Genomic DNA, 59437 nt, shown 5'->3' on the forward strand with positions numbered 1-59437 from the left:
GAGGAGTTAGTGTGCCAGGGTAGGAACCAAAGTGTTGACAAGTGTTTCCTAGGGGACTCTATAATCTTTGGCTACATTGAATGTTCTCTCTTAGCTACTTCATGTAGCCAACATATTCTTGCTTTGTGTTTTCCTCTTTGATTTAGAAGATACTGTGCAGATGTAGTTCTCCACCATCCCTGCTATTATCAGCCTGTATAGCTGGTTAGATTTGCTCTGACTCAGTACATTTATTGGCTAGTTAGCGATTAGCATTAGCGGCTAACAAGATTTAGGCACAACTTACTAAGAAAAGACAAACTAGCTGTTTACAGATGTAAGAACCACAAACAAAAAGTCAAATTATAGAACGCTAGTGGATTTATATTAAGAAGCAAAGTGAAAACAACATTGTTGTCATCAACATTGTTTCATGTTGATGGTTGTTGATGTTGATGGTCCTCTGTAGCTCAATTGGTAGAGCATGGCGCTTGTAACGCCAGGGTAGTGGGTTCGATCCCCGGGACCACCCATACGTACAAATGTATGCACACATGACTGTAAGTCGCTTTGGATAAAAGCGTCTGCTAAATGGCATATTATTATTATTCTTGTGCTGCATTGACCATGTAGAGTCTTATGGTAGAGGAACCACCATGTGCTGCATTGACCATGTAGAGTCTCATGGTAGAGGAACCACCATGTGCTGCATTGACCATGTAGAGTCTCATGGTAGAGGAACCACTGCATTGACCATGTAGAGTCTCATGGTAGAGGAACCACTGCATTGACCATGTAGAGTCTCATGGTAGAGGAAACACCATGTGCTGCATTGACCATGTAGAGTCTCATGGTAGAGGAACCACCATGTGCTGCATTGACCATGTAGAGTCTCATGGTAGAGGAACCACTGCATTGACCATGTAGAGTCTCATGGTAGAGGAACCACCATGTGCTGCATTGACCATGTAGAGTCTCATGGTAGAGGAACCACTGCATTGACCATGTAGAGTCTCATGGTAGAGGAAACACCATGTGCTGCATTGACCATGTAGAGACTCATGGTAGAGGAACCACTGCATTGACCATGTAGAGTCTCATGGTAGAGGAACCACTGCATTGACCATGCAGAGTCTCATGGTAGAGGAAACACCATGTGCTGCATTGACCATGTAGAGACTCATGGTAGAGGAAACACCATGTGCTGCATTGACCATGTAGAGTCTCATGGTAGAGGAACCACTGCATTGACCATGTAGAGTCTCATGGTAGAGAAAACACCACATGTGCTGCATTGACCATGTAGAGTCTCATGGTAGAGGAAACAACACATGTGCTGCATTGACCATGCAGAGTCTCATGGTAGAGGAACCACCATGTGCTGCATTGACCATGTAGAGTCTCATGGTAGAGGAACCACTGCATTGACCATGTAGAGTCTCATGGTAGAGGAACCACCATGTGCTGCATTGACCATGTAGAGTCTCATGGTAGAGGAAACAACACATGTGCTGCATTGACCATGTAGAGTCTCATGGTAGAGGAACCACCATGTGCTGCATTGACCATGTAGAGTCTCATGGTAGAGGAAACACCATGTGCTGCATTGACCATGTAGAGACTCATGGTAGAGGAAACACCATGTGCTGCATTGACCATGTAGAGTCTCATGGTAGAGGAACCACTGCAATGACCATGTAGAGTCTCATGGTAGAGAAAACACCACATGTGCTGCATTGACCATGTAGAGTCTCATGGTAGAGGAAACAACACATGTGCTGCATTGACCATGCAGAGTCTCATGGTAGAGGAACCACCATGTGCTGCATTGACCATGTAGAGTCTCATGGTAGAGGAACCACTGCATTGACCATGTAGAGTCTCATGGTAGAGGAACCACCATGTGCTGCATTGACCATGTAGAGTCTCATGGTAGAGGACACAACACATGTGCTGCATTGACCATTCAACAAATTTACCAACTTTTTAGTTTTGTCCTCACTCATCTTTTTTCGTTAAACTTTTTCACCCCGGACGTTTATCCCGAGACAGAAGAGTCATTTTCCTGTGCGTTTTAGCTGCCAACTTTACGTTATTTTCCTTTTTTCCATCGCAACTTTTTTCCCTTATTCAACTTTTTCACTCCGGACGCTTTATCTGGACATGGTTCATCAACATCTTCAACAGCCGAAGCTAAGTAGTAACATTAACATGATGTCTTCTAATTGCAGTCGCTGTACTCATAATATACAGGAGAACGATCGCCTTACGGCGAAAAATAGCTGTGCTACAAGCCCAGCTTCAGACGCAATCGTTAGGCAAGGGTAATCTCAGTGTAGGAAAGGAAGAAACAGCGTCTGTGCCACCAGTAAGTACAGACAGTAACGTTAGTATAAATCCCCCGCACAGTCCCCGCAGCCGGACAACTTTCTCATGGCTTCTGGAGGGAAATACTGTTGGAATGCTCAACCGGTGTCGCTCATTCAGCCGACAGAAACCTTCAACCGGTTTTCCCCATTATGTAGCGAGTCGGAGTCTGAGTCTGAGTCTTCTCTAGTCTCTACTCCTCCCGCTACGGGGTCTGAGACGCCGAAGGCTCCCACCATTAGCTCTGACAAATTGAAAACCCTAGTCATTGGCGACTCCATTACCCGCAGTATTAGACTTAAAACGAATCACCCAGCGATCATACACTGTTTACCAGGGGGGCAGGGCTACCGACGTTAAGGCTAATCTAAAGATGGTGCTGGCTAAAGCTAAAACTGGCGAGTGTAGAGAGTATAGAGATATTGTTATCCACGTCGGCACCAACGATGTTAGGATGAAACAGTCAGAGGTCACCAAGTGCAACATAGCTTCAGCTTGTAAATCAGCTAGAAAGATGTGTCGGCATCGAGTAATTGTCTCTGGCCCCCTCCCAGTTAGGGGAAGTGACGAGCTCTACAGCAGAGTCTCAGCACTTAATCGCTGGTTGAAAACTGTTTTCTGCCCCTCCCAAAAGATAACATTTGTGGATAATTGGCCCTCTTTCTGGGACTCACCCACAAACAGGACCAAGCCTGACCTGCTGAGGAGTGACGGACTCCATCCTAGCTGGAGGGTGCTCTCCTCTTATCTACCAACATAGATAGGGCTCTAACTCCTCTAGCCCCACAGTGAAATAGGGTGCAGGCCAGGCAGCAGGCTGTTAGCCAACCTGCCAGCTTAGTGGAGTCTGCCAATAGCACAGTCAGTGTAGTCAGCTCAGCCATACCCATTGAGACTGTGTCTGTGCCTCGACCTAGGTTGGGCAAAACTAAACATGGCGGTGTTCACCCTAGCAATCTTATTAGGATAAAGACCTCCTCCATTCCTGCCATTATTGAAAGAGATCGTGATACCTCACATCTCAAAATAGGGTTACTTAATGTTAGATCCCTCACTTCAAAGGCAGTCATAGTCAATGAACTAATCACTGATCATAATCTCGATGTGATTGGCCTGACTGAAACATGGCTTAAGCCTGATGAATTTGCTGTGTTAAATGAGGCCTCACCTCCTGGTTACACTAGTGACCATATTCCCTGTGCATCCCGCAAAGGCGGAGGTGTTGCTAACATTTACGATAGCAAATTTCAATTTACAAAAAAAAATGGCGTTTTCATCTTTTGAGCTTCTAGTCATGAAATCTATGCAGCCTACTCAATCACTTTTTATAGCTACTGTTTACAGGCCTCCTGGGCCATATACAGCGTTCCTCTCTGAGTTTCCTGAATTCCTATCAGACCTTGTAGTCATAGCAGATCATATTCTAATTTTTGGTGATTTTAATATTCACATGGAGAAGTCCACAGACCCACTCCAAAAGTCTTTCGGAGCCATTATCGACTCAGTGGGTTTTGTCCAACATGTCTCTGGACCTACTCACTGCCACAGTCATACTCTGGACCTAGTTTTGTCCCATGGAATAAATGTTGTAGATCTTAATGTTTTTCCACAAAATCCTGGACTATCGGACCACCATTTTATTACATTTGCAATCGCAACAAATAATCTGCTCAGACCCCAACCAAGGAGCATCAAAAGTCGTGCTATAAATTCTCAAACAACACAAAAATTCATTGATGCCCTTCCAGACTCCTTCTGCCTACCCAAGGACGTCAGAGGACAAAAATCAGTTAACCACTTAACTGAGGAACTCAATTTAACCTTGCGCAATACCCTAGATGCAGTTGCACCCCTAAAAACGAAAAACATTTGTCATAAGAAACTAGCTCCCTGGTATACAGAAAATACCCGAGCTTTGAAGCAAGCTTCCAGGAAATTGGAACGGAAATGGCGCCACACCAAACTGGAAGTCTTCCGACTAGCTTGGAAAGACAGTACCGTGCAGTACCGAAGAGCCCTCACTGCTGCTCGATCATCCTACTTTTCCAACTTAATTGAGGAAAATAAGAACAATCCAAAATTTCTTTTTGATACTGTTGCAAAGCTAACTAAAAAGCAGCATTCCCCAAGAGAGGATGGCTTTCACTTCAGCAGTGATAAATTCATGAACTTCTTTGAGGAAAAGATCATGACCATTAGAAAGCAAATTACGGACTCCTCTTTGAATCTGCGTATTCCTCCAGGGCTTAGCTATCCTGGATCTGCACAGCTCTGCGAGGGCCTGGGATCGGGAGAGACACTTAAGTGTTTTAGTACTATATCTCTTGACACAATGATGAAAATAATCATGGCCTCTAAACCTTCAAGCTGCATACTGGATCCTATTCCTACTAAACTGCTGAAGGAGCTGCTTCCTGTGCTTGGCCCTCCTATGTTGAACATAATAAACAGCTCTCTATCCACCGGATGTGTACCAAACTCACTAAAAGTGGCAGTGATAAAGCCTCTCTTGAAAAAGCCAAACCTTGACCCGGAAAATATAAAAAACTATCGGCCTATATCGAATCTTCCATTCCTCTCAAAAATTTTAGAAAAAGCTGTTGCGCAGCAACTCACTGCCTTTCTGAAGACAAACAATGTATACGAAATGCTTCAGTCTGGTTTTAGACCCCATCATAGCACTGAGACTGCACTTGTGAAGGTGGTAAATGACCTTTTAATGGCGTCAGACCGAGGCTCTGCATCTGTCCTCGTGCTACTAGACCTTAGTGCTGCCTTTGACACCATCGATCACCACATTCTTTTGGAGAGACTGGAAACCCAAATTGGTCTACACGGACAAGTTCTGGCCTGGTTTAGATCCTACCTGTCGGAAAGATATCAGTTTGTCTCTGTGAATGGTCTGTCCTCCGACAAATCAACTGTACATTTCGGTGTTCCTCAAGGTTCCGCTTTTAGGACCACTATTGTTTTCACTATATATTTTACCTCTTGGGGATGTTATTCGAAAACATAATGTTAACTTTCACTGCTATGCGGATGACACACAGCTGTACATTTCAATGAAACATGGTGAAGCCCCAAAATTGCCCTCGCTAGAAGCCTGTGTTTCAGACATAAGGAAGTGGATGGCTGAAAACTTTTTACTTTTAAACTCGGACAAAACAGAGATGCTTGTTCTAGGTCCCAAGAAACAAAGAGATCTTCTGTTAAATCTGACAATTCATCTAGATGGTTGTAAAGTCGTCTCAAATAAAACTGTGAAGGACCTCGGTGTTACTCTTGACCCTGATCTCTCTTTTGACGAACATATCAAGACTGTTTCAAGGACAGCTTTTTTCCATCTACGTAACATTGCAAAAATCAGACATTTTCTGTCCAAAAATGATGCAGAAAAATTAATCCATGCATTTGTTACTTCTAGGTTAGACTACTGCAATGCTCTATTTTCCGGCTACCCGGATAAAGCACTAAATAAACTTCAGTTAGTGCTAAATACGGCTGCTAGAATCCTGACTAGAACCAAGAAATTTGATCATATTACTCCAGTGCTAGCTTCCCTACACTGGCTTCCTGTTAAGGCAAGGGCTGATTTCAAGGTTTTACTGTTAACCTATAAAGCGTTACATGGGCTTGCTCCTACCTATCTTTCCGAGTTGGTCCTGCCGTACATACCAATACGTACGCTACGGTCACAAGACGCAGGCCTCCTAATTGTCCCTAGAATTTCTAAGCAAACAGCGGGAGGCAGGGCTTTCTCCTATAGATCTCCATTTTTATGGAACAGTCTGCCTACCCATGTGAGAGACGCAGACTCGGTCTCAACCTTTAAGTCTTTACTGAAGACTTATCTCTTCAGTAGGTCATATGATTGAGTGTAGTCTGGCCCAGGAGTGTGAAGGTGAACGGGAAAGGCTGGAGCAAACGAACAGCCCTTGCTGTCTCTGCCGGGCCGGTTCCCCTCTCCACTGGGGTTCTCTGCCTCTAACCCTGTTGCAGGGGCTGAGTCACTGGCTTGCTGGTGCTCTTTCATGCCGTCCCTGGGAGGGGGTGCGTCACTTGAGTGGGTTGAGTTACTGACGTGATCTTCCTGTCTGGGTTGGCGCCCCCCCTTGGTTTGTGCTGTGGTGGAGACCTCTGTGGGCTATACTCGGCCTTGTCTCAGGATTGTAAGTTGGTGGTTGGGGATATCCCTCTAGTGGTGCGGGGGCTGTGCTTTGGCGGAGTGGGTGGGGTTATATCCTTCCTGTTTGGCCCTGTCCGGGGTTTCTTCGGATGGGGCCACAGTGTCTCCGGACCGCTCCTGTCTCAGCCTCCAGTATTTATGCTGCAGTAGTTTATGTGTCGGGGGCTGGGGTTAGTTGGTTATACCTGGAGTACTTCTCCTGTCTTATCCAGTGTCCTGTGTGAATTTAAGTATGCTCTCTCTAATTCTCTCGTTCTCTCTTTCTCTCTGAGAACCTGAGCCCTAGGACCATACGTCAGGACTACCGGGCATGATGACACCTTGCTGTCCCCAGTCCGCCTGGCCTTGCTGCTATTCCAGTTTCAACTGTTCTGCCTGCGGTTATGGAACCCCTACCTGTCCCAGACCTGCTGTTTTCAACTCTTAATGATCGGCTATGAAAAGCCAACTGAGATTTATTCCTGATTATTATTTGACCATGCTTGTCACTTATGAACATTTTTGAACATCTTGGCATGGTTCTGTTATAATCTCCACCCGGCACAGCCAGAAGAGGACTGGCCACCCCTCATAGCCTGGTTCCTCTCTAGGTTTCTTCCTAGGCTTTCGCCTTTCTAGGGAGTTTTTCCTAGCCACCGTGCTTCTACACCTGCATTACTAGCTGTTTGGGGTTTTAGGCTGGGTTTCTGTACAGCACTTCGAGATATTAGCTGATGTAAGAAGGGCTATATAAAATAAAATTGATTGATTGATTGATGTAGAGTCTCATGGTAGAGGAAACACTGCATTGACCATGTAGAGCAGGGTTCTTCAATCCTGGTCCTTGAGGGCCGAAACACTTCTGTTTTTTATTTCTACCTGGTAGTGAATTGCACTCACCTGGTTTTCCCAGGTCTGAATTAGCCCCTGATTAGAAGGAGAGGATGAAAAACAGAGGTGTTTCGGCCCTCCAGGACCAGGATTGAAGAACCCTGATGTAGAGTCTCATGGTAGAGGAACCACCATGTGCTGCATTGACCATGTAGAGTCTCATGGTAGAGGAACCACCATGTGCTGCATTGACCATGTAGAGTCTCATGGTAGAGGAAACACCATGTGCTGCATTGACCATGTAGAGTCTCATGGTAGAGGAAACACTGCATTGACCATGTAGAGTCTCATGGTAGAGGAACCACCATGTGCTGCATTGACCATGTAGAGTCTCATGGTAGAGGAACCACCATGTGCTGCATTGACCATGCAGAGTCTCATGGTAGAGGAAACACCATGTGCTGCATTGACCATGTAGAGACTCATGGTAGAGGAACCACCATGTGCTGCATTGACCATGTAGAGTCTCACGGTAGAGGAACCACCATGTGCTGCATTGACCAGAGTCTCATGGTAGAGGCACCACTGCATTGACCATGTAGAGTCTCACGGTAGAGGAACCACCATGTGCTGCATTGACCATGTAGAGTCTCATGGTAGAGGAACCACTGCATTGACCATGTAGAGTCTCATGGTAGAGGAACCACTGCATTGACCATGTAGAGTCTCATGGTAGAGAAACCACCATGTGCTGCATTGACCATGTAGAGACTCATGGTAGAGAAAACACCATGTGCTGCATTGACCATGTAGAGTCTCACGGTAGAGGAACCACCATGTGCTGCATTGACCAGAGTCTCATGGTAGAGGCACCACTGCATTGACCATGTAGAGTCTCACGGTAGAGGAACCACCATGTGCTGCATTGACCATGTAGAGTCTCATGGTAGAGGAACCACTGCATTGACCATGTAGAGCCTCATGGTAGAGGAACCACCATGTGCTGCATTGACCATGCAGAGTCTCATGGTAGAGGAAACACCATGTGCTGCATTGACCATGCAGAGTCTCATGGTAGAGGAACCACCATGTGCTGCATTGACCATGCAGAGTCTCATGGTAGAGGAAACACCATGTGCTGCATTGACCATGCAGAGTCTCATGGTAGAGGAAACACCATGTGCTGCATTGACCATGTAGAGTCTCATGGTAGAGGAACCACTGCATTGACCATGTAGAGTCTCATGGTAGAGGAAACACCATGTGCTGCATTGACCATGCAGAGTCTCATGGTAGAGGAACCACCATGTGCTGCATTGACCATGTAGAGACTCATGGTAGAGGAAACACCATGTGCTGCATTGACCATGTAGAGTCTCATGGTAGAGGAACCACCATGTGCTGCATTGACCATGTAGAGACTCATGGTAGAGGAAACACCATGTGCTGCATTGACCATGTAGAGTCTCATGGTAGAGGAACCACCATGTGCTGCATTGACCATGTAGAGTCTCATGGTAGAGGCACCACTGCATTGACCATGTAGAGTCTCATGGTAGAGGAAACACCATGTGCTGCATTGACCATGCAGAGTCTCATGGTAGAGGAAACACCATGTGCTGCATTGACCATGTAGAGTCTCATGGTAGAGGAACCACCATGTGCTGCATTGACCATGTAGAGTCTCATGGTAGAGGAACCACCATGTGCTGCATTGACCATGTAGAGTCTCATGGTAGAGGAACCACCATGTGCTGCATTGACCATGTAGAGTCTCATGGTAGAGGAAACACCATGTGCTGCATTGACCATGTAGAGTCTCATGGTAGAGGAACCACCATGTGCTGCATTGACCATGTAGAGTCTCATGGTAGAGGAACCACCATGTGCTGCATTGACCATGTAGAGTCTCATGGTAGAGGAAACACCATGTGCTGCATTGACCATGTAGAGTCTCATGGTAGAGGAACCACCATGTGCTGCATTGACCATGTAGAGTCTCATGGTAGAGGCACCACTGCATTGACCATGTAGAGTCTCATGGTAGAGGTAACACCATGTGCTGCATTGACCATGTAGAGTCTCATGGTAGAGGAACCACTGCATTGACCATGTAGAGTCTCATGGTAGAGGAAACACCATGTGCTGCATTGACCATATAGAGTCTCATGGTAGAGGAACCACCATGTGCTGCATTGACCATGTAGAGTCTCATGGTAGAGGCACCACCATGTGCTGCATTGACCATGTAGAGACTCATGGTAGAGGAACCACCATGTGCTGCATTGACCATGTAGAGTCTCATGGTAGAGGAACCACTGCATTGACCATGTATAGTCTCATGGTAGAGGAACCACCATGTGCTGCATTGACCATGTAGAGTCTCATGGTAGAGGAAACACTGCATTGACCATGTAGAGTCTCATGGTAGAGGCACCACTGCATTGACCATGTAGAGTCTCGTGGTAGAGGTACCACCATGTGCTGCATTGACCATGTAGAGTCTCATGGTAGAGGAACCACTGCATTGACCATGTAGAGTCTCATGGTAGAGGAACCACCATGTGCTGCATTGACCATGTAGAGTCTCATGGTAGAGGTAACACCATGTGCTGCATTGACCAGAGTCTCATGGTAGAGGCACCACCATGTGCTGCATTGACCATGTAGAGTCTCATGGTAGAGGAAACACTGCATTGACCATGTAGAGTCTCATGGTAGAGGAACCACCATGTGCTGCATTGACCATGCAGAGTCTCATGGTAGAGGAACCACCATGTGCTGCATTGACCATGTAGAGTCTCATGGTAGAGGAAACACCATGTGCTGCATTGACCATGTAGAGACTCATGGTAGAGGAACCACTGCATTGACCATGTAGAGTCTCATGGTAGAGGAAACACCATGTGCTGCATTGACCATGTAGAGACTCATGGTAGAGGAACCACTGCATTGACCATGCAGAGTCTCATGGTAGAGGAAACACCATGTGCTGCATTGACCATGTAGAGTCTCATGGTAGAGGAAACACCATGTGCTGCATTGACCATGTAGAGACTCATGGTAGAGGACCCACTGCATTGACCATGTAGAGTCTCATGGTAGAGGAAACACCATGTGCTGCATTGACCATGTAGAGACTCATGGTAGAGGAACCACTGCATTGACCATGTAGAGTCTCATGGTAGAGGAACCACTGCATTGACCATGTAGAGTCTCATGGTAGAGGCAACACCATGTGCTGCATTGACCATGTAGAGTCTCATGGTAGAGGTACCACCATGTGCTGCATTGACCATGTAGAGTCTCATGGTAGAGGACCCACCATGTGCTGCATTGACCATGTAGAGACTCATGGTAGAGGCACCACTGCATTGACCATGTAGAGACTCATGGTAGAGGAAACACCATGTGCTGCATTGACCATGTAGAGTCTCATGGTAGAGGCACCACCATGTGCTGCATTGACCATGTAGAGTCTCATGGTAGAGGAACCACTGCATTGACCATGCAGAGACTCATGGTAGAGGAAACACCATGTGCTGCATTGACCATGTAGAGTCTCATGGTAGAGGAACCACTGCATTGACCATGTAGAGTCTCATGGTAGAGGAACCACCATGTGCTGCATTGACCATGTAGAGTCTCATGGTAGAGGAACCACCATGTGCTGCATTGACCAGGTAGAGTCTCATGGTAGAGAAAACACCATGTGCTGCATTGACCATGTAGAGTCTCATGGTAGAGGAAACACCATGTGCTGCATTGACCATGTAGAGTCTCATGGTAGAGGTAACACCATGTGCTGCATTGACCATGCAGAGTCTCATGGTAGAGGAAACACTGCATTGACCATGTAGAGTCTCATGGTAGAAGCAACACCATGTGCTGCATTGACCATGTAGAGTCTCATGGTAGAGGAAACACCATGTGCTGCATTGACCATGTAGAGTCTCATGGTAGAGGAACCACCATGTGCTGCATTGACCATGTAGAGTCTCATGGTAGAGGAACCACCATGTGCTGCATTGACCATGTAGAGTCTCATGGTAGAGGAAACACCATGTGCTGCATTGACCATGTAGAGTCTCATGGTAGAGGAACCACCATGTGCTGCATTGACCATGTAGAGTCTCATGGTAGAGGAACCACCATGTGCTGCATTGACCATGTAGAGTCTCATGGTAGAGGAACCACCATGTGCTGCATTGACCATGTAGAGTCTCATGGTAGAGGAAACACTGCATTGACCATGTAGAGTCTCATGGTAGAGGAAACACCATGTGCTGCATTGACCATGTAGTCTCATGGTAGAGGAAACACCATGTGCTGCATTGACCATGTAGAGTCTCATGGTAGAGGAACCACTGCATTGACCATGTAGAGTCTCATGGTAGAGGAAACACCATGTGCTGCATTGACCATGTAGAGTCTCATGGTAGAGGTACCACTGCATTGACCATGTAGAGTCTCATGGTAGAGGAAACACCATGTGCTGCATTGACCATATAGAGTCTCATGGTAGAGGAACCACCATGTGCTGCATTGACCATGTAGAGTCTCATGGTAGAGGAACCACCATGTGCTGCATTGACCATGTAGAGACTCATGGTAGAGGAACCACCATGTGCTGCATTGACCATGTAGAGTCTCATGGTAGAGGAACAACTGCATTGACCATGTATAGTCTCATGGTAGAGGAACCACCATGTGCTGCATTGACCATGTAGAGTCTCATGGTAGAGGAAACACTGCATTGACCATGTAGAGTCTCATGGTAGAGGCACCACTGCATTGACCATGTAGAGTCTCGTGGTAGAGGTACCACCATGTGCTGCATTGACCATGTAGAGTCTCATGGTAGAGGAACCACTGCATTGACCATGTAGAGTCTCATGGTAGAGGAACCACCATGTGCTGCATTGACCATGTAGAGTCTCATGGTAGAGGGAACACCATGTGCTGCATTGACCAGAGTCTCATGGTAGAGGCACCACCATGTGCTGCATTGACCATGTAGAGTCTCATGGTAGAGGAAACACTGCATTGACCATGTAGAGTCTCATGGTAGAGGAACCACCATGTGCTGCATTGACCATGTAGAGTCTCATGGTAGAGGAAACACCATGTGCTGCATTGACCATGTAGAGACTCATGGTAGAGGAACCACTGCATTGACCATGTAGTCTCATGGTAGAGGAAACACCATGTGCTGCATTGACCATGTAGAGACTCATGGTAGAGGAACCACTGCATTGACCATGCAGAGTCTCATGGTAGAGGAACCACCATGTGCTGCATTGACCATGTAGAGTCTCATGGTAGAGGAAACACCATGTGCTGCATTGACCATGTAGAGACTCATGGTAGAGGAACCACTGCATTGACCATGTAGAGTCTCATGGTAGAGGAACCACCATGTGCTGCATTGACCATGTAGAGACTCATGGTAGAGGAACCACTGCATTGACCATGTAGAGTCTCATGGTAGAGGCAATACCATGTGCTGCATTGACCATGTAGAGTCTCATGGTAGAGGTACCACCATGTGCTGCATTGACCATGTAGAGTCTCATGGTAGAGGACCCACCATGTGCTGCATTGACCATGTAGAGACTCATGGTAGAGGCACCACTGCATTGACCATGTAGAGACTCATGGTAGAGGAAACACCATGTGCTGCATTGACCATGTAGAGTCTCATGGTAGAGGAACCACCATGTGCTGCATTGACCATGTAGAGTCTCATGGTAGAGGAACCACTGCATTGACCATGCAGAGACTCATGGTAGAGGAAACACCATGTGCTGCATTGACCAGGTAGAGTCTCATGGTAGAGAAAACACCATGTGCTGCATTGACCATGTAGAGTCTCATGGTAGAGGAACCACCATGTGCTGCATTGACCATGTAGAGTCTCATGGTAGAGGAAACACCATGTGCTGCATTGACCATGTAGAGTCTCATGGTAGAGGAACCACTGCATTGACCATGTAGAGTCTCATGGTAGAGGCACCACCATGTGCTGCATTGACCATGTAGAGTCTCATGGTAGAGGAAACACCATGTGCTGCATTGACCATGCAGAGTCTCATGGTAGAGGAAACACTGCATTGACCATTTAGAGTCTCATGGTAGAGGCAACACCATGTGCTGCATTGACCATGTAGAGTCTCATGGTAGAGGAAACACCATGTGCTGCATTGACCATGTAGAGTCTCATGGTAGAGGAAACACTGCATTGACCATGTAGAGTCTCATGGTAGAGGAACCACCATGTGCTGCATTGACCATGTAGAGTCTCATGGTAGAGGAACCACTGCATTGACCATGTAGAGTCTCATGGTAGAGGAACCACTGCATTGACCATGTAGAGACTCATGGTAGAGGAACCACTGCATTGACCATGTAGAGACTCATGGTAGAGGAACCACCATGTGCTGCATTGACCATGTAGAGTCTCATGGTAGAGAAAACACCATGTGCTGCATTGACCATGTAGAGACTCATGGTAGAGGAAACACCATGTGCTGCATTGACCAGAGTCTCATGGTAGAGGAACCACCATGTGCTGCATTGACCATGTAGAGTCTCATGGTAGAGGAAACACCATGTGCTGCATTGACCATGTAGAGTCTCATGGTAGAGGTACCACCATGTGCTGCATTGACCATGTAGAGTCTCATGGTAGAGGAAACACCATGTGCTGCATTGACCATGTAGAGACTCATGGTAGAGGAAACACTGCATTGACCATGTAGAGTCTCATGGTAGAGGAAACACCATGTGCTGCATTGACCATGTAGAGTCTCATGGTAGAGGAAACACCATGTGCTGCATTGACCATGTAGAGACTCATGGTAGAGGAACCACTGCATTGACCATGTAGAGTCTCATGGTAGAGGAAACACCATGTGCTGCATTGACCATGTAGAGACTCATGGTAGAGGAACCACTGCATTGACCATGTAGAGTCTCATGGTAGAGGAACCACTGCATTGACCATGTAGAGTCTCATGGTAGAGGCAACACCATGTGCTGCATTGACCATGTAGAGTCTCATGGTAGAGGTACCACCATGTGCTGCATTGACCATGTAGAGTCTCATGGTAGAGGACCCACCATGTGCTGCATTGACCATGTAGAGACTCATGGTAGAGGCACCACTGCATTGACCATGTAGAGACTCATGGTAGAGGAAACACCATGTGCTGCATTGACCATGTAGAGTCTCATGGTAGAGGAACCACCATGTGCTGCATTGACCATGTAGAGTCTCATGGTAGAGGAACCACTGCATTGACCATGCAGAGACTCATGGTAGAGGAAACACCATGTGCTGCATTGACCATGTAGAGTCTCATGGTAGAGGAACCACTGCATTGACCATGTAGAGTCTCATGGTGAGAGGAACCACCATGTGCTGCATTGACCATGTAGAGTCTCATGGTAGAGGAACCACCATGTGCTGCATTGACCAGGTAGAGTCTCATGGTAGAGAAAACACCATGTGCTGCATTGACCATGTAGAGTCTCATGGTAGAGGAAACACCATGTGCTGCATTGACCATGTAGAGTCTCATGGTAGAGGAAACACCATGTGCTGCATTGACCATGTAGAGTCTCATGGTAGAGGAACCACTGCATTGACCATGTAGAGTCTCATGGTAGAGGACCCACCATGTGCTGCATTGACCATGTAGAGTCTCATGGTAGAGGAACCACCATGTGCTGCATTGACCATGTAGAGTCTCATGGTAGAGGAAACACTGCATTGACCATGCAGAGACTCATGGTAGAGGAAACACCATGTGCTGCATTGACCATGTAGAGACTCATGGTAGAGGAACCACCATGTGCTGCATTGACCATGTAGAGTCTCATGGTAGAGGAACCACTGCATTGACCATGTAGAGTCTCATGGTAGAGGCACCACTGCATTGACCATGTAGAGACTCATGGTAGAGGAAACACCATGTGCTGCATTGACCATGTAGAGACTCATGGTAGAGGAACCACCATGTGCTGCATTGACCATGTAGAGTCTCATGGTAGAGAAAACACCATGTGCTGCATTGACCATGTAGAGACTCATGGTAGAGGAAACACCATGTGCTGCATTGACCATGCAGAGTCTCATGGTAGAGGAACCACTGCATTGACCATGTAGAGACTCATGGTAGAGGAACCACTGCATTGACCATGTAGAGTCTCATGGTAGAGGAACCACCATGTGTTGCATTGACCATGTAGAGTCTCATGGTAGAGGAACCACCATGTGCTGCATTGACCATGTAGAGTCTCATGGTAGAGGAACCACTGCCTTGACCATGTAGAGTCTCATGGTAGAGGAAACACCATGTGCTGCATTGACCATGCAGAGTCTCATGGTAGAGGAAACACTGCATTGACCATGTAGAGTCTCATGGTAGAGGAACCACCATGTGCTGCATTGACCAGAGTCTCATGGTAGAGGAACCACCATGTGCTGCATTGACCATGTAGAGTCTCATGGTAGAGGAAACACCATGTGCTGCATTGACCATGTAGAGTTTCATGGTAGAGGAACCACCATGTGCTGCATTGACCATGTAGAGTCTCATGGTAGAGGAAACACCATGTGCTGCATTGACCATGTAGAGTCTCATGGTAGAGGAACCACTGCATTGACCATGTAGAGTCTCATGGTAGAGGAAACACCATGTGCTGCATTGACCATGTAGAGTGTCATGGTAGAGGAACCACTGCATTGACCATGTAGAGCCTCATGGTAGAGGACCACCATGTGCTGCATTGACCATGTAGAGTCTCATGGTAGAGGAAACACCATGTGCTGCATTGACCATGTAGAGACTCATGGTAGAGGAAACACCATGTGCTGCATTGACCAGAGTCTCATGGTAGAGGAACCACTGCATTGACCATGTAGAGCCTCATGGTAGAGGACCACCATGTGCTGCATTGACCATGTAGAGTCTCATGGTAGAGGAAACACCATGTGCTGCATTGACCATGTAGAGTCTCATGGTAGAGGAAGCACCATGTGCTGCATTGACCATGTAGAGTTTCATGGTAGAGGAAGCACCATGTGCTGCATTGACCATGTAGAGTCTCATGGTAGAGGAAACACCATGTGCTGCATTGACCATGTAGAGTCTCATGGTAGAGGAACCACTGCATTGACCATGTAGAGTCTCATGGTAGAGGAAACACCATGTGCTGCATTGACCATGTAGAGTGTCATGGTAGAGGAACCACTGCATTGACCATGTAGAGCCTCATGGTAGAGGAAGCACCATGTGCTGCATTGACCATGTAGAGTCTCATGGTAGAGGAAACACCATGTGCTGCATTGACCATGTAGAGACTCATGGTAGAGGAAACACCATGTGCTGCATTGACCAGAGTCTCATGGTAGAGGAACCACTGCATTGACCATGTAGAGACTCATGGTAGAGGGAACAACACATGTGCTGCATTGACCATGCAGAGACTGAACGCAAAAGTCTCATGCTAGAGAGTTTCAAGCAGACCACCATAGTCCCCGTGCCCAAGGACTCTAAGATAACCTTCCTAAATGACTACCGACCCGTAGCACTGACGTCTGTAGCCATGAAGTGCTTTGAAAGACTGGTCATGGCTCACATCAACACCATTATCCCAGAAACCCTAGACCCACTCCAATTTGCATACCGCCCCAACAGATCCACAGATGATGCAATCTCTATTGCACTCCACACTGCCCTTTCCCACCTGGACAAGAGGAACACCTACGTGAGAATGCTATTCATTGACTACAGCTCAGCGTTCAACACCATAGTGCCCTCAAAGCTCATCACTAAGCTAAGGATCCTGGGACTAAACACCTCCCTCTGCAACTGGATCCTGGACTTCCTGACGGGCCGCCCCAAGGTGGTAAGGGTAGGTAACAACACATCTGCCACACTGATCCTCAACACGGGGGGCCCCTCAGGGGTGCGTGCTCAGTCCCCTCCTGTACTCCCTGTTCACCCATCACTGCATGGCCAGGCACGACTCCAACACCATCATTAAGTTTGCCGACGACACAACAGTGGTAGGCCTGATCACCGACAACGATGAGACAGCCTATAGGGAGGAGGTCAGAGACCTGGCCGTGTGGTGCCAGGATAACAACCTCTCCCTCAACGTGACCAAGACAAAGGAGATGATTGTGGACTACAGGAAAAAAAGAGGACTGAGCACGCCCCCATTCTCATCGACGGGGCTGTAGTGGAACAGGTTGAGAGCTTCAAGTTCCTTGGTGTCCACATCACCAACGAACTATCATGGTCCAAACACACCAAGACAGTCGTGAAGAGGGCACGACAAAGCCTATTCCCCCTCAGGAGACTGAAAAGATTTGGCATGGGTCCTCAGATTCTCATAAAATTCTACAGCTGCACCATCGAGAGCATCCTGACTGGTTGCATCATCGCCTGGTATGGCAACTGCTTGGCCTCGACCGCAAGACACTACAGAGGGTAGTGCGTACGGCCCAGTACATCACTGGGGCCAAGCTTCCTGCCATCCAGGACCTCTATACCAGGCGGTGTCAGAGGAAGGCCCTCAAAATTGTCAAAGACTCCAGCCACCCTAGTCATAGACTGTTCTCTCTGCTACCGCACGGCAAGCGGTACCGGAGTGCCAAGTCTAGGTCCAAAAGACTTCTCAACAGCTTCTACCCCCAAGCCATAAGACTCCTGAACAGCTAATCATGGCTACCCGGACTATTTGCACTGCCCCCCCCCCACCCCATCTTTTTACGCTGCTACTCTGTTAATTATTTATGCATAGTCACTTTAACTCTACCCACATGTACATATTACTTCAACTACCTCAACTAGCCGGTGCCCCGCACATTGACTCTGCACCGGTACCCCCTGTATATATAGCCTCCCTACTGTTATTTCCCATTGACTCTGTACCGGTACCCCCTGTATATATAGCCTCCCCTACTGTTATTACACATTGACTCTGCACGGTACCCCCCTGTATATAGCCTCCCTACTGTTATTTCCCATTGACTCTGTACCGTACCCCCTGTATATAGCCTCCCCTACTGTTATTTCCCATTGACTCTGTGCAGTACCCCCTGTATATATATATATATATATATATATATATATATATATATATATAGCCTCCCTACTGTTATTTCCATTGACTCTGCATCGTACCCCCCCTGTATATATAGCCTCCCTACTGTTATTTCCCATTGACTCTGTACCGGTACCCCCCCTGTATATATAGCCTCCCTACTGTTATTTCCCATTGACTCTGTACCGGTACCCCCCTGTATATAGCCTCCCTACTGTTATTTCCCATTGACTCTGCACCGGTACCCCCTGTATATAGCCTCCCCTACTGTTATTTCCCATTGACTCTGTACCGTACCCCCCTGTATATAGCCTCCCTACTGTTATTTCCCATTGACTCTGTACCGGGTCCCCCTGTATATAGCCTCCCTACTGTTATTTCCCATTGACTCTGCACGGTACCCCCCTGTATATAGCCTCCCCTACTGTTATTTCCCATTGACTCTGTACGGTACCCCCTGTATATAGCCTCCCTACTGTTATTTCCCATTGACTCTGTACCGGTACCCCCTGTATATATAGCCTCCCTACTGTTATTTCCCATTGACTCTGCACCGGTACCCCCTGTATATATAGCCTCCCCTACTGTTATTTCCCATTGACTCTGTACCGGTACCCCCCTGTGTATATATATATAGCCTCCCTACTGTTATTTCCCATTGACTCTGTACCGGTACCCCCTGTATATATAGCCTCCCTACTGTTATTTCCCATTGACTCTGCACCGGTACCCCCCTGTGTATATAGCCTCCCTACTGTTATTTCCCATTGACTCTGTACCGGTACCCCCCTGTATATATAGCCTCCCTACTGTTATTTTATTTTACTTCTGCTCTTTTTTTCTCAACACTTTCCATGTTGTTTTATTCTACTTTTTTATTTAAAATAAATGCACTGTTGGTTAAGGGCTGTAAGTAAGCATTTCACTGTAATGTCTGCACCTGTTGTATTCGGCGCATGTGACCAATAAAATTTGTTTTGATTTGAACAACAAATGTGCACCTTGAGTGACAGGGGGCGGGGCGAGGTCTGTGTGGAAGCTGCATGGAGAGAGAGGACTCAGGTAGCTAAGGAAACTATAAAAATGGATGTTACCCACAGCGTATCACATTTAACAAACCAAACATTCAAATACCGTTCTAGAAGGTAAAGTAAAAACCCAAACCGGTCCGTGCATCAATACCGGTATATGGTAAAATACGGTACACCGCCCAGCCCCATACTGTGGAGCCCCGAGCACCCGCCAACATGGCTGGTAAAACAGACAACTTAGTATTGCCTAAATCTACCCACATTTGGCAGGTGTTAATTTTAGGCCCTGATCCTGGTGGTAACAGAACATGGTTCATATGGACAGAATCAGATCTAATCCAAAAGGAGTCATTTCAAGAGAAGTGTAGGAAACCAAAGCATTGCCAGATGAGTGACTGGATCTTACAGCGAAGCTTCATCATGTTTAAAAACATCAACTACAGTACTGACCTGCGCCGCTCCTCTCTCCATTTAGAGATCTCCTCTTCAGTGTCCAGCTTGATTCTCTTTGCTCCTGGGGCATGGTTCTATAGGAGATGGTGCAGGAGGAGTTAGGGTAATGTATGTTCTATACAGGAGGAGTTAGGGTAATGTATGGTTCTATACAGGAGGAGTTAGGGTAATGTATGTTCTATACAGGAGGAGTCAGGGTAATGTATGTTCTATACAGGAGGAGTTAGGTTAATGTATGGTTCTATACAGGAGGAGTTAGGTTAATGTATGTTCTATACAGGAGGAGTCAGGGTAATGTATGTTTTATACAGGAGGAGTCAGGGTAATGTATGTTTTATACAGGAGGAGTCAGGGTAATGTATGACTCTATACAGATGAAGAGGGGGTCTATGGTCTAGGTTCATTATAACTCTATACAGACGAAGAGGGGGTCTATGGTCTAGGTTCATTATGACTCTATACAGATGAAGAGGGGGTCAGGTTAGGGTTAATGGGGGTTAGGGTTAATGGGGGTTAGGGTTAATGGGGGTTAGGGTTAATGGGGGTTAGGGGTTAATGGGGTTTAGGGTTAATGGGGGTTAGGGTTAATGGGGGTTAGGGTTAATGGGGGTCAGGTTAGGGTTAATGGGGGTCAGGTTAGGGGTTAATGGGGGTTAGGGTTAATGGGGGTCAGGTTAGGGTTAATGGGGGTTAGGGTTAATGGGGGTCAGGTTAGGGTTAATGGGGGTTACTACTTACATTCTTCCAGTGAATGTTGACCAGCTTCTCATGAGCAGTGAAGCTGCAGTCTTCAACCGAGCACTAGAAAACACAAGGCTTTGCCTGTTTTACTAAAGGTAGACTAACACAATGCTTTGCCTGTTTTACTAAAGGTAGACTAACACAATGCTTTTCCTGTTTTACTAAAGGTAGACTAACACAATGCTTTGCCTGTTTTACTAAAGGTAGACTAACACAATGCTTTGCCTGTTTTACTAAAGGCAGACTAACACAATGCTTTGCCTGTTTTACTAAAGGTAGACCAACACAATGCTTTGCCTGTTTTACTAAAGGTAGACCAACACAATGCTTTGCCTGTTTTACTAAAGGTAGACCAACACAATGCTTTGCCTGTTTTACTAAAGGTAGACTAACACAATGCTTTGCCTGTTTTACTAAAGGTAGACTAACACAATGCTTTGCCTGTTTTACTAAAGGTAGACTAACACAATGCTTTGCCTGTTTTACTAAAGGTAGACTAACACAATGCTTTGCCTGTTTTACTAAAGGTAGACTAACACAATGCTTTGCCTGTTTTACTAAAGGTAGACTAACACAATGCTTTTCCTGTTTTACTAAAGGTAGACTAACACAATGCTTTGCCTGTTTTACTAAAGGTAGACTAACACAATGCTTTGCCTGTTTTACTAAAGGTAGACTAACACAATGCTTTGCCTGTTTTACTAAAGGTAGACTAACACAATGCTTTGCCTGTTTTACTAAAGGTAGACTAACACAATGCTTTTCCTGTTTTACTAAAGGTAGACTAACACAATGCTTTGCCTGTTTTACTAAAGGTAGACCAACACAATGCTTTGCCTGTTTTACTAAAGGTAGACTAACACAATGCTTTGCCTGTTTTACTAAAGGTAGACTAACACAATGCTTTGCCTGTTTTACTAAAGGTAGACTAACACAATGCTTTGCCTGTTTTACTAAAGGTAGACTAACACAATGCTTTGCCTGTTTTACTAAAGGTAGACTAACACAATGCTTTGCCTGTTTTACTAAAGGCAGACTAACACAATGCTTTGCCTGTTTTACTAAAGGTAGACTAACACAATGCTTTGCCTGTTTTACTAAAGGTAGACTAACACAATGCTTTGCCTGTTTTACTAAAGGCAGACTAACACAATGCTTTGCCTGTTTTACTAAAGGTAGACTAACACAATGCTTTGCCTGTTTTACTAAAGGTAGACTAACACAATGCTTTGCCTGTTTTACTAAAGGTAGACCAACAATGGAAACTTGGAACCCTGATGACCTAGTATGATGTCATCACGTTCAGTTCATCACCTCAGAATCATTGGATCATGAGAATCCGTTACCTTGACATGTTGAGAGACGTGTTCGTCAGTACTTGTCTTGGTTTTTTGAAGCCTCTGTCACACGGGTCACAGAAATGTGAAAAAACTGGCTCTTTTTTATTTTTCTGCTGGAAAGAAAAACATTTGAACCATTACAGTCAAATCAGTCTCCCAATTGGAGTGTTACACTGTAAGACAGGGCTGGACAACTGATGGGAGCGGGGGCCACAAAGAAACAACTCATCATGAGGGGCTATAGAGGGTCTGTGTAGCTACATCCATACACCCCCACACAGCTTGCGAGCAAAACATTTTAGCGGCCCCCTCATGACAGGAGAAAAAAAATGTACGTTTTAAAGTTCATTTCCTGCAATTCTGCCCATTTTGCCCTGGGGCGGAGAGAATTCTGCCCATTTTGCCCTGGGGCGGAGAGAACTCTGCCCATTTTGCCCTGGGGCGGAGAGAACTCTGCCCATTTTGCCCTGGGGCGGAGAGAACTCTGCCCATTTTGCCCTGGGGCGGAGAGAATTCTGCCCATTTTGCCCTGGGGCGGAGAGAATTCTGCCCATTTTGCCCAGGGGCGGAGAGAATTCTGCCCATTTTGCCCTGGGGCGGAGAGAATTCTGCAATTTTTCACTAATTTCATCCAATTCTATTCATTTCGCGATAGGGTGGAGGCGAATGCTTGCAGTTTTTAATATGATAACTGATGATCAATGGGCCCCACCCTGGTCGGAAATTCAACCATGCTTTAAATAGCTGGCCGCTAGACTGACCAATCTAAGACAATGTAGCTGACGCCATCTCCAGACCTTAATCCCATAGAAAATCTATGGAGGGAGCTGAAGGTTCGAGTTGCCAAACGTCAGCCTCGAAACCTTAATTACTTGGAGAAGATCTGCAAAGAGGAGTGGGACAAAATCCCTCCTGAGATGTGTGCAAACCTGGTGGCCAACTACAAGAAACGTCTGACCTCTGTGATTGCCAACAAGGGTTTTGCCACCAAGTACTAAGTCATGTTTTGCAGAGGGGTCAAATACTTATTTCCCTCATTAAAATGCAAATCAATGTATAACATTTTTGACATGCATTTTTCTGGATTTTTGTTGTTATTCAGTCTCTCACTGTTCAAATAAACCTACCATTAAAATTATAGACTGATAATGTCGTTGTCAGTGGGCAAATGTACAAAATCAGCAGGGGATCAAATACTTTTCCCCCTCACTGTACCTGCCGCCCCGTCTTCCTGTTTATGTTGTATGTACAGGTAACTGCCCAAATAAAGGAAACAGCAACACAGTGTCTTAAAGGGAAACGTCACCACTTCATATTCATCATCTCCAGCAGCACCCCAACATGTGAAAATGGAGCATTTCTATGTTTTGGAGTAAAACAGAGGAAGATAAGTGTTTCCAATGACATCATCATTAATAGACAATTAGTAGGCAAGGCCTCATAATTGGTTAAAATCAAAACGATGTACACCGATGTCGTCATTGGAAACACCCATCTTCCTCAATCTGTTTTACTAAAAAAAACATAGAAACGCACCATTTTCTCATTGTTGATGTTGGGGTGGTGCTGGAGATCATGAATAGGAAGTAAAATTTTTCCATTCCCTTTAATTGGGCGTTGGGCCACCAGCGGCCAGAACTGCTTCAAGGCACCTTGGGACAGATTCTACAAGCGTCTGGAACTCTGTTGGAGGGAGGCGACACCATTGTTCCATGAGAAACTCCATCGTTTGGTGTTTTGTTGATGGAAAACAAAATGGATGTGGGTACGAAGACCCACGAGCCACTGGGACCCTCATGATGACTTCCTTTTTTTGTGGCTGCCATCCCCATCAAAGTTGCCCATGTGTTGATGAAGGTGTAGAAGGGGAGGAGACTAAGGGGAGGAGACTAAGGGGAGGAGACTAAGGGGAGGAGACTAAGGGGAGGAGACTAAGGGGAGGAGACTAAGGGGAGGAGACTAAGGGGAGGAGACTAAGGGGAGGAGACTAAGGGGAGGAGACTAAGGGGAGGAGACTAAGGGGAGGAGACAGGTTAAAGAAGGATTTTTAAGCCTTGAGACATGGATTGTGTATGTGTGCCATTCAGAGGGTGAATGGGCAAGACAAAATATTTAACTGTAGTTGAACGGGGTATGGTAGTCGGTGCCAGGCGCACAGGTTTGTGTCAAGAACTGCAACGCTGCTGGGTTTTTCACGCTCAACAGTTTCCTATGTGTATCAAGAATTGTCCACCACCCAGAGAACATCCATCCAACTTGACAACTGTGGGAAGCATTGAGTCAACATGGGCCAGCATCCCTGTGGAACGCTTTCGACACCTTGTAGAGTCCATGCCCTGACGAATTGAGGCTGTTCTGAGGGCAAAGAGTGGGTGCAATTCAATATTAGAAAGGAGTTGTTCATGTTTTGTACACTCAGTGTTTCCATTACTTTGGCAGTTACCTGTAGATATATCAGAGACCTGGCTTTTAGTTTGATAGTGGATGTACTACCTTTTTCCACTGGTTGTTGGGAGGACCATAGTCCTGCCTTCCGCTTCCATGTCCACGATGGAAGTTCCGGCCTGTGGGTCAATGGTCAATACGACAATATTATGACATGTAGCCTACTGGGTTCAGTTCAGTCATCACCAATCTGACACTTCTGTTCTGATAATGATGCAGGAGAAGTGCTTTCAAGTCAAGTTTAGTCAGACCTAGCCCTGAACCAGCATCTCCTCTGCCCAGATACTGGTTCAACCTAGCCCAAATTATAGACCTCCATTATAATGGGCCACGCTTAGTCGGCCCTACCCCACTAAATTGCGTCATGGGAGTTTCCTTCAACAGACCTGACAGTAACAGTAGTCCACCAGGGGCTCTCAGCCAGGCCGCTACTAGTACCAGAACTCTCCTTGTTAGTATTAGTATAGTACTCACCATATGAGCCTCTGGGTCGACCGGGTTCGGGGCCGCCGTTCCAGTGTTCTCCCTGGCCGTTGTAGCTCCACGGCTCGGATGGCGGCTCGTACCAGTTCCACATACTGGGCTGGAAGTTGCTAGGAGGCGGATGGAACGTTGGCGGTCTCACCATCGAACCTGGAGGAGAGCCAAAGTTCGGCGGAGGGTAGCTTCCAAAATCATTCATGATGTAGGTGGCGCCTCTTCTTCAACGTTGTGTCGGTTCAATTCGTTTGTATAAATGTTTGTCTAGCTACGACCACGGAGGTATAATAAGAACCGCTACGACACGTGTATTTTTCTGCTCGAGCTGCCGCGTTCACGTGCTAGTCGGAACTAGAAAACTCTGAAATGTCCGACTTTCTATGTAAGTACTGGTTGTAGTTATATACACGTGCCGCTTTCAACCAGTCATCAAATCGGACATTTCAGAATTTCCTACTTCCGACTAGAACGTGAACGCGACAAGTTTAGATGCGCAAAGCATGTTCGCCAGACTGAACGTCATATCCGTTAGTTTACACCAACCAAAAACAATTCAATAATATCATTATTTGAAGTAACAACGATTTAGGCACAATGAAAATGTACCATAACTCATGTAGTTTATGAAAACTAACTCATGTAGAATTATATCTGCCCTATGTACATAGTCATTGAACACTGGTCACTTTAATAAGGTTCACATACTGTTTTACCCACTTAATATGTATATACAGAATCCTATTCAAGGCTCATCCGATAGAGCCCCACAGTGGAGGTGTCATTGCTTGTCCATATATGTATATATTCTTAAATTCCATTCCTTACATAGATTTGTGTGTATTGGGTATATGTTGTGAAATTTGTTAGATATTACTGCACTGTCGGAGCTAGAAGCACAAGCATTTCGCTACACCCGCAATAACATCTGCTAAACACGTGTATGTGACAAATAAATGTGATGATTTGATTTGATTATACCCATAAAACCTAGTGGTCAAAGAGGAAATGGTTCCAATCGTTTTTTCCACCATTCATTTTTCCCATAAGGGATTTTAGAAACACATAAAATAAGGGCTGTGTTTCTTGAATGCTTACCCTGGCGTGACGTGTCCATAACCATCTAAACTCTCTCGGACAAGGTGACTAATATCAATATATACTGCTCAATTTACTCTCAGATTCGAAACTGCTAATTATCATCAAAGTAGACATCATGCAAAACTACAAATCCCTGCAAGCTCCTGCACATTATCTCTAGCTGACACCTTTGCTAACAGGTATTGTGTCAATTTAAAACTTGCACAAGACGGTTCACAGAATTGTCCATTTAAAAATGTTTAGCCAATGTATTAATTACTACATTTAGCTAACATTAGATAGTTAATCCAGAGATTCTTACATTTGCCTCGATTTGGCAGTCTCGTCCAGATCATCATGGCATTTGTAGTTCTTTATGATAGCCACATTAGCAGCTAATTAATTAAATACAGGCGAATATATTGATAAAAGGAATCTTGTCCGAGAGAGATTTACACGGTAATCAAAACGTCACGCCAGGGTAAGCCTACACGAAACACAGCCCTTATTTTATGTGTTTCAAAATCCCCTATGGGAAAAATGAATGATGGAAAACGATTGGAACCATTTCCCATGTTTGACCGCTAGGTTTTATGGGTATTATGACTCATACTGTGGTACTCTATATAACTACTGCTGTACACACCTTTTCTATTCATATACTGTCCATAATGTCTATACGCACCATCATATACATACACTACCAGTCAAAGGTTTGGACACACCTCCTCATTCAAGGGTTTTTCTTTATTTTTTACTATTTTTTACATTGTAGAATAATAGTGAAGACATCAAAACTATGAAATAACACATATGGAATCATGTAGTAACCAAAAAAGTGTTAAACAAATCAAAATATATTTTATATTTGAGATTCTTTAAATAGCCATCCTTTGCCTTGACGGTCCTCATGAGAGCCAGTTTCATCATAGCGCTTGATGGTTTTGCGACTGCACTTGAAGAAACGTTCAAAGTTCTTGAAATGTTCCGTATTGACTGACCTTCATGTCTTAAAGTAATGATGGACTGTCATTTCTCTTTGCTTATTTTAGATGTGTAAGGGCTATTTTACCAAGAAGGAGAGTGATGGAGTGCTGCATCAGATGGCAATGCAAATAGTCCGGGTAGGCATGATTAGCTGTTCAGGAGTCTTATGGCTTGAGGGTAGAAGCTGTTAAGAAGCCTTTTGGACCTAGACTTGGTTCTCCGGTACCGCTTGCCGTGCGATAGCAGAGAGAACAGTCTATGACTAGGGTGGCTGGAGTCTTTGACAAATTTTAGGGCCTTTCTCTGACACCGCCTGGTATAGAGGTCCTGGATGGCAGGAAGCTTGGCCCCAGTGATGTACTGGGCCATACGCACTACCCTCTGTAGTGCCTTGCGGTCGGAGGCCGAGCAGTTGCCATACCAGGTGGTGATGCAACCAGTCAGGATGCTCTCGATGGTGCAGCTGTATAACTTTTTGAGGATCTGAGGACCCATGCCAAATCTTTTCAGTCTCCTGAGGGGGAATAGGCTTTGTCGTGCCCTCTTCACGACTGTCTTGGTGTGTTTGGACCATGATAGTTTGTTGGTGATGTGGACACCAAGGAACTTGAAGCTTCAACCTGTTCCACTACAGCCCTGTCGATGAGAATGGGGGTGTGGTCAGTCCTCTTTTTTTTCCTGTTGTAATAATATAATAGTCCACAATCATCTCCTTTGTCTTGATCACGTTGAGGGAGAGGTTGTTATCCTGGCACCACACGGCCAGGTCTCTGACCTCCTCCCTATAGGCTGTCTCATCGTTGATGTTGAACGCTGAGCTGTAGTCAATGAATAGCATTCTCACGTAGGTGTGCCTCTTGTCCAGGCGGGAAAGGGCAGTGTGGAGTGCAATAGAGATTGCATCATCTGGGGATCTGTTGGGGCGGTATGCAAATTGGAGTGGGTCTAGGGTTTCTGGGATAATGGTGTTGATGTGAGCCATGACCAGCCTTTCAAAGCACTTCATGGCTACAGACGTGAGTGCTACGGGTCGGGGAGTCATTTAGGCATGTTATCTTAGTGTCCTTGGGCACGGGGACTACGGTGGTCTGCTTGAAACATGTTGGTATTACAGACTCAGTCAGGGACATGTTGAAAATGTCAGTGAAGACACTTGCCAGTTGGTCAGCACATGCTCGGAGTACACGTCCTGGTAATCCGTCTGCATCCGTCTGGCCTTGTGAATGTTGACCTGCTTAAAAGTCTTATTCATGTCGGATACGGAGAGCTTGATCACATAGTCATCTGGAACAGCTGGTGCTCTCATGCATGCTTCAGTGTTGCTTGCCTCGAGCGAGCATAGAAGTGGTTTAGCTCGTCTGGTAGGCTTGTGTCACTGGGAAGCTCGCGGCTGTGCTTCCCTTTGTAGTCTGTAATAGTTTTCCAAGCCCTGCCACATCCGACGAGCGTCAGAGCCGGTGTAGTACGATTCAATCTTAGTCCTGTATTGATGTTCGTCAAACAGGCAAAGAGATTCCATATGTGTTATTTTATAGTTTTGATGTCTTCACTATTATTCTACAATGTAGAAAATATTAAAAATTAAGAAAAACCCTTGAATGAGTAGGTGTGTCCAAACTTTTGACTGGTAGTGTATATATTTATATTCCGGACTAGGTAGCCTAGTGGTTAGTGTTGGGCCATTAACCGAAAGGTCTCTGTTTTGAATACCAAGCCAACAAGGTAAAAAACCCTAATTTGCTCCAGGGTCGCCATACTACTACAGCTGAGCCTGTAAAACAACTAACCAGTGTATGTGACAGCAAACATATATACTTAAAAAAAAAAAAACGTAATTCCTGTCTTATTTCGGGGGAATTTGCGCGTATTGTTTTGTATTGCTAGGTATTACTGTATGGAACATAAGCATTTCTCTACACCCGCGATAACAACTGCTAAATTTGTGTTGGCGGTACGCGACCAAAATGTTATTGTCTGATTTGTTTATGCCTCCAAAAGGTTCATTCTGCAACTTCTCGCGATGCTGAAGAGAGAACGTGTTTCCGGGGTGGTTCATTCTGCAACTTCTCGCGATGTTGAAGAGAGAACGTGTTTCCGGGGTGGTTCATTCTGCAACTTCTCGCGATGTTGAAGAGAGAACGTGTTTCCGGGGTGGTTCATTCTGCAACTTCTCGCGATGTTGAAGAGAGAACGTGTTTCCGGGTGGTTCATTCTGCAACTTCTCGCGATGTTGAAGAGAGAAGTTGCTTCCGGATGCAGCACACAGATCACCGCGTGCAGCACTCTTCAGTTGGAGCAGCGTGGTGACTAGAGAAGGAGATACATTTTTTGTTTAAACTTGGTGAAAAAGCGTCAGAGATGCTTGTTTTATTTGAAACCGCTGCTGGTTATGCAATATTTAAAGTGAGTATTTAGCTAAAGTTATATTCTAAATTCTAAGATTTTTAGATGGATGCATGACATTTTAAATAATCTAACCGGGTTCGCGTTTTCGCAGTGCAGCTAGCCATCTATTGCATTAAAATACAAACTATTTCGATGTCAAGAACTGTTTCACTTTGTTTACAGTACCCGTTGGTTCTCTATTCAGGTCGTCGTGGTAGTTCTGGCGTGCAATCCTTACTTTCACTGCAGCTGGGCCTTCTCATCCAACACGCAGTAGTCAAGCAACCACGTTGCATGTGGCAAGTTAACAAGCTACGGATATCTGCTGGATAGCCACGGATACTTTGCTACCTTGGACTGGGCTTTTGGAACTGTGCAACTATTTGAACCCGTTTTGCCGTTTTTTAAAGTTGAATTATTTATTTGCTGCCAATGCTTACCCAACAGTTAAAATAGGCTACTCTTCCTAGCCTAGTTAGCATAACTGGTGCGTGGTATTTTGGAAGGACCGCATGCTGGCTTTCTTGCCAGGCTCACCCGTTACTGATCATGACCCAGTTGACAGAGGAGTTTGAATGACAACACATGTAAACCGAGTTTAGTTAAATGAAGGTAATTTAAGGAATGCCTGTGTACTTGATAGATCTTTAAACCCTTTTTTGTTCCAGGTCCTCGACGAGTCAAAGCTCCAAGAGGTGGACAGTTTATGGAAGGAGTTCGAAACGCCGGAGAAGGCCAACAAAGTGTGAGTTTTGGCCCCATGTTTGGATAAAGGAGTGTTTAGATTCGATTGAATACGTTGTCAATGAACAGTAGTATTACATATTATCAGCATAACGAACATGATTCTGGAGTTGTCAAATAACACGTTGCACCATTTCTCCTTCCAGAGTGAAGTTGAAGCACTTTGAGAAATTCCAGGACACAACAGAGGCTTTGGCAGGTACAGAATCCTTTCACCTTTCCTGTTGCTCTCACTATAGTCTACCAGGTAGTGCCCATGGAACCAGCTAGTTACACACTAGCAACACTGTTACATTAGTCTACCAGGTAGTGCCCATGGAACCAGCTAGTTACACACTAGCAACACTGTTACATTAGTCTACCAGGTAGTGCCCATGGAACCAGCTAGTTACACACTAGCAACACTGTTACATTAGTCTACCAGGTAGTGCCCATGGAACCAGCTAGTTACACACTAGCAACACTGTTACATTAGTCTACCAGGTAGTGCCCATGGAACCAGCTAGTTACACACTAGCAACACTGTTACATTAGTCTACCAGGTAGTGCCCATGGAACCAGCTAGTTACACACTAGCAACACTGTTACATTAGTCTACCAGGTAGTGCCCATGGAACCAGCTAGTTACACACTAGCAACACTGTTACATTAGTCTACCAGGTAGTGCCCATGGAACCAGCTAGTTACACACTAGCAACACTGTTACATTAGTCTACCAGGTAGTGCCCATGGAACCAGCTAGTTACACACTAGCAACACTGTTACATTAGTCTACCAGGTAGTGCCCATGGAACCAGCTAGTTACACACTAGCAACACTGTTACATTAGTCTACCAGGTAGTGCCCATGGAACCAGCTAGTTACACACTAGCAACACTGTTACATTAGTCTACCAGGTAGTGCCCATGGAACCAGCTAGTTACACACTAGCAACACTGTTACATTAGTCTACCAGGTAGTGCCCATGGAACCAGCTAGTTACACACTAGCAACACTGTTACATTAGTCTACCAGGTAGTGCCCATGGAACCAGCTAGTTACACACTAGCAACACTGTTACATTAGTCTACCAGGTAGTGCCCATGGAACCAGCTAGTTACACACTAGCAACACTGTTACATTAGTCTACCAGGTAGTGCCCATGTGGAACCAGCTAGTTACACACTAGCAACACTGTTACATTAGTCTACCAGGTAGTGCCCATGGAACCAGCTAGTTACACACTAGCAACACTGTTACATTAGTCTACCAGGTAGTGCCCATGGAACCAGCTAGTTACACACTAGCAACACTGTTACATTAGTCTACCAGGTAGTGCCCATGGAACCAGCTAGTTACACACTAGCAACACTGCTACATTAGTCTACCAGGTAGTGCCCATGGAACCAGCTAGTTACACACTAGCAACACTGTTACATTAGTCTACCAGGTAGTGCCCATGGAACCAGCTAGTTACACACTAGCAACACTGCTACATTAGTCTACCAGGTAGTGCCCATGGAACCAGCTAGTTACACACTAGCAACACTGCTACATTAGTCTACCAGGTAGTGCCCATGGAACCAGCTAGTTACACACTAGCAACACTGTTACATTAGTCTACCAGGTAGTGCCCATGGAACCAGCTAGTTACACACTAGCAACACTGTTACATTAGTCTACCAGGTAGTGCCCATGGAACCAGCTAGTTACACACTAGCAACACTGTTACATTAGTCTACCAGGTAGTGCCCATGGAACCAGCTAGTTACACACTAGCAACACTGTTACATTAGTCTACCAGGTAGTGCCCATGGAACCAGCTAGTTACACACTAGCAACACTGTTACATTAGTCTACCAGGTAGTGCCCATGGAACCAGCTAGTTACACACTAGCAACACTGTTACATTAGTCTACCAGGTAGTGCCCATGGAACCAGCTAGTTACACACTAGCAACACTGTTACGTTGATGCTGTTGACCCGGATCACTGGTTGCTGCGGAAAAGAAGGTCAAAAGGGGAGTGAGTGTAACCAGTGTGAACTGGCTAGCTAGTTAGCGGTGCGCGCTAGTAGCGTTTCAATCGGTGATGTCACTCGCTCTGAGACCTTGAAGTAGTTGTTTCCCTTGCTCTGCAAGGGCTGCTGCTTTTGTGGAGCGACGGGTAACGGTGCTTCGAGGGTGACTGTTGTGGATGTGTGCAGAGGGTCCCTGGTTCAAGCCCAGGTAGGGGCGAGGAGGGGGACGGAAGCAACACTGTTACACTCTGCCAGGCAGGTTAATGCTGTTTGTCCATCGTGAGAAGCCGAAGCCAGTATACACTTCCTGCTCTCACTATAGTGTACCAGATCGGTGTGGAAGAACTTGACTGGCCTGCATCAAGTCCTCACCGCAACCCTGTCGAACACTGTTGGGAAGAATTGGAACGCAGACTGTGAGCCAGGCCTAATCGCCCAACATCAGTGCCCGACCTCACTAATGCTCTTGTGGCTGAATGGAAGCAAGTCCCTGCAGCAATGTTCCAACATCTAGTGGAAAGCCTTCCCAGAAGAGTGGAGGCTGTTATAGCAGCAAAGGGGGGACCAACTCCATATTTAGAGTTGGTGTCCACATACTTTTGGTCATGTAGTGTACCTTCTCTCCTGTCTTCATGTTGGATCTATAACATACCTTCTCTCTCTCTCTCCTGTCTTCATGTTGGATCTATAACATACCTTCTCTCTCTCTCTCCTGTCTTCATGTTGGATCTCTCTCTCCTGGCTTCATGATGGATCTATAACATACCTTCTCTCTCTCTCCTGTCTTCATGTTGGATCTATAACATACCTTCTCTCTCTCTCCTGTCTTCATGTTGGATCTCTCTCTCCTGTCTTCATGATGGATCTATAACATACCTTCTCTCTCTCTCTCCTGTCTTCATGTTGGATCTCTCTCTCCTGTCTTCATGATGGATCTATAACATACCTTCTCTCTCTCTCCTGTCTTCATGTTGGATCTCTCTCTCCTGTCTTCATGTTGGATCTATAACATACCTTCTCTCTCTCTCTCCTGTCTTCATGTTGGATCTATAACATACCTTCTCTCTCTCTCTCCTGTCTTCATGATGGATCTATAACATACCTTCTCTCTCTCTCTCCTGTCTTCATGTTGGATCTCTCTCTCCTGTCTTCATGTTGGATCTATAACATACCTTCTCTCTCTCTCTCCTGTCTTCATGTTGGATCTCTCTCTCCTGTCTTCATGATGGATCTATAACATACCTTCTCTCTCTCTCCTGTCTTCATGATGGATCTATAACATACCTTCTCTCTCTCTCCTGTCTTCATGATGGATCTATAACATACCTTCTCTCTCTCTCCTGTCTTCATGTTGGATCTCTCTCTCCTGTCTTCATGTTGGATCTCTCTCTCCTGTCTTCATGTTGGATCTATAACATACCTTCTCTCTCTCTCTCCTGTCTTCATGATGGATCTATAACATACCTTCTCTCTCTCTCTCCTGTCTTCATGATGGATCTATAACATACCTTCCCTCTCCTGTGCCCAGCGGCCACTGCCATGACAGAAGGGAAAATGGGGAAGAGTCTGAAGAAGATCCTGAAGAAAGTGGTGGCTAAAGAAGCTCATGAACAGCTGGCCATCAGCGACGCTAAACTGGGAGGCGTGATCAAGGAGAAGTTGAACCTGAGCTGCGTCCACAGCCCTGCGGTGGCTGAACTGATGAGAGGGATCAGGACACAGATGGAGGCCCTGATCACTGGCCTGCCCCCCCGGGAGATCAGCGCCATGTCTCTGGGACTGGCTCACAGGTAGGGTGGATCACACACTGGATTCATTAGGATCTCCATTAGACTAGTCTTATAACGAAAAATACATTAGACTAACACTTTGTAATTTACTTCCATTTAAAATCATTAACATGAAGTGTGTTGCCGATGATTATATCTTGCTGTCTGAAACCTGGTGTAGATTTCCTCAGCATTCGTCACTACCCCTGAGGCAGCACCTCTGTCATATTCATCAAAGACCTGAAGGGCTGCTATGGAAGATCCTGATCTGTTTCTGTTTCCACAGTTTGTCCCGTTACAAGCTGAAGTTCAGCCCTGACAAAGTGGATACCATGATAGTTCAAGCTATCTGTAAGTACCTCTTAGACCAGGGATGGGCCACAACCTAATGGACCTAGTATTATGGTCTGTCTCGCTCTGTACCTAGTGTTATGGGCCACAACCTAATGGACCTAGTATTATGGTCTGTCTCGCTCTGTAACTAGTGTTATGGTCTGTCTCTAACTAGTGTTATGGTCTGTCTAGCTCTGTAACTAGTGTTATGGTCTGTCTAGCTCTGTAACTAGTATTATGGTCTGTCTAGCTCTGTAACTAGTGTTATGGTCTGTCTCTAACTAGTATTATGGTCTGTCTAGCTCTGTAACTAGTATTATGGTCTGTCTAGCTCTGTAACTAGTATTATGGTCTGTCTAGCTCTACTAGATGACCTGGACAAGGAGCTCAACAACTACATCATGCGCTGTAGGGAGTGGTACGGTTGGCACTTCCCCGAGGTGGGGAAGATCATCACAGACAACCTGGCCTACTGCAAGAGTGTCCGGAAGATAGGGGCCCGTACCAACGTGGCCACCACGGACCTGTCCGAACATCTACCTGAAGAGGTTGAGGCAGAGGTCAAACTGGCTGCAGAGATCTCCATGGGAACGGAGGTGTCAGAGGAGGACATCGGTAACATCATGCACCTGTGTGACCAGGTGATAGAGATCACAGAGTACCGCACCCAGCTGTACGACTATCTGAAGAACAGGATGATGGCTATCGCTCCCAACCTGACTGTCATGGTGGGGGAACTGGTGGGCGCGCGGCTCATCTCCCACGCTGGTGAGTCATGATATAACAGCCAATCACACAGCAGGAATCATTCACAACACAAAACAAGCTGTGATTATGACGACTATATGTCACAATCCTGAAACCTGATGCTTTTCAGTCACTACCTCATCTGAGCTTGTATTGAGACCTCTTACCTGGACACCTGTAGCAGGCAGCTGGAAAGTCCAACTGCTCCTAAATGTTGTGGTTCTCTCTGACAGGGTCCCTGTTGAACCTGGCCAAGCACCCGGCCTCCACAGTCCAGATCCTGGGAGCAGAGAAGGCCCTGTTCAGAGCCCTGAAGACCCGCAGGGACACGCCCAAATATGGTCTCATCTACCACGCCTCTCTGGTGGGGCAGACCTCTGCCAAGAACAAGGGCAAGGTGAGGCTTTTGTTCCATCCCAACACTAGAAGTAGAATGTCTCTTCACACTACAGGACTGCTGTCATGTTCCAGGGGTGATGCCGTTCTGATCCAGCTTCTTTCTTGCCTCTCAGATCTCCAGGATGCTGGCAGCCAAAGCATCTCTGGCGATCCGCTACGATGCCCTGGGAGAGGACACCAACGCTGAGATGGGAGTTGAGAACCGGGCCAAGCTGGAGGCCAGACTACGCCACCTAGAGGAGAAGGGAGTAAGTAGATCTCTGGTGGAGGCCCAGAACAACCAGACTACATGAGATGCCAAGCAGTGATGATGATGACTAATGTCAACAGTCCTGAAACTACCTGATGCTTTTCAGTCACTACCTCATCTGAGCTTGTATTATTGAACAGAGATATCCAACTAGTCCCACTACTAGTCCCCTACTGTGATCCCTTACTTTACTAGGCCCCCTACTGTGGTCCCCTAAATCTACTGGTCCCCTACTGTGGTCCCCTAAATCTACTGGTCCCCTACTGTGGTCCCCTAATCTACTGTGGTCCCCTAAACTACTAGTCCCCTACTGTGGTCCCCTAATCTACTAGTCCCCTACTGTGGTCCCCTAATCTACTAGTCCCCTACTGTGGTCCCCCACTGTGGTCCCCTAATCTACTAGTCCCCTACTGTGGTCCCCTAATCTACTAGTCCCCTACTGTGTCCCAATACTAGTCCCCTACTGTGGTCCCTAATCTACTAGTCCCCCTACTGTGGTCCCCTAATCTACTAGTCCCCTACTGTGGTCCCCTAATCTACTAGTCCCCTACTGTGGTCCCCTAATCTACTAGTCCCCTACTGTGGTCCCCTAATCTACTAGTCCCCTACTGTGGTCCCCTAATCTACTAGTCCCCTACTGTGGTCCCCTAATCTACTAGTCCCCTACTGTGGTCCCCTAATCTACTGGTCCCCTACTGTGGTCCCCTAATCTACTGCTCCCCTAATCTACTAGTCCTCTAATCTACTGGCCCCTACTGTGGTCCCCTAATCTACTAGTCCCCTACTGTGGTCCCCTAATCTACTAGTCCCCTACTGTGGTCCCCTAATCTACTAGTCCCCTACTGTGGTCCCCTAATCTACTAGTCCCCTACTCTACTGTGGTCCCCTAATCTACTAGTCCCCTACTGTGGTCCCCTAATCTACTAGTCCCCTACTGTGGTCCCCTAATCTACTAGTCCCCTACTGTGGTCCCCTAATCTACTGGTCCCCTAATCTACTAGTCCCCTACTGTGGTCCCCTAATCTACTAGTCCCCTACTGTGGTCCCCTAATCTACTGGTCCCCTACTGTGGTCCCCCTAATCTACTAGTCCTCTACTACTGTGGTCCCCTAATCTACTAGTCCCCTACTGTGGTCCCCTAATCTACTAGTCCCCTACTGTGGTCCCCTAATCTACTGATCCCCTAATCTACTAGTCCCCTAATCTACTGTGGTCCCCTACTGTGTTCCCCTAATCTACTGTGGTCCCCTAAATCTACTAGTCCCCTACTGTGGTCCCCTAAATCTACTGGTCCCCTACTGTGGTCCCCTAAATCTACTAGTCCCCTACTGTGGTCCCCTAAATCTACTAGTCCCCTACTGTGGTCCCCTAATCTACTGTGGTCCCCTGATCTACTGATCCCCTACTGTGGTCCCCTAATCTACTAGTCCCCACGTCCCTAATCTACTGGTCCCCTACTGTGGCCCCTAATCTACTGTGGTCCCCTGAATCTGTGGTCCCCTACTGTGGTCCCTTAATCTACTGCTCCCCTACTGTGGTCCCCTAATCTACTGATCCCCTAATCTACTAGTCCCCTACTGTGGTCCCCTAATCTACTAGTCCCCTACTGTGGTCCCCTAATCTACTGATCCCCTAATCTACTAGTCCCCTAATCTACTGTGGTCCCCTACTGTGTTCCCCTAATCTACTGTGGTCCCCTAAATCTACTAGTCCCCTACTGTGGTCCCCTAAATCTACTGGTCCCCTACTGTGGTCCCCTAAATCTACTAGTCCCCTACTGTGGTCCCCTAAATCTACTAGTCCCCTACTGTGGTCCCCTAATCTACTGTGGTCCCCTGATCTACTGATCCCCTACTGTGGTCCCCTAATCTACTAGTCCCCTACTGTGGTCCCCTAATCTACTGGTCCCCTACTGTGGTCCCCTAATCTACTGTGGTCCCCTAATCTGTGGTCCCCTACTGTGGTCCCTTAATCTACTGCTCCCCTACTGTGGTCCCCTAATCTACTGCTCCCCTACTGTGGTCCCCTAATCTACTGGTCCCCTACTGTGGTCCCCTAATCTACTAGTCCCCTACTGTGGTCCCCTACTGTGGTCCCCTAATCTACTAGTCCCCTACTGTGGTCCCCTAATCTACTGGTCCCCTAATCTACTAGTCCCCTAATCTGTGGTCCCCTAATCTACTAGTCCCCTAATCTGTGGTCCCCTAATCTACTGGTCCCCTACTGTGGTCCCCTAATCTACTGGTCCCCTACTGTGGTCCCCTACTGTGGTCCCCTAATCTACTAGTCCCCTACTGTGGTCCCCTAATCTACTAGTCCCCTACTCTACTGTGGTCCCCTAATCTACTAGTCCCCTACTGTGGTCCCCTAATCTACTAGTCCCCTACTCTACTGTGGTCCCCTAATCTACTAGTCCCCCACACTACTCTTATTAGTCCCCTACTCCTCCCCTAATATTGTACTGACCCTGGTTTCTCCCTTCAGATCAGAAGAATCAGTGGAACAGGCAAAGCCATGGCCAAGTCTGACAAATACCAACACAAGAGGTGAGTTACACCTGGAGACTACTGTGTTGTGTAACTAACCTGTCGTGTCTCTGGTAACTAGCCGTCTGTCGTGTCTCTGGTAACTAGCCGTCTGTCGTGTCTCTGGTAACTAGCCGTCTGTCGTGTCTCTGGTAACTAGCCGTCTGTCGTGTCTCTGGTAACTAGCCGTCTGTCGTGTCTCTGGTAACTAGCCGTCTGTCGTGTCTCTGGTAACTAGCCGTCTGTCGTGTCTCTGGTAACTAGCCGTCTGTCGTGTCTCTGGTAACTAGCCGTCTGTCGTGTCTCTGGTAACTAGCCGTCTGTCGTGTCTCTGGTAACTAGCCGTCTGTCGTGTCTCTGGTAACTAGCCGTCTGTCGTGTCTCTGGTAACTAGCCGTCTGTCGTGGTCTCTGTACCAGCCGCTGTCGTGGTTCTGCACCAGCCGTCTGTCGTGTCTCTGGTAACTAGCCGTCTGTCGTGTCTCTGGTAACTAGCCGCCTGTCGTGTCTCTGGTAACCAGCCGTCTGTCGTGTCTCTGTAACTAGCCGTCTGTCGTGTCTCTGGTAACTAGCCGTCTGTCGTGTCTCTGGTAACTAGCCGTCTGTCGTGTCTCTGGTAACTAGCCGTCTGTCGTGTCTCTGGTAACTAGCCGCCTGTCGTGTCTCTGGTAACTAGCCGTCTGTCGTGTCTCTGGTAACTAGCCGTCTGTCGTGTCTCTGGTAACTAGCCGTCTGTCGTGTCTCTGGTAACTAGCCGTCTGTCGTGTCTCTGGTAACTAGCCGTCTGTCGTGTCTCTGGTAACTAGCCGGCTCTGTAACTAGCCGTCTGTCGTGTCTCTGGTAACTAGCCGTCTGTCGTGTCTCTGGTAACTAGCCGTCTGTCGTGTCTCTGGTAACTAGCCGTCTGTCGTGTCTCTGGTAACTAGCCGTCTGTCGTGTCTCTGGTAACTAGCCGTCTGTCGTGTCTCTGGTAACTAGCCGTCTGTCGTGTCTCTGGTAACTAGCCGTCTGTCGTGTCTCTGGTAACTAGCTTCGTCTGTCGTGGTCTCTGGTAACTAGCCGTCTGTCGTGTCTCTGGTAACTAGCCGTCTGTCGTGTCTCTGGTAACTAGCCGTCTGTCGTGTCTCTGGTAACTAGTCGTGTCTCTGGTAACTAGCCGTCTGTCGCACTAGGGTTAGCCTCGGCCTCCGCACTAGGGTTAGCCTCGGCCTCCGCACTAGGGTTAGCCTCGGCCTCCGCACTAGGGTTAGCCTCGGCCTCCCCACTAGGGTTAGCCTCGGCCTCCGCACTAGGGTTAGCCTCGGCCTCCCCACTAGGGTTAGCCTCGGCCTCCCCACTAGGGTTAGCCTCGGCCTCCCCACTAGGGTTAGCCTCGGCCTCCCCACTAGGGTTAGCCTCGGCCTCCCCACTAGGGTTAGCCTCGGCACTAGGGTTAGCCTCCGCACTAGGGTTAGCCTCGGCACTAGGGTTAGCCTCCGCACTAGGGTTAGCCTCGGCACTAGGGTTAGCCTCCGCACTAGGGTTAGCCCCGGCCTCCGCACTAGGGTTAGCCCCGGCCTCCCCACTAGGGTTAGCCTCGGCCTCCCCACTAGGGTTAGCCTCGGCCTCCCCACTAGGGTTAGCCTCGGCCTCCCCACTAGGGTTAGCCTCGGCCTCCCCACTAGGGTTAGCCTCGGCCTCCCACTAGGGTTAGCCTCGGCCTCCCCACTAGGGTTAGCCTCGGCCTCCCCACTAGGGTTAGCCTCGGCCTCCCCACTAGGGTTAGCCTCGGCCTCCCCACTAGGGTTAGCCTCCGCACTAGGGTTAGCCTCGGCACTAGGGTTAGCCTCGGCACTAGGGTTAGCCTCGGCACTAGGGTTAGCCTCTGCACTAGGGTTAGCCTCGCACTAGGGTTAGCCTCGCACTAGGGTTAGCCTCGGCACTAGGGTTAGCCTCGGCACTAGGGTTAGCCTCGGCACTAGGTTAGCCTCGGCACTAGGGTTAGCCTCGGCACTAGGGTTAGCCTCGGCACTAGGGTTAGCCTCGGCACTAGGGTTAGCCTCGGCACTAGGGTTAGCCTCGGCACTAGGGTTAGCCTCGGCACTAGGGTTAGCCTCGGCACTAGGGTTAGCCTCGGCACTAGGGTTGGCCTCGGCACTAGGGTTAGCCTCGGCACTAGGGTTAGCCTCGGCACTAGGGTTAGCCTCGGCACTAGGGTTAGCCTCGGCACTAGGGTTAGCCTCGGCACTAGGGTTAGCCTCGGCACTAGGGTTAGCCTCGGCACTAGGGTTAGCCTCGGCACTAGGGTTAGCCTCGGCACTAGGGTTAGCCTCGCACTAGGGTTGGCCTCGGCACTAGGGTTAGCCTCCGCACTAGGGTTAGCCTCCGCACTAGGGTTAGCCTCCGCACTAGGGTTAGCCTCGGCACTAGGGTTAGCCTCGGCCTCCGCACTAGGGTTAGCCTCCGCACTAGGGTTAGCCCCGGCCTCCGCACTAGGGTTGGCCTCCGCACTAGGGTTAGCCCCGGCCTCGGCACTAGGGTTAGCCTCGGCACTAGGGTTAGCCTCGGCACTAGGGTTAGCCTCCGGCACTAGGGTTAGCCTCGGCACTAGGGTTAGCCTCGGCACTAGGGTTAGCCTCGGCACTAGGTTAGCCTCGGCACTCAGGGTTAGCCTCGGCACTAGGGTTAGCCTCGGCACTAGGGTTAGCCTCGGCACTAGGGTTAGCCTCGGCACTAGGGTTAGCCTCGGCACTAGGGTTAGCCTCGGCACTAGGGTTAGCCTCGGCACTAGGGTTAGCCTCGGCTCGGCACTAGGGTTAGCCTCGGCACTAGGGTTAGCCTCGGCACTAGGGTTAGCCTCGGCACTAGGGTTAGCCTCGGCCTCCGCACTAGGGTTAGCCTCGGCACTAGGGTTAGCCTCCGCACTAGGGTTAGCCTCCGCACTAGGGTTAGCCTCCGCACTAGGGTTAGCCCCGGCCTCCGCACTAGGGTTGGCCTCGGCACTAGGGTTAGCCTCCGCACTAGGGTTAGCCTCGGCACTAGGGTTAGCCTCCGCACTAGGGTTAGCCTCCGCACTAGGGTTAGCCTCCGCACTAGGGTTAGCCTCCGCACTAGGGTTAGCCTCCGCACTAGGGTTAGCCTCCGCACTAGGGTTAGCCCCGGCCTCCGCACTAGGGTTAGCCTCCGCACTAGGGTTAGCCTCCGCACTAGGGTTAGCCTCCGCACTAGGGTTAGCCTCGGCACTAGGGTTAGCCTCGGCACTAGGGTTAGCCTCCGCACTAGGGTTAGCCTCCGCACTAGGGTTAGCCTCGGCACTAGGGTTAGCCTCCGCACTAGGGTTAGCCTCCGCACTAGGGTTAGCCTCCGCACTAGGTTAGCCTCCGCACTAGGGTTACCCGGCCTCCGCACTAGGTTAGCCCCCGCCTCCGCACTAGGGTTAGCCCCGGCCTCCGCACTAGGGTTAGCCTCCGCACTAGGGTTAGCCCCGGCCTCCGCACTAGGGTTAGCCTCCGCACTAGGGTTAGCCCCGGCCTCCGCACTAGGGTTAGCCCCGGCCTCCGCACTAGGGTTAGCCTCGGCCTCCGCAATGAAATGGGAGCGAATCAGAAGGGTGTCTAGTGTTCCACCAAAAAAAAAAAGATTTGCTACTGCTCGACTAAAAAACGTCTTGGTCAACTAACAGCCGCCTATCGACCAAACAATCGACCAGTCGACTAATTACCAGCCCTACTGGTAACTAACGTTTTGTCATGTCTATGTTAACATTCTGTCGTGTCTCCATAGTGACGTGAAGGTGTACGACCCCTCCGGAGACTCCACCCTCCCCTCTGTTTCCAAGAAGAGGAAGTTTGAGGAGGTGGAGGAGGAAGAGGTGGTCACACCGGTGGCAGTCAAATCCAAGAAACCCAAGAAAGAACCTGTGGAAGGTCAGTTGGGCCCCTCTTCCATAATACAACATCCTATTTATATAAACACAATTCCTAACATGAGACCCATTCTCAGCCGTCTATAACACAATCCATAACATGAGACCCGTTCTCAGCCGTCTATAACACAATCCAGAACATGAGACCCGTTCTCAGCCGTCTATAACACAATCCATAACATGAGACCCGTTCTCAGTCGTCTATAACACAATCCATAACATGAGACCCGTTCTCAGTCGTCTATAACACAATCCATAACATGAGACCCATTCTCAGCCGTCTATAACACAATCCATAACATGAGACCCGTTCTCAGTCGTCTATAACACAATCCATAACATGAGACCCATTCTCAGTCGTCTATAACACAATCCAGAACATGAGACCCATTCTCAGCCGCCTATAACACAATCCAGAACATGAGACCCGTTCTCAGCCGTCTATAACACAATCCAGAACATGAGACCCGTTCTCAGCCGCCTATAACACAATCCATAACATGAGACCCGTTCTCAGCCGCCTATAACACAATCCAGAACATGAGACCCGTTCTCAGCCGTCTATAACACAATCCAGAACATGAGACCCGTTCTCAGCCGCCTATAACACAATCCAGAACATGAGACCTGTTCTCAGCCGTCTAATCCATAACATGAGACCCGTTCTCAGCCGTCTATAACACAATCCATAACATGAGACCCGTTCTCAGCCGTCTATAACACAATCCATAACATGAGACCCGTTCTCAGTCGTCTATAACACAATCCATAACATGAGACCCATTCTCAGCCGTCTATAACACAATCCAGAACATGAGACCCGTTCTCAGCCGTCTATAACACAATCCAGAACATGAGACCCGTTCTCAGCCGCCTATAACACAATCCATAACATGAGACCCATTCTCAGCCGTCTATAACACAATCCATAACATGAGACCCATTCTCAGCCGTCTATAACACAATCCAGAACATGAGACCCGTTCTCAGCCGTCTATAACACAATCCATAACATGAGACCCATTCTCAGCCGTCTATAACACAATCCAGAACATGAGACCCATTCTCAGCCGTCTATAACACAATCCATAACATGAGACCCATTCTCAGCCGTCTATAACACAATCCATAACATGAGACCCATTCTCAGCCGTCTATAACACAATCCAGAACATGAGACCCGTTCTCAGCCGTCTATAACACAATCCAGAACATGAGACCCGATTCTCAGCCGTCTATAACACAATCCATAACATGAGACCCGTTCTCAGCCGTCTATAACACAATCCAGAACATGAGACCCGTTCTCAGCCGTCTATAACACAATCCATAACATGAGACCCGTTCTCAGCCGTCTATAACACAATCCATAACATGAGACCCGTTCTCAGCCGTCTATAACACAATCCATAACATGAGACCCGTTCTCAGCCGTCTATAACACAATCCATAACATGAGACCCGTTCTCAGCCGTCTATAACACAATCCATAACATGAGACCCAGCCTAAGATCTCAGCCGTCTATAACACAATCCATAACATGAGACCCGTTCTCAGCCGTCTAAACAATCCAGAACATGAGACCCATTCTCAGCCGTCTATAACGCAATCCATAACATGAGACCCGTTCTCAGCCGTCTATAACACAATCCATAACATGAGACCCGTTCTCAGCCGTCTATAACACAATCCAGAACATGAGACCTGTTCTCAGCCGTCTAATCCATAACATGAGACCCATTCTCAGCCGTCTATAACACAATCCATAACATGAGACCCGTTCTCAGCCGTCTATAACACAATCCAGAACATGAGACCCGTTCTCAGCCGTCTATAACACAATCCATAACATGAGACCCATTCTCAGCCGTCTATAACACAATCCATAACATGAGACCCGTTCTCAGCCGTCTATAACACAATCCATAACATGAGACCCGTTCTCAGCCGTCTATCACAATCCAGAACGAGACCGTCTCAGCCGTCTATAACACAATCCAGAACATGAGACCCGTTCTCAGCCGTCTATAACACAATCCATAACATGAGACCCGTTCTCAGCCGTCTAATCATATAAAATAAAAGAATCTCAGCAGTCTGTATTAAGTTGTCTTGTCTCACGGTGCGTTCTGTTTTCATTCAGAACCAGAGGCGTCAACGGCAGCAGAAGAAACTCCCAAGAAGAAGAAAAAGAAGGCGAGGAAAGCCGAGGCAGCGGAGGAGGCGATGGACGTGAAGGAGGAGGAAGAGGAGGCGACCGTCTCTCCCACAGAGGAAGTACGTAGCAATGCATGATGGGGACATGCTCATCTCAGCTGTTCTGTCTGAACAAACATACTAACCTTATTTCTTGTGATTTTAGTCATCAAAGAAGAAGAAGAAGAAAAAGAAGAAGGTCAAGGAGGAAGAGGGAGAATAATCTGCTTCTGTTTGGGGAGAAACTGTATTATATTAGGACTTTTAGTTGTCGTTGCACACGTATCTACCAGGGCCCTGACTGTCACGTATCTACCAGGGCCCTGACTGTCACGTATCTACCAGGGCCCTGACTGTCACGTATCTACCAGGGCCCTGACTGTCACGTATCTACCAGGGCCCTGACTGTCACGTATCTACCAGGGCCCTGACTGTCACGTATCTACCAGGGCCCTGACTGTCACGTATCTACCAGGGCCCTGACTGTCACGTATCTACCAGGGCCCTGACTGTCACGTATCTACCAGGGCCCTGACTGTCACGTATCTACCAGGGCCCTGACTGTCACGTATTAGCCGTTTTAAAGGCTAGCGGAGAGAGGAACTGGAGACAGAGGTTATTTCAGAATGACCAGCAGCTGATATGTTATGATTAGGAATGAGACTTAATGATCGTGTAAAAATCGTACTGTGTGGATTTGCGTTTAAGATGACCCTTTTTTAGTATACTGTAACCTAAAGAGCCAATGGATTGTATACAATATCAGCTTGTCAATGTTCATGTTAAAACATTTCATTTCTCCACTGGTTTAACAACATACCATTTTTAACAGCTGTTTTGATGTCTGTTTCCCACAAGTCTTTGTCCACAAGTCAACTTCTGCTCTGGTGGATTAAATCCATTTTCTCAGATGATGGTATTTCCCTTCATTCCAGCTATAGTGTTTTCAGACCCCTTGACTTTCTACGTTTTGTTACGTTTCAGCCTTATTCTAAAATTGATTAAATAGTTCCCCCACCCCTAATCAATCTACACACAATACCCCATAATGACAAAGCAAAAACAAATGTATAGATATTTTGCAAATGTATTCAAAATACAAAACTGAAATATCACATTTACATAAGTATTCAGATCCTTTACTCAGCACTTTGTTGAAGCACCTTTGGCAGCGATTACAGCCTCGAGTCTTCTTGGGTATGACGCTACAAGCTTGGCACACCTGTATTTGGGGAGTTTCTCCCATTCTTCTCTGCAGATCCTCTCGAGCTCTGTCAGGTTGGATGGGGAGCGTCGCTGCACAGCTATTTTCAGGTCTCTCCAGAGATGTTCGATCGGGTTCAAGGCTGGGCTCTTGCTGGGCCACTCAAGGACATTCAGAGACTTGTCCCGAAGCCACTCCTATGAAGGTGAACCATTGCCCCAGTCTGAGGTCCTGAGCGCTCTGGAGCAGGTTTTCATCAAGGATCTCTTTGTACTTTGCTCCATTCATCTTTTCCTCGATCCTGACTAGTCTCCCAGTCCCTGCCACTGAAAAACATCCCCACAGCATGATGCTGCCACCACCATGCTTCACCGTAGGGATGGTGCCAGGTTTCCACCAGATGTGACGCTTGGCATTCAGGCCAAAGAGTTCAATCTTGGTTTCATCAGACCAGAGAATCTTGTTTCTCATGGACTGAGAGTCCTTTAGGTGGCTTTTGGCAAACTCCAAGCGGACTGTCATGTGCCTTTTACTGAGGAGCGGCTTCCATCTGGCCACTCTACCATAAAGGCCTGATTGGTGGAGTGCCGCAGAGATGGTTGTCCTTCTGGAAGGTTCTCCCATCTCAACAGAGGAACTCTGGATCTCTGTCAGAGTGACCATCGGGTTCTTGGTCACCTCCCTGACCAAGGCCCTTCTCCACCGATTGCTCAGTTTGGCTGGGCGGCCAGCTCTAGGAAGAGTCTTGGTGGTTCCAAACTTCTTCCATTTAAGAATGATGGAGGCCACTGTTCTTGGGGACCTTCAATGCTGCAGAGATGTTTTGGTACCATTCCCCAGATCTGTGCCTCAACACAATCCTGTCTGAGAGCTCTACGGACAATTCCTTTGACTTCAAGCTTGGTTTTTGCTCTGACATGCACTGCCAACTGTGGGACCTTATATAGACAGGTGTGTGCCTTTCCAAATCATATTCAATCAATTGAATTTACCACAGGTGGACTCAAAGCTGTAGAAACATCTCAAGGATGATCACTGGAAACAGGATGCATCTGCACTCAATTTTGAGTCTCATAGCAAAGGGTCTGAATACTCATGTAAATAAGGTATTTCTGTTATTTTATTTGTAATAAATTAGTGAAAATGGCAAAACTGTTTTCGCTTTGTCATTATGGGGTTTCGTGTGTAGATTGAGGATTTTTATTTATTTAATCAATTTTAGAGTAAGGCTGTAATGTGGAAGAAGTCCAGGGGTCTGAATAGTTTCCAAATGCAATATACACTGCTCAAAAAAATTAAGGGAACACTTAAACAACACAATGTAACTCCAAGTCAATCACACTTCTGTGAAATCAAACTGTCCACTTAGGAAGCAACACTGATTGACAATAAATGTCACATGCTGTTGTGCAAATGGAATAGACAACAGGTGGAAATGATAGGCAATTAGCAAGACACCCCCAATAAAGGAGTGGTTCTGCAGGTGGTGACCACAGACCACTTCTCAGTTCCTATGCTTCCTGGCTGATGTTTTGGTCACTTTTGAATGCTGGCGGTGCTTTCACTCTAGTGGTAGCATGAGACGGAGTCTACAGCCCACACAAGTGGCTCAGGTAGTGCAGCTCATCCAGGATGGCACATCAATGCGAGCTGTGGCAAGAAGGTTTGCTGTGTCTGTCAGCGTAGTGTCCAGAGCATGGAGGCGCTACCAGGAGACAGGCCAGTACATCAGGAGACGTGGAGGAGGCCGTAGGAGGGCAACAACCCAGCAGCAGGACCGCTACCTCCGCCTTTGTGTAAGGAGGAGCACTGCCAGAGCCCTGCAAAATGACCTCCAGCAGGCCACAAATGTGCATGTGTCTGTTCAAACGGTCAGAAACAGACTCCATGAGGGTGGTATGAGGGCCCGACGTCCACAGATGTGGGTTGTGCTTACAGCCCAACACCGTGCAGGACGTTTGGCATTTGCCAGAGAACACCAAGATTGGCATATTCGCCACTGGCGCCCTGTTCTCTTCACAGATGAAAGCAGGTTCACACTGAGCAGACATGACAGTCTGGAGACGCCGTGGAGAACGTTCTGCTGCCTGCAACATCCTCCAGCATGACCGGTTTGGCGGTGGGTCAGTCATGGTGTGGGGTGGCATTTCTTTGGGGGGCCGCACAGCCCTCCATGTGCTCGCCAGAGGTAGCCTGACTGCCATTAGGTACCGAGATGAGATCCACAGACCCCTTGTGAGACCATATGCTGGTGCAGTTGGCCCTGGGTTCCTCCTAATGCAAGACAATGCTAGACCTCATGTGGCTGGAGTGTGTCAGCAGTTCCTGCAAGAGGAAGGCATTGATGCTATGGACTGGCCCGCCCATTCCCCAGACCTGAATCCAATTGAGCACATCTGGGACATCATGTCTCGCTCCATCCACCAACGCCACGTTGCACCACAGACTGTCCAGGAGTTGGCGGATGCTTTAGTCCAGGTCTGGGAGGAGATCCATCAGGAGACCTTCCGCCACCTCATCAGGAGCATGCCCAGGCGTTGTAGGGAGGTCATACAGGCACGTGGAGGCCACACACACTACTGAGCCTCATTTTGACTTGTTTTAAGGACATTACATCAAAGTTGGATCAGCCTGTAGTGTGGTTTTCCACTTTAATTTTGAGTGTGACTCCAAATAAATTTGATTTCCATTGATAATTTTTGTGTGATTTTGTTGTCAGCACATTCAACTATGTAAAGAAAAAAGTATTTAATAAGATTATTTAATTCATTCAGATCTAGGATGTGTTATTTTAGTGTTCCCTTTATGTTTTTGAGCAGTGTATATTAAACTCTGACAGACAGACCTGGGGTTAGGGGGTGAGACTGGGGTTACGGGGTGAGACTGGGGTTAGGGGGTGAGACTGGGGTTAGGGGGTGAGACTGGGGTTAGGGGTTAGGGGGTGAGACTGGGGTTAGGGGGTGAGACTGGGGTTAGGGGGTGAGACTGGGCCTGGGGTTAGGGGTGAGACTGAGCCTGGGGTTAGGGGTGAGACTGGGGTTAGGGGTGAGACTGAGCCTGGGGTTAGGGGGTGAGACTGGGCCTGGGGTTAGGGGGTGAGACTGGGGTTAGGGGGTGAGACTGAGCCTGGGGTTAGGGGGTGAGACTGGGGTTAGGGGGTGAGACTGAGCCGGGGTTAGGGGGTGAGACTGAGCCTGGGGTTAGGGGGTGAGACTGAGCCTGGGGTTAGGGGTGAGACTGGGCCTGGGGTTAGGGGTGAGACTGGGGTTAGGGGGTGAGACTGGGGTTAGGGGGTGAGACTGGGCCTGGGGTTAGGGGGTGAGACTGGGGTTAGGGGGTGAGACTGGGGTTAGGGGGGTGAGACTGGGGTTGGGGGGTGAGACTGGGCCTGGGGGTTAGGGGTGAGACTGGGGTTAGGGGTGAGACTGAGCCTGGGGTTAGGGGGTGAGACTGGGGTTAGGGGTGAGACTGAGCCTGGGGTTAGGGGTGAGACTGGGGTTAGGGGGTGAGACTGGGGTTAGGGGGTGAGACTGGGCCTGGGGTTAGGGGATGAGACTGGGGTTAGGGGGTGAGACTGGGGTTAGGGGGTGAGACTGGGCCTGGGGTTAGGGGGTGAGACTGGGGTTAGGGGGTGAGACTGAGCCTGGGGTTAGGGGGTGAGACTGAGCCTGGGGTTAGGGGGTGAATGAGACTGGGGTTAGGGGTGAGACTGAGCCTGGGGTTAGGGGGTGAGACTGAGCCTGGGGTTAGGGGGTGAGACTGAGCCTGGGGTTAGGGGGTGAGACTGGGGTTAGGGGGTGAGACTGAGCCTGGGGTTAGGGGGTGAGACTGAGCCTGGGGTTAGGGGGTGAGACTGGGGTTAGGGGGTGAGACTGGGGTTAGGGGGTGAGACTGGGGTTAGGGGTGAGACTGAGCCTGGGGTGAGGGGTGAGACTGGGGGTTAGGGGTGAGACTGGGGTTAGGGGGTGAGCCTGGGGTTAGGGGGTGAGCCTGGGGTTAGGGGGTGAGACTGAGCCTGGGGTGAGGGGGTGAGACTGGGGTTAGGGGGTGAGACTGGGGTTAGGGGGTGAGACTGGGGTTAGGGGGAGTGAGCCTGGGGTTAGGGGGTGAGACTGGGGTTAGGGGGTGAGACTGGGGTTAGGGGGAGAGACTGGGGTTAGGGGGTGAGACTGGGGTTAGGGGAGAGCTGGGGTAGGGGGTGAGACTGGGGTTAGGGGGAGACTGGGGTTAGGGGGTGAGACTGAGCCTGGGGTTAGGGGGTGAGCCTGGGGTTAGGGGTGAGACTGGGGTTAGGGGGTGAGACTGGGAGTGAGCTGGGGTTAGGGAGTGAGCCTGGGGTTAGGGGGTGAGCCTGGGGTTAGGGGGTGAGCCTGGGGTTAGGGGGTGAGCCTGGGGTTAGGGAGTGAGACTGGGCCTGGGGTTAGGGGGTGAGACGGGGGTTAGGGGGTGAGACTGGGGTTAGGGGGTGAGACTGGGGTTAGGGGTGAGACTGGGGTTAGGGGGTGAGACTGGGGTTAGGGGGTGAGACTGGGGTTAGGGGGTGAGCCTGGGGTTAGGGGTGAGACTGGGGTTAGGGGGGTGAGACTGAGGTTAGGGGGTGAGACTGGGGTTAGGGGGTGAGGGTGAGACTGGGGTTAGGGGGTGAGACTGGGACTGGGGTTAGGGGGTGAGACTGGGACTGGGGTTAGGGGGTGAGACTGGGGTTAGGGGGTGAGACTGGGGTTAGGGGGTGAGACTGAGCCTGGGGTTAGGGGGTGAGACTGGGGTTAGGGGGTGAGACTGGGGTTAGGGGTGAGACTGGGGTTAGGGGGGAGCCTGGGGTTAGGGGGTGAGACTGGGGTTAGGGGAGTGAGCCTGGGGTTAGGGGGTGAGACTGGGGTTAGGGGTGAGACTGGGGTTAGGGGTGAGACTGGGGTTAGGGGGAGACTGGGGTTAGGGGTGAGACTGGGGTTAGGGGGAGACTGGGGTTAGGGGGTGAGACTGGGGTTAGGGGGAGACTGGGGTTAGGGGGTGAGACTGAGCCTGGGGTTAGGGGGTGAGCCTGGGGTTAGGGGGTGAGACTGGGGTTAGGGGGTGAGACTGCGGGGTTAGGGGGTGAGACTGGGGTTAGGGGGTGAGCCTGGGGTTAGGGGTGAGACTGGGAGACTGAGCCTGGGGTTAGGGGGTGAGACTGAGCCTGGGGTTAGGGGGTGAGACTGGGGTTAGGGGTGAGACTGGGGTTAGGGGGTGAGACTGAGGTTAGGGGTGAGACTGGGGTTAGGGGTGAGACTGGGGTTAGGGGGTGATGAGCCTGGGGTTGGGGTGAGACTGAGCCGGGGTTAGGGGGTGAGATGAGCCTGGGGTTAGGGTGAGACTGGGGTTAGGGGGTGAGACTGAGCCTGGGGTTAGGGGGTGAGACTGAGACTGGGGTTAGGGGGTGAGACTGAGCCTGGGGTTAGGGGGTGAGACTGGGGTTAGGGGGTGAGACTGGGGTTAGGGGGTGAGACTGAGGTTAGGGGTGAGACTGAGCCTGGGGTTAGGGGGTGAGACGCTGGGGTTAGGGGGTGAGACTGAGCTGGGGTTAGGGGGGTGAGACTGGGGTTAGGGGTGAGACTGCCGGGTTAGGGGTGAGACTGAGCCTGGGGTTAGGGGGTGAGACTGAGCCGGGGTTAGGGGGTGAGACTGGGGGTTAGGGTGAGCCTGGGGTTAGGGGGGTGAGACTGGTGGTTAGGGGTGAGACTGGGGTTAGGGGTGAGACTGAGGGCTGGGGTAGACTGAGCCTGGGGTTAGGGGTGAGACTGAGCCTGGGGTTAGGGGTGAGACTGAGCCTGGGGTTAGGGGGTGAGACTGAGCCTGGGGTTAGGGGGTGAGACTGAGCCTGGGGTTAGGGGTGAGACTGAGCCTGGGGGTGAGACTGAGCTGGGGTTAGGGGTGAGACTGAGCGGTTAGGGGTGAGACTGGGGGTTAGGGGGTGAGACTGAGCCTGGGGTTAGGGGGTGAGACTGAGACTGAGCCTGGGGTGAGACTGAGCCTGGGGTTAGGGGGTGAGACTGAGCCTGGGGTTAGGGGGTGAGACTGAGCCTGGGGTTAGGGGGTGAGACTGAGACTGAGCCTGGGGTGAGACTGAGCCTGGGGTTAGGGGGTGAGACTGAGCCTGGGGTTAGGGGGTGAGACTGAGCCTGGGGTTAGGGGTGAGACTGAGCCTGGGGTTAGGGGGTGAGACTGCGGGTTAGGGGGTGAGACTGAGCCTGGGGTTAGGGGGTGAGACTGAGCCTGGGGTTAGGGGTGAGACTGAGCCTGGGGTTAGGGGTGAGACTGAGCCTGGGGTTAGGGGGTGAGACTGGGGTTAGGGGTGAGACTGAGCCTGGGGTTAGGGGTGAGACTGAGCCTGGGGTTAGGGGGTGAGACTGAGCCTGGGGTTAGGGGGTGAGACTGAGCCTGGGGTTAGGGGGTGAGACTGAGCCTGGGGTTAGGGGGTGAGACTGAGCCTGGGGTTGGGGTGAGACTGAGCCTGGGGTTAGGGGGTGAGACTGAGCCTGGGGTTAGGGGGTGAGACTGACTGGGGTTAGGGGGTGAGACTGAGCCTGGGGTTAGGGGGGTGAGACTGAGCCTGGGGTTAGGGGGTGAGACTGAGCCTGGGGTTAGGGGGTGAGACTGAGCCTGGGGTTAGGGGGTGAGACTGGGGTTAGGGGGTGAGACTAGGGGTTAGGGGGTGAGACTGAGCCTGGGGTTAGGGGGTGAGACTGAGCCTGGGGTTAGGGGTGAGACTGGGTTGGGGTGAGACTGGGGTTAGGGGGTGAGACTGAGCCTGGGGTTAGGGGGTGAGACTGAGCCTGGGGTTAGGGGGTGAGACGCTGGGGTTAGGGGTGAGACTGGCCTGGGGTTAGGGGGTGAGACTGAGCCTGGGGTTAGGGGGGTGAGACTGAGCCTGGGGTTAGGGGTGAGACTGAGCCTGGGGTTAGGGGGTGAGACTGAGCCTGGGGTTAGGGGGGTGAGACTGAGCCTGGGGTTAGGGGGTGAGACTGAGCCTGGGGTTAGGGGGTGAGACGTTGGTGAGACACTGGGGTTAGGGGGTGAGACTGAGCCTGGGGTTAGGGGGTGAGACTGAGCCTGGGGTTAGGGGGTGAGACTGAGCCTGGGGTTAGGGGGTGAGACTGGGGTTAGGGGGGTGAGACTGAGCCTGGGGTTAGGGGGTGAGACTGACTGGGGTTAGGGGGTGAGACTGGGGTTAGGGGGTGAGACTGAGCCTGGGGTTAGGGGGTGAGACTGAGCCTGGGGTTAGGGGGTGAGACTGGGGTTAGGGGGTGAGACTGGGGTTAGGGGGTGAGACTGAGCCTGGGGTTAGGGGGTGAGACTGAGCCTGGGGTTAGGGGGTGAGACTGAGCCTGGGGTTAGGGGGTGAGACTGAGCCTGGGGTTAGGGGGTGAGACTGTGGGGTGAGACTGGGGTTAGGGGTGAGACTGAGCCTGGGGTTAGGGGGTGAGACTGAGCCTGGGGTTAGGGGGTGAGACTGGGGTTAGGGGGTGAGACTGAGCCTGGGGTTAGGGGGTGAGACTGGGGTTAGGGGGTGAGAAGCTGGGGTTAGGGGGTGAGACTGAGCCTGGGGTTAGGGGGTGAGACTGAGCCTGGGGTTAGGGGGTGAGACTGGGGGTTAGGGGGTGAGACTGAGCCTGGGGTTAGGGGTGAGACTGAGCCTGGGGTTAGGGGGTGAGACTGAGACTGGGGTTAGGGGGTGAGACTGAGCCTGGGGTTAGGGGGTGAGACTGGGCCTGGGGTTAGGGGGTGAGACTGAGGGGGTTAGGGGTGAGACTGAGCCTGGGGTTAGGGGTGAGACTGAGCCTGGGGTTAGGGGGGCTGAGACTGGGGTTAGGGGGTGAGACTGAGCCTGGGGTTAGGGGGGTGAGACTGGGGTTAGGGGGTGAGACACTGGGGTTAGGGGGTGAGACTGAGCCTGGGGTTAGGGGGTGAGACTGAGCCTGGGGTTAGGGGGGTGAGACTGAGCCTGGGGTTAGGGGGTGAGACTGAGCCTGGGGTTAGGGGGTGAGACTGAGGCTGGGGGGGTGAGACTGAGCCTGGGGTTAGGGGGTGAGACTGAGCCTGGGGTTAGGGGGTGAGACTGGGCCTGGGGTTAGGGGGTGAGACTGGGGTTAGGGGGTGAGACTGAGCCTGGGGTTAGGGGGTGAGACTGAGCCTGGGGTTAGGGGGTGAGACTGGGGTTAGGGGGTGAGACTGAGCCTGGGGTTAGGGGTGAGACTGAGCCTGGGGTTAGGGGGTGAGACTGAGCCTGGGGTTAGGGGGTGAGACTGAGCCTGGGGTTAGGGGGGTGAGACTGAGCCTGGGGTTAGGGGGTGAGACTGAGCCTGGGGGTGAGGCTGAGACTGGGGTTAGGGGGTGAGACTGGGCCTGGGGTTAGGGGGTGAGACTGAGCCTGGGGTTAGGGGGTGAGACTGAGCCTGGGGTTAGGGGGTGAGACTGAGCCTGGGGTTAGGGGGTGAGACTGGGGGTTAGGGGGTGAGACTGAGCCTGGGGTTAGGGGTGAGACTGGGGGTTAGGGGGTGAGACTGGGGTTAGGGGGTGAGACTGAGCCTGGGGTTAGGGGGTGAGACTGAGCCTGGGGTTAGGGGGTGAGACTGAGCCTGGGGTTAGGGGGGTGAGACTGAGCCTGGGGTTAGGGGGTGAGACTGGGGTTAGGGGTGAGACTGAGCCTGGGGTTAGGGGGTGAGACTGAGCCTGGGGTTAGGGGGTGAGACTGAGCCTGGGGTTAGGGGGGGTGAGACTGAGCCTGGGGTTAGGGGGTGAGACTGAGCCTGGGGTTAGGGGGTGAGACTGAGCCTGGGGTTAGGGGGTGAGACTGAGCCTGGGGTTAGGGGGTGAGACTGGGGTTAGGGGGTGAGACTGAGCCTGGGGTTAGGGGGTGAGACTGAGCCTGGGGTTAGGGGGTGAGACTGAGCCTGGGGTTAGGGGGTGAGACTGAGCCTGGGGTTAGGGGGTGAGACTGAGCCTGGGGTTAGGGGTGAGACTGGGGTTAGGGGGTGAGACTGAGCCTGGGGTTCGGGGGGTGAGACTGGGCCTGGGGTTAGGGGGTGAGACTGAGCCTGGGGTTAGGGGGGTGAGACTGAGCCTGGGGTTAGGGGGTGAGACTGAGCCTGGGGTTAGGGGGTGAGACTCCTGGGGTTAGGGGGTGAGACTGAGCCTGGGGTTAGGGGTGAGACTGGGGGTTAGGGGTGAGACTGAGCCTGGGGTTAGGGGGTGAGACTGAGGGGGTGAGACTGGGGTTAGGGGGTGAGACTGAGCCTGGGGTTAGGGGGTGAGACTGAGGGGTTAGGGGGTGAGACTGAGCCTGGGGTTAGGGGGGTGAGACTGAGACTGGGGTTAGGGGTGAGACTGGGGTTAGGGGGTGAGACTGAGCCTGGGGTTAGGGGGTGAGACTGAGGGGTTAGGGGTGAGACTGGGGTTAGGGGGTGAGACTGAGCCTGGGGTTAGGGGGTGAGACTGGGGTTAGGGGTGAGACTGAGCCTGGGGTTAGGGGTGAGATGGGCCTGGGGTTAGGGGTGAGACTGAGCCTGAGGTTAGGGGGTGAGATGAGCCTGGGGTTAGGGGGGTGAGACTGGGGTTAGGGGTGAGACTGGGGTTAGGGGGTGAGACTGAGCCTGGGGTTAGGGGGTGAGACTGAGCCTGGGGTTAGGGGGGTGAGACTGGGGTTAGGGGGTGAGACTGAGCCTGGGGTTAGGGGGTGAGACTGAGCCTGGGGTTAGGGGGTGAGACTGGGGTTAGGGGGTGAGACTGGGGTTAGGGGGTGAGACTGAGCCTGGGGTTAGGGGGTGAGACTGAGCCTGGGGTTAGGGGGTGAGACTGAGCCTGGGGTTAGGGGGTGAGACTGGGGTTAGGGGGTGAGACTGAGCCTGGGGTTAGGGGGGTGAGACTGGGGTTAGGGGGTGAGACTGGGGTTAGGGGGTGAGACTGAGCCTGGGGGGTGAGACTGGGGTTAGGGGGTGAGACTGGGGGTTAGGGGGTGAGACTGAGCCTGGGGGTTAGGGGTGAGACTGGGGTTAGGGGGTGAGACTGAGCCTGGGGTTAGGGTGTGAGACTGAGCCTGGGGTTAGGGGGGGTGAGACTGGGGTTAGGGGTGAGACTGAGCCTGGGGTTAGGGGGTGAGACTGAGCCTGGGGTTAGGGGGTGAGACTGAGCCTAAGGTTAGGGGGTGAGACTGAGCCTGGGGTTAGGGGGTGAGACTGGGGTTAGGGGGGGGTGAGACTGAGCCTGGGGTTAGGGGGTGAGACTGAGCCTGGGGTTAGGGGGTGAGACTGAGCCTGGGGTTAGGGGGTGAGACTGAGCCTGGGGTTAGGGGGGGGGTGAGACTGAGCCTGGGGTTAGGGGGTGAGACTGAGCCTGGGGTTAGGGGGTGAGACTGAGCCTGGGGTGAGACTGAGCCTGGGGTTAGGGGGTGAGACTGGGCCTGGGGTTAGGGGGTGAGACTGAGCCTGGGGTTAGGGGGTGAGACTGGGGTTAGGGGGTGAGACTGGGCCTGGGGTTAGGGGGTGTGACTGGGCCTGGGGTTAGGGGGTGAGACTGGGGTTAGGGGGTGAGACTGGGCCTGGGGTTAGGGGGTGAGACTGAGCCTGGGGTTAGGGGGTGAGACTGAGCCTGGGGTTAGGGGGTGAGACTGAGCCTGGGGTTAGGGGGTGAGACTGGGGTTAGGGGGTGAGACTGAGCCTGGGGTTAGGGGGTGAGACTGAGCCTGGGGTTAGGGGGTGAGACTGAGCCTGGGGTTAGGGGGTGAGACTGGGGTTAGGGGGTGAGACTGAGCCTGGGGTTAGGGGGTGAGACTGGGGTTAGGGGGTGAGACTGGGGTTAGGGGGGTGAGACTGAGCCTGGGGTTAGGGGTGAGATTGGGGTTAGGGGGTGAGACTGGGGTTAGGGGGTGAGACTGAGCCTGGGGTTAGGGGGTGAGACTGAGCCTGGGGTTAGGGGGTGAGACTGGGCCTGGGGTTAGGGGGTGAGACTGAGCCTGGGGGTTAGGGGGTGAGACTGGGGTTAGGGGGTGAGACTGGGGTTAGGGGGTGAGACTGGGGTTAGGGGGTGAGACGGCCTGGGGTTAGGGGGTGAGACTGAGCCTGGGGTTAGGGGGTGAGACTGGGGTTAGGGGGGTGAGACTGGGGTTAGGGGGTGAGACTGAGCCTGGGGTTAGGGGGTGAGACTGAGCCTGGGGTTAGGGGGTGAGACTGAGCCTGGGGTTAGGGGTGAGACTGGGCCTGGGTTTAGGGGGTGAGACTGGGGTTAGGGGGGTGAGACTGGGGTTAGTGGGTGAGACTGAGCCTGGGGTTAGGGGGTGAGACTGGGGTTAGGGGTTGAGACTGAGCCTGGGGTTAGGGGGTGATACTGGGGTTAGGGGGTGAGACTGGGGTTAGGGGGTGAGACTGGGGTTAGGGGTGAGACTGGGGTTAGGGGGTGAGACTGAGCCTGGGGTTAGGGGGTGAGACTGAGCCTGGGGTTAGGGGGTGAGACTGAGCCTGGGGTTAGGGGGTGAGACTGGGGTTAGGGGTGAGACTGAGCCTGGGGTTAGGGGGTGAGACTGAGCCTGGGGTTAGGGGGTGAGACTGAGACTGGGGTTAGGGGGTGAGACTGAGCCTGGGGTTAGGGGGTGAGACTGAGCCTGGGGTTAGGGGGGTGAGACTGAGCCTGGGGTTAGGGGGTGAGACTGAGCCTGGGGTTAGGGGGTGAGACTGGGGTTAGGGGGTGAGACTGGGGTTAGGGGGTGAGACTGGGCCTGGGGTTAGGGGGTGAGACTGGGGTTAGGGGGTGAGACTGAGCCTGGGGTTAGGGGGTGAGACTGGGCCTGGGGTTAGGGGTGAGACTGAGCCTGGGGTTAGGGGGAGACTGGGGTTAGGGGTGAGACTGAGCCTGGGGTGAGGGGGTGAGACTGGGGTTAGGGGGTGAGACTGGGGTTAGGGGGTGAGACTGAGACTGGGGTTAGGGGGTGAGACTGGGGTTAGGGGGTGAGACTGGGGTTAGGGGGTGAGACTGGGGTTAGGGGGTGTGACTGAGCCTGGGGTTAGGGGGTGAGACTGAGCCTGGGGTTAGGGGGTGAGACTGGGCCTGGGGTTAGGGGGTGAGACTGGGGTTAGGGGGTGAGACTGAGCCTGGGGTTAGGGGGTGAGACTGGGGTTAGGGGGTGAGACTGAGCCTGGGGTTAGGGGGTGAGACTGGGCCTGGGGTTAGGGGGTGAGACTGGGGTTAGGGGGTGAGACTGAGCCTGGGGTTAGGGGGTGAGACTGAGCCTGGGGTTAGGGGTGAGACTGGGGTTAGGGGGTGAGACTGGGGTTAGGGGGTGAGACTGGGGTTAGGGGGGTGAGACTGAGCCTGGGGTTAGGGGGTGAGACTGAGCCTGGGGTTAGGGGGTGAGACTGGGGTTAGGGGGTGAGACTGGGGTTAGGGGGTGAGACTGAGCCTGGGGTTAGGGGGTGAGACTGAGCCTGGGGTTAGGGGGTGAGACTGAGCCTGGGGTTAGGGGGTGAGACTGGGGTTAGGGGGTGAGACTGGGGTTAGGGGGTGAGACTGGGGTTAGGGGGGTGAGACTGGGCCTGGGGGTTAGGGGGTGAGACTGGGGTTAGGGGGTGAGACTGAGCCTGGGGTTAGGGGGTGAGACTGGGCCTGGGGTTACGGGGGTGTGACTGGGCCTGGGGTTAGGGGGTGAGACTGGGGTTAGGGGGTGAGACTGGGCCTGGGGTTAGGGGGTGAGACTGAGCCTGGGGTTAGGGGGGTGAGACTGAGCCTGGGGTTAGGGGGTGAGACTGAGCCTGGGGTTAGGGGGGTGAGACTGGGGTTAGGGGGTGAGACTGAGCCTGGGGTTAGGGGGTGAGACTGAGCCTGGGGGTTAGGGGGTGAGACTGGGGTTAGGGGGTGAGACTGAGCCTGGGGTTAGGGTGAGATTGGGGTTAGGGGGTGAGACTGGGGTTAGGGGTGAGACTGAGCCTGGGGTTAGGGGGTGAGATTGGGGTTAGGGGGTGAGACTGGGGTTAGGGGGTGAGACTGAGCCTGGGGTTAGGGGGTGAGACTGAGCCTGGGGTTAGGGGGTGAGACTGGGCCTGGGGTTAGGGGGTGAGACTGAGCCTGTGGTTAGGGGGTGAGACTGGGGTTAGGGGTGAGACTGGGGTTAGGGGGTGAGACTGGGGTTAGGGGGTGAGACTGGGGTTAGGGGGTGAGACTGAGCCTGGGGTTAGGGGTGAGACTGGGGTTAGGGGTGAGACTGAGCCTGGGGTTAGGGGGTGAGACTGGGGTTAGGGGTTGAGACTGAGCCTGGGGTTAGGGGGTGAGACTGAGCCTGGGGTTAGGGGGTGAGACTGGGCCTGGGGTTAGGGGGTGAGACTGGGCCTGGGGTTAGGGGGTGAGACTGGGGTTAGGGGGTGAGACTGGGGTTAGGGGGTGAGACTGAGCCTGGGGTTAGGGGGTGAGACTGAGCCTGGGGTTAGGGGGTGAGACTGAGCCTGGGGTTAGGGGTGAGACTGGGCCTGGGGTTAGGGGGTGAGACTGGGGTTAGGGGGTGAGACTGGGGTTAGGGGGTGAGACTGAGCCTGGGGTTAGGGGTGAGACTGGGGTTAGGGGGTTGAGACTGAGCCTGGGGTTAGGGGGTGAGACTGGGGTTAGGGGGTGAGACTGGGGTTAGGGGGTGAGACTGGGGTTAGGGGGTGAGACTGAGCCTGGGGTTAGGGGGTGAGACTGAGCCTGGGGTTAGGGGGTGAGACTGAGCCTGGGGTTAGGGGGTGAGACTGGGGTTAGGGGGTGAGACTGAGCCTGGGGTTAGGGGGTGAGACTGAGCCTGGGGTTAGGGGGTGAGACTGAGACTGGGGTTAGGGGGTGAGACTGAGCCTGGGGTTAGGGGGTGAGACTGAGCCTGGGGTTAGGGGGTGAGACTGGGGTTAGGGGGTGAGACTGAGCCTGGGGTTAGGGGGGTGAGACTGAGCCTGGGGTTAGGGGGTGAGACTGAGCCTGG

The 59437-nt window shown here is 50.4% G+C and overlaps 1 protein-coding gene, 1 long non-coding RNA gene and 2 other non-coding genes across 4 annotated transcripts; 3 read left to right on the forward strand and 1 right to left on the reverse strand.

Annotated features, from left to right (window-relative positions):
• Window positions 1-19940: 19940 nt before the first annotated feature.
• LOC123486256 lies at window positions 19941-22058 on the reverse strand. Its single transcript, XR_006659310.1, has 3 exons — window positions 22032-22058; window positions 20683-20745; window positions 19941-20018 (listed from the first exon to the last, which is right to left on the reverse strand). It is a non-coding gene; the product is annotated as an uncharacterized LOC123486256 (long non-coding RNA).
• A 7177-nt stretch (window positions 22059-29235) lies between these two features.
• On the forward strand, window positions 29236-45175 carry LOC121561267 (nucleolar protein 58). Its single transcript, XM_045217532.1, has 12 exons — window positions 29236-29417; window positions 30068-30144; window positions 30290-30342; window positions 33670-33931; window positions 34197-34261; window positions 34604-35011; window positions 35224-35387; window positions 35503-35637; window positions 38124-38185; window positions 41926-42068; window positions 44212-44345; window positions 44431-45175. The coding sequence occupies exons 1-12, from the start codon at window positions 29373-29375 to the stop codon at window positions 44485-44487; spliced, it is 1605 nt and encodes a 534-aa protein (XP_045073467.1). The 5' UTR covers window positions 29236-29372; the 3' UTR covers window positions 44488-45175.
• Window positions 35064-35143, forward strand: LOC121561270. The gene has a single exon (XR_005999204.1). It is a non-coding gene; the product is annotated as a small nucleolar RNA SNORD11B (small nucleolar RNA).
• LOC121561271 lies at window positions 35686-35768 on the forward strand. The gene has a single exon (XR_005999205.1). It is a non-coding gene; the product is annotated as a small nucleolar RNA SNORD11B (small nucleolar RNA).
• Window positions 45176-59437: the final 14262 nt, after the last annotated feature.

The sequence above is a fragment of the Coregonus clupeaformis genome, unplaced genomic scaffold, assembly GCF_020615455.1.
Source record: "Coregonus clupeaformis isolate EN_2021a unplaced genomic scaffold, ASM2061545v1 scaf1097, whole genome shotgun sequence".
NCBI lineage: Eukaryota > Metazoa > Chordata > Actinopteri > Salmoniformes > Salmonidae > Coregonus > Coregonus clupeaformis.

Excerpts from the sequence above, each read along its gene's own strand:
- LOC121561267 (XM_045217532.1), top strand. The coding sequence starts at position 29,373 with ATGCTTGTTTTATTTGAAACCGCTGCTGGTTATGCAATATTTAAA. Across the intron at positions 35,012-35,223 it reads GCGGCTCATCTCCCACGCTG|GGTCCCTGTTGAACCTGGCC; the intron begins GTGAGTCATGAT and ends TCTCTCTGACAG. Across the intron at positions 38,186-41,925 it reads GACAAATACCAACACAAGAG|TGACGTGAAGGTGTACGACC; the intron begins GTGAGTTACACC and ends GTGTCTCCATAG.